The following is a 70,738-nucleotide window of genomic DNA, read 5'->3' as shown; positions in this document are numbered from 1 at the left end:
AAATGCAAATAGCTGTTACACCTCCTCAATACAGCTCCCTCAAACTACCACTGTAGCATGTGATAGGAGCTGTAAAAGCAGCAGTTTCCTGCTTCTTTAACTGATTGACTAATTAAGACCATAATCAGTAAACCATTTACTCATGGAGACAAGAACACCTGATTTTCTAACTCTTCACACTTATTTACTGAGCTTTTCTGTTTAGAGCAAATAAACGTTTTATGCTATTTTGAATTTTAATCAGTGTTTCAGGTAACACTGTTTAACAAACACATTCAAGAGTAGTTTTGTTCCCTTTTTACAGAGGGAAAGGAAAACAGAAATTCAAATAAATTGTTCAATGAAACAGAGTTCCTTGCTAGCGCTATAGAGCATACCACTCCGTCAAAAATCCAGGATTTAACCATTCTCCAAGATTAATTCTTCTTTCTTTTTCTAGATCCAAACAAAAACAGCCACATGGGTATATGTCCCATTATTTATTCATCTGGATTCTCATACTGATCTTGCAAAGTGGCATGCAAGTACATCATAAGTCAGATTCAACTGTTCCTTTAGACCACATGGAATTTTGTTTAATTAATATTAGAATTTCATAAACAGCAGCTTTCTGCACCAGTTCTTAGAGCAGAACAGTCTCATCCTTGGATAATTAGCAGTACTGCCATTGTCAAAAAAATCTAAGCTTCTTGGGAAAAAGGAAATTAAAAGAAAGTGAAAACTAAGTCTTCTTACTCCAACATACATATTTGCAACTCTCCAATATAGTACACATTGAAACTCACAAAAGACATTGGAAGTGATTTTCAAACGACCACAAATATTTTTCAGGAAGGCTGAACTGCTGACTCAAAATCATTCAAAAGACACCATATTTGAGAACTATTTTTCCCCTTTCTAGGCTTACTCCATCTCCTCATTAGTATTATTCTCTCACTAAGAAGCAGAGATAAGTTTCCCAATGTTTAATTATAACTGGAAAAAGGTTACAAAATACAAATTTTTTATTGTACTTGGGACTACAGAAATCCATTACTTCAGTTTTTTCATTTCCTTTGAATTTGAGAAAAAGTGACAAGCAAAACATTACAGTGAAAACTAACAGACGTATGAACTAGTTTCACCAATTAAACTCGAAAATTCAGAGACGATTTTGCCAACTTTCAGCGTCTAATCCTGGCAGTTGCCATTCCCCACAGAAGTGCTGCATTCCTAGAATGAACTAATGCCCTTCAGTAACACAGAAAGTCAGTCACTTAGGCAAGGCAGGACTTATAAGAGACCAAGTATTAGCATCTCCCAACATTGGAGTAAACAGAAGCATTTTGAATCCTCTGATCAATTCAGAGCTCATCATGTTTTGCAGGGTCCATACTGGGTTTGATGAAAACTCCTTCCATTGCTTTCCAATAGTTGTGATGATTAGCAGTAGGCATGCCATGAACTTCCCGTTGGCCTCTAATTGGATGGCCATACTGTTCCCCGGTTATTGAAAGGAACACATCAGTTCCTACGTGCTTGAAGCGCACTGCATCATCCCGCTCCCAGTGTGTCCCACTGCATTGCACAATCCATATATCCAGGTCATCTCCTTCACCATCATCACCAAAGGCACTTACTTCCTGTTAGAGACACAAACTTCCTGAAGTGAAAATGTAAGGAAATACCTCCAATGCACACACAAAAACATCAATCAAAGTCAGTAGAAAGTTTAAAGGCAAGGAGGGAGAAGAAACAAAAAGCGCTGTCACACTGCTTTGTATGCAGTTGTCAAATCCAGAAGCAGTAACTTACTCCCCTTGCAATTTGAACACAAAGTGCCAACCCCAACATGCATTACAAATTAAATAAAAGAGAGCCTGTGAGTATGGAGATCAGAACAATCCTTCAGAGAAAAAATTCAAAACAAGCAAAACTAATGCTGATGCAGCTTTCAGTCTCCCCACTAGATAAAATCTGTAACTGTAGACATTTTGTAGTATGTCCAACATCATAGTTACCATTGCAACAGTTTCTCAGCATAGTGTGTTTTTACCCCGAAGTCCCAACAATTTAACTTATAAGTAATCATATTCCTTTTTTACTTAATTATACTGAGCTTTCAACTGGGTTATCAACTATTTTTTTTTTTGCAGTCTTACTTCAAACAGATAGCTCAATTATGCTTAAAAGTTCCATTAAAGCAAATGAATTTCTTCTAAAACAAAAATCAGAGACTAGATTTCATTATGCACAAAAAAACCCCAAACCCTCCAAGTGTTTGAAGAAATCTGCTAGGCTCAGCTCCGACTGTTTAGGATTCAGTATAGCCTTTAATTATTAATAATCTGATGACCAGAAGTGATTGACAACTTGAAAATAGAACTGAAATAGTTTGTACCTAGCAACCTAAAGAATTAGGGCCATGTTACTTTTAATTTACATAGTCCAGAAAGTGTTAAAGACAACATACTAATTAAAAGATCAAACTACTTTGCTAATAATATGAAATAGAAGTTTGTGTTCAGAACCACCTCATATTTCAATAAGGTCATAAGTCAGAGTCTTTTCAACCTCTGGGAAGTCACCCAAACTCTTCTCTTGCACACATACTGTGCAAACACATAGCAAAAACAAAGAGAAAAGAACAACAGTTAATGAGTATTTTTTCATCAACAACAATCTCATATGAATTTTCTAAACTGACAAATGAGAATTGGTGGAAAGTTTTAAAGAGTCCTTCTGTTCTTTAAATATTTTTTTCTGAAATGCTACTTTTCAGTAATTTATCTTGTTTTAATCACAATATAACCTAGATATCCTAAACAAAACTGGACCCTGTTGTTTCAGCCATTTTACACATGGCAAAAGACAAATCGTTTTCACAAAGACTCAGGTCTTCTGACTCAGAATCAAATGACCTATCTACATAGCCTGAAGGAAGACTAAAATGATTACTAATTACAAACTTCCAACAAACTCAGATTATTTATTTTAAGAGAGATTTTCAATCTTGGACAAGTGTTTGTTTAAGAACAAGGCTAGGACCTAGTTACAGTCAGAATCACTGTTCTATGAAATTACAAAATGGTAAATAAGTATGATTGTGTGAGCAGATTTATTTTTCTGTGGAAGCAGGACAGACACATCAGGATAGGGAGCTAAAATAAGGAGAAGCACACCAAGACTAATGGATTGGCTCACTGAGGGACTTGGATATAGGAATGCCTAGTGTCACAATACATAATCCGTTGCCTGGCTCTAGAGCAAACTTCATGATGTTGAGGAAGGCACCCAGTCTCTACACCTTGAAAGTGTTAAACATCTCAGAACAGTCTTCCCACTAGCAATGGTGCAGTATAGAGAAACCAACATAGTTTAGTTAAAACTACTGCAAAATACTGATACTGGTACACATTAAATTTTCCTCTGTCAAGAACTTAAAAACATTATTCCAAGATGCACTTGGGATACGCACAGACATACTGTTTCTGGCAGCTGATACCCAAGCCTGATTCTTCAAAACCATGAAAAACAGGAGAGAGGTATTGTTAATATCATGCACAATTTATACAAAAGCTTAACATTTAGAACAACTCACTTGGTTATTGGAGAGTGGTGATGGGAAGTGATGAGTGTGTAAATTTTTTCCTGTGTTAACATGGGTAAGTCGTATAGCTTGCCCACATTTCACTGGTGTTCCTCGCTGGCAGCTGCCATCACTTTTCCCACGAATCCGCCAGTAACTGTTAGCATCATCTGAAGCTTCAACTCCTGTCACTGACTGTTGCCCACTTCCTGTTTCAATAGAATTAAATAGTAGGAGGATTAACCCACTTTTCCAAGGTCAAAAATTTCTGAAACACATTACAAAAGAGCATTTCAGTCTCAACAAATTTCCTGTTTCACACAGCATCTAATTCTATATCCTTATTTGTGCTTCAATCTAATAAACAAACTGAACTGATAAGGAGAAGAAAAAATGTTAATGCATGAATATCTACAGAAATCTGCCTTAATACTCTCACGCCATCATGCTTAGAGGTGCTTAGTTCTTATAGTCCACATACCAACTGCAATGGGAATGCAGGTACCAAATGACTTTAGATTGAAGAACTTAAACAGAGCATGTGTTAGGAGATGCAAACTGTCAAAGTTCATGGTGAACACATGAGAAGAAGTTCTGACCCATGAAATACTACTCACATCATCCCTTCCTTTTCAAAAATACTATCAATTGTTTTATGCACCCAAACAAGGCACTCAGCAGCCTCACCCCTCCCAGAACAGAGGCTGAGACAGGACTGCTGAGGCCATCTACATAGACCAGGGGTCACCTCAGGGATGACAGCAGAGCACCCCTATCACTCCACTGCGGAGTCCTGCTGCAACCCCTTCGCACACCCCGGCCTCAGCATCCTTCTCGCCGTGCCCTTCCTCCCAGCCTGCCAGTTATCCAGCGCACCCCACACCCCCACCCCTGGCCTGCTGCTCCCCCCCCACCAGGGGCACCGTCCCGAGAAACTTCGAACCTCCTCCTTCTCCTTCCCTGTGTCCCCCGCCATTTCCCTGTCCCACTCACTGCCTGACGCCCGCCGTTTCACAGCCTCCCCTCACCGCCCGCCCCCCGCCATTTCACAGCCCCCCCACTCACCCACCCCCCGCCATTTCACAGCCCCCCTCACCGCCCGCCCCCCGCCATTTCACAGCCCCCCCACTCACCCACCCCCCGCCATTTCACAGCCCCCCTCACCGCCCGCCCCCCGCCATTTCACAGCCCCCCTCACCATCCGTCCCCTCACCACTTCCCCGCCCCCTCACCGCCGGCCTCCCAACATTTCCTTGCTCCCGGCCCCCTCAGCGCGGCGCTCCCGCCCCGGCCCTGCTCACCGGAGCCGTACTTGACCTCGTGCGAGTGGAGCCGCACGCTGTGCCGGGTATTGAGCAGCTTCAGCACCGAGCCGCAGGTAACAGCGCCCGGCGCGGCCTCCTTGCCGCGGCACGGCCCGCGCAGCAGCGCCAGCAGCAGCAGCAGCGGGAAGAGGCGGCAGCCGCCCCGCATCGCTCCTCAGCCCGGCGGGCACCGCCACCCCTTCCGCCCCTCGCAGCGGAGCCCGCTTCCACACCCCCTCCGCAACGCCAGCCAATCGCCCGGTGCCAGCACCCCGACCGGCCAATCCCCACCCGCCCTCTGCTCAGGTTCCCTTCCGCATTGGGCTACGGCCTAGTGACCTCAGCACCGGGAGATCCCCGGCAGGAGGAGCTCATTGGGCCGAGGGAAAGAGATGGCCAATCAGAGCAAGCGGCGTGGCACCTCCCAGGGAAGGGGGCTGAGGAAGGCTGAGGCCCTCTTCCCCCCAGCGACGCCCGGGGCAGGCCCAGGTCTGCGCCGGGCCGGCGGGGGCGGGTCGGGGCCCTGCTGCCGCCCCGGCTGGGCCGCGGTTCCCCCTGGCGCCTTTGCACGCGAGTGGAGCATCCTTACCTCGGGGCTGCGGGGCTCTGGGCGCTAGCCTGGCCCTCAGCGCCCCTGGGAGCGGCACTGACAGGAATACTCCCCCCCCTCCCCCTGTGAGCTTTCTCTTGCTGAAAATGGGTTTGTTTCGGAGGAAAGCAGGCCAGGTCTGTTACAGCAGTTGTCTCATCTAACACCGAGTCTGGAGTCGTAAAAAAAAAGAGAAGCTGGGCCCTTCTGACTAGTTGTTATGGGTCCTGTAAGAAAACATACCGCAGAGAGGACTGATGAGTGAATTATCATCAGAGCTTGGGAAAAATGGATGTCTTTGCTAGCAGGAGAGCACTGGCCGATATGAACTAGCTCTCAGGTAACTAGCCCGGATATAGGTAATGGTTTAGATGCAGCCTCAGGGAGCTGGTATTGGCACCGATAAGTAAATCAGCCTGTGCTGTGGCTTTCAGGCTGCTGCTGGCTCAGAGTGAGCAGGTAGGATGTTAGTTGGAATAGGTCTGCTCTTCCCTGCAGTTCCCGCTCTTGAAGTGTAAACTTACCCTCATTTTTAGGTCTCTCTCTATCAAAAGCACAGCTGGTACCGTTCAAAATGCTAGTGTAACAAAATGCTGAAAAACAACACAAATTCATGGTAGTGAATTGGCTTTCATGAGAGTATACCACTGGTCCAATCCTCTCTGGATGGTATTAGAGCTTCTCATGACAGGGCATAAATACTATGCCAAGAAGAGCTAACAGCGATTGCTCTAACATTAAGCTGAAATGATAATGTCTGTGCTTTCAAAGCACAAGGTTCACCTGTGATTTAGTCTCATTCGTGAAGTTCTTGTAACAAAAAGATTATTAAGCTTAATATGTAGTGTACACTGGCCCTCTGTATAAAAGACAGCTGCATAAATTAACATACACACTTCTTTCATTCATTGTGTAGTTTTGCAGACTGAAAAATATTATATTCCCCCCCCCAAAAAGTCTTCTTTATCAACAGGAGACAACCAGAGACAAAGGATGACACAGTATCTCTTACATGGCCCGTTAGCTCTGCCTCTGAAACTGCTCATCTGATTGCCCCATACATCATGTCATGGACAGTCTGGTGTGAGTTTGATGTAATGTTCTCAGGAATACAACATAATTTAACAGAGCAAAAGCTTTTGACCTTCCTAGGAGCAAGGAAACAGGTAGGAAGGGCACCTGTCTTGGGACTTAAGTCATTGTAACAATGGTGTTCTATGTGCGCAACAGCAAAGAACTGCAACACTGCACTTTCTACTATAGGATAATTTAGAAAGCACATTAGTGCTGCTGGCTAGTGGAAACATCATAAGATGCTCAGCTGATTCTTATTTTTTCCACCAGTCCTGTATCTGTGAGGCTTTTTACTACCCACATGATACCATTCACTTGAATAACCATGCTAGCTTTGACCCATTTTATGTATCTATGCCTACATCTAAGAAGCATCTCTGACTTAAATGGCAGGCCTGCATTAAAACAAGCCTGAATCCTAAACTCAGTCACATACATGCACATGTGCACATGCACACACAGACTCAGTGTGTTTTTCTGATGACTATAAGCTAATTTGCTAGTGCCTGAAGTGTAAATGTCTGCTCATCTGCTCAAAGAAAAGCAAAAGATCACACACTGATAACTGAACACTACGTTCTATGTCATTCTAAGAAACCGCTCTTCTTGTAACTAAGACAATAGCTTGCATTTGCTGCTGTTTTTATAAACCATGCAGACCAAGATGTCTGTAGTTGCTATTTTAGCCGTGGAAAATCAATCATATGGGGCTTTAGCTGGCACCTGTCTATCTTTCTGAGAAGTCGCTTGCTCCCAGTGCATTTAGTGCCATTTACATGGTGCTCCCTACAATGCTTTTCAGTTGTACTTTAGAAACATAATTGAATTAGAACGGTTGCCAGCAGAGAATGGCATCAATGCCAAACACCCATGGCAATTAATAGCCACCTCATTGCTATGGGGCCCGCTATTTTTTTTAGTAGACTGCTGTAAGCTACAGGTAAACTTGCCTCCAAAATTATGTGATGGAACACATAGTTAATGGAAACAACAGCTTCTTGGATAGGACTTTCATTGTGATTCTTGTTTATGCACAGGAATGAAATAATCCAACAGCACTTTAAAAGGGGAGAGCGTAGGGTATAACTAGAATGCATTCTCCCTTCGATCACTTAATCCTGCAGTCCTTTCGCACACAAAGGATTTTCAAGGCCTGAAAGCACCTACAGTTTCTCCTGAGTTGCACTTGTGGGTATAACCTGGCCCTCCCTGAAAAACAGGTTTTAGTGGATTTGGCAGCAGGAATCTATCTGTGTGCATAAAGCATAGGAGCAGGAGATCCGGAATTGGAGACATGTGGCACAAGAAAATTTCAGGGAGAGTATGCTGGCCCAAAGCAACATGTTATAGAAAAGCATTTCCCTTATTTTTATGTTGGCCTTAAATTTTTCCCTTGGTTATGGGGAACACTGCAGTGACATCTCCTGGATTCTCTTTCTCAGGCTGTCACTAACCTTAGGCAAAACATACAGGACACAGTTCTGATCTTACTAGGGCTTGATCCAAAACCTTAAATCCACATCAGCTCTACTACTGACCATTCTCTGCATCTGGTCCTTTCTCTGATGTCAGTAAGGAGGAACTGTACTGAAATCAAGGGAATAATAGTGGAGAATCAAGCCTGTAAACACTCTGTGGTTCCTTCTACTTCTGTGTCTCCTCCTTTCATCACACACTGATGAACTGATGGTTGTAACTTCACTCCAGATCAAATATTTTTATCTATTCACATGACTTATAACAGAGCTCTCTTAACTGTGACCTCTAAGCATGGCCATAATACAAACAATAAACAGTAGTCATACGGTCACTCAAGGAGAAATTGAAACAACAAAAAGATGGCTTGCCAAGAATTTATGGAGTTAGAGTTTCTAATCACTTAGTCCATGTTGTTTAAGGATTAGACACCCAAAACCAGCTATTCATATTTTTGGAGATTCAGTAGATTTAAACAAAATACAAGAATAAGCAGAGTAAGTAAGTAAGTAGAAGACATTTGACAAAAACTGTATATATATGTATATATATATATACATGTTTAAACTGTAGAATTTCACATCTGGGGAAAAACAATTGATGCTTTTTGATTGCTATCCTGTTTCTAGTCTTTGAAAAAGGGAGGACTTTCTTGGAAGTTCTTCAGTGTCCTGGCAATCTGTGTTCAGCAACATCATCAAGTGTCTTTTGGCTATTCTCCTGATTGATGCTGGTGCTTCAAGAAGAGGGGATCTCCTCTTAGAGCTTCAGCAGAATTAGCATCTGTGTCCATTAAATTGGATGAAATTTTCCAAGTGCTCTCAGTGAGGCTGAGAGAAGATGGCAATTGCTGTAAGTGAACTGCAGGATTAATTTCCATGTGTAGATAATGTGTCTGAGGAGTTCCCCATGTTCCCACTGGTAACACTAGCTCTTTTGCAGAAGGAACATTACTACCTGGAGAGATTTGTGCAGAGTCTTACAAAGATAACTTTTGGCTGCCACTCTTTTGAGACAATAAGGAGTCCTCGGAGGTCCTACAGAGGTGTCTTCTTCCTTGTCTAGTAGCCAGGTAAAATTACATGTTTTATCATTCACAGTACTAGATTATTTTTAGAAATGTTTCTCTTAAAAGGTGAACAGTAGCCTGCTTTGGGGAGTCCTCTACCTTTTGTGATAGACTTTAAGGAAATTTTGGAGGCAGTAGTTCAGTTGTCTCTGGCAGAGGAGTGATATTCTGCCTAATGGGTTTCTTGGTTCATTGTACTTTGCTGATGATCATTTTTTATTTAGAACATCATCACTACATCAAAACATCAGAACATTTTTTTTTGTCCATCACTTCTGATGTAAGATTTTGAAATTTAGAACTCTTCAGGTTTCCAATCAATCAGTTTGTGATGAAAGCCTTTTGCCAGTGTCCTTCAATTTTTTTAAAGCCAAACATCATCTCAAGGTATACCTTTGTGAGAGGAACAAATGTAAATCCAGGTTTATCTGAAAGTGATTTTTTCAGTACACTTGTATAAAAAGCATTTTTAACAAGAGACTAAACAATCTCCTCTCAGCTTCTGAAAAACCTGCATCCTCCTAACAGTTCTTTTTTGCCCCTCCAGCCCTTCACCCTTTAGGAAGGAGGATCCTTGGAAGTAGAGGAAGCACAAAGTATTTCCAGTTGTCAAAACAGAACTGAAAAAAAAATTAAAAAGTTTATATGTTATTAATACTTGAAGTGTAAAATGTAGCTAGTATCAAACATAAATTAATTTTTAATTCTGCATTAGACAGTCTGGAGGAAATGCAGCAGAGAGAAAATAACCCTCTGAAAAAGTAAGAAGAGAAAATGGATTAAAATCCACTATCAATGACCAGTGACATTAATAACCATCAGTAAAGAAAGGCTAGCCTTTCCTCACCTATGAGTTGTGCATGAATACACATTCTAAGTAATACTAAAATCCTGCTTTCTGCTATACTCTAATGTAAAACAACAGATGAGTCAGTGAGTAAAGGATTAATCTAAAAGCATACTTAGGCCCTATGCTTGTAAGAAACACCACTCGTGTATCCCTAAGCTGATAGTCTTACCGAAGTCCTGAGACCTGCCTACCTGAAGTTTTTCAAGGAGGGTTTGAGTCTGGTATTCTAACAATACACCATGATTTAATGTAAAGTTAACAATAAGGTCATCATGGCAAACTTTGCCTTTTAGCTATATCAGCCACCTTGCTAACACCATGCACCTGGTCAGGTTTTGACCCATTTTGTACCAGTGTAAATTCAGATGACTTCAGAAAAGAGGAAAGGGAAGGTGATTGCTGTACTGTGTAGTCTCCATTGATCTGGCATGCAAGGAAGCCTTTGGTCTCCTACCAGATATACCCCAAAATTTCAACACTTTTTGATGTGAGAATCCATACCCATATTTCCAGTGGAGATGTGACCCCTGTACTGAGAATTGGAAAGTCATTAGAACTGCTTGCTTAGTTGCTTCTGAAGCAGAAGTTATCTACTGACCAAAGATTAAAAGTCACAGTTGATTAGTATGGGTGGAAGAGGTGGAAAGGGATGAGAAGATGACAGGGGCCACCCACCTACTCACTCTTGTCCTTTTTCTTCTCTTCCTATAAGGAAGGGAAGGGGTTTGTTTGCACTAATGCAGCTATAGCCTGGTGTTATAAATATATTCTGCAAAGTAAATGTCTTTAGAAACTGCACCATGCCCATGTTGTGTTTCCGCACCCTCATGATATCGATCCCTGCTGACAGCTATTGATAGGTCTTATCTCAACAGGCATCTATTGCATTCACTCTGGTGCCGCTGGCATACTCTGGGTAGTCATCAAATGTAATAACATCGATCCCTGACAATATGAAGCACCATTGATGCCTGTCGAATTCCACACTTACTGATAGGCTTCGATATTAATATTAATATGGAAGCCAATCGATAGGCACCGATACGTCCTGTTGCCAATACATGTGCGTACTTTTCGGTCTGGGGCCGATGTTGCTCTTGGTAGGCACCGATGACTCTTGACATTGACTGTTTCTGACCTCGATGGGTCTTGGCAAGTATTCATTTCCACACGTATCGCCAGGGCTCGACATCACTAGCTCTCCACCGCTCTTGGTACACATTGCTCCCACTCAATCTTGACAGGCCATAGATGCCTGTCGGGGTATTGATGGCAATCGGCAGGGATCAATATCGACAGTTATCAATACCTTTTGAGACCTAGTGCTTTCGATCCCTAGGAGTAGGTATGGAAAGCGACAGGCCTCGATGCCTCTCGAGATCGAGAGGTAGCAATGCAGACCGAGAGGCATGGCTAGCTATGGATGTCGTGCCCTAGCAATGCGCGTGGAAATCAATACTCATCGAGGCCCGTCGCTATCAAAAACGGTCAATGTCAATAGTCAGCGGTGCCTCCTGAGAGCAACATGGGCCCCAGAGCAAAAGCTATGTATGCCTGTCGAGACGGAGCGGTTTTGGGCCTATTGATAGGGATCGAACCCTATCGATAGATCTGGAATTTGACAGGCATTACTGCCACTCCGTATTGAGATGGATCCATGTCGATAACGTTCGATGCCTACCAAGAGCAAACTGGGCCCGAGAGTAAAAGCCATAGATGCCTGTCGAGAGCAAGAGGAGTGAGTGAGTGTGTGGGTGAGTGCATGCATGAGTACTCACACACGCTCTCACGCATGCACGCACTCACGCGCTCACTCATGCATATCTCAAAGAGCATGTGCGAAGGAAACTCTCCCTTTGAGTCACGAGGTTCAGACTGAACCCCCTTGCTTTAAAGTGAGCATGCACTCACCTGAGCAAGCATTCACGCAAGCGAGCCCTCACATGAGAACTCACTCAAATGAGCACGCACCGACGTGAGCGAGCACTCATGCGAGTGAGCACTCATGCGAGTGAGCATTCACATGAGCACGCACTGATGTGAGCGAGCACTCAGGAGAGTGAGCACCCAGCGGAGTGTGCACTCATGGGAGTGTGCACTCCGGGGAGCGTACTTGCCTGAGTGCGTGATTGAGGGCCTGAGTGCATGAGCGCTCGTTTGAGAGAGTGCTCACATGAGTGAGTGCATGCTCGTGTGCGTGAGTGTGTGCTTGCGTGAGAGAATGAGTGATTGCTCCTATAAGTGCTCGTGTAAATGTGTGAGTGTTTGCGTGAGTGTTCGCGTGCATCAGTGCCTGAGTGAGTGCATGACTGAGTGCTCACATGAGTGCGTAAGTGCTCGAGTGCTTGCATGAGTGAATGCTTGCGTGAGAGACTGCTCACGTGAGTGCTCATGTGAGTGAGTGCGTGAATGAGTTCTTGCATGAGTGGTTGAGTGAGTGCTCCAGTGCATGAGTGAGTGCTCAAGAGAGTGAATGTTCGCATGAGTGCTCGCATGATTGTGTGCATGAGTGAGTGCTCATGTGAGTGTGCGCGTGCTCACGTGAGTGCATGCCTGAGTGCTCCCATGAATGAATGCTTGTGTGCATGGGTGAGTGCTCGCGTGGGTGAATGCTTGAGAGAGCTGTCGCATGAGTGCATTAGTGAGTGCGTGAGTTCGTGAGTGGGTGACTGAGTGAGTGCTTGCATGATAGCGTACTCGCCTGAGTGTGTGAGTGAGTGCGTGACTGAGGGCCTGAGTGAGAGAGTGCTTGCATGAGTGCTCGCGTGAGTGAGTGCTCACATGAGTGCATGAGAGCTCGCGTGAGTGCGCTTACATGAGTGAATGTGTGAGTGCTCACATGAGTGAGTTTGTGAGTGAGTGCTGGCGTGAGTGCTCGCAACAGTGAGTGCCTGATCACGTGAGACCGTGAGTGCATGAGTGCTTGAGCGCGCTTGTGTGAGAGGGAGTGCTCACGTGAGTGATTGAGTACGTGAGTATGTGAGTGCTTGCTCGCATGAGTTCTCACTCGCATGAGTGAGTCCTCGTGTGAGTGAGTGCTGGCATGAGTGAATCAGTGCATGAACGACTGCATGAGTGCTCGCTCACATGAGTGCGGGCATGAGTGCGTAAGTGCATGAGTGCTCACCTGATGGAGTGCTCCCGTGAGTGCCACTTCTGTGAGCACCCACTCCCCAGAGTGCACACTTCCCAGAGTGCACACTCCCATGAGTGTACTCTGGGGAGTGTGCACTCCGGGGAGTGGGCGCTTACAGGAGTGGGCACTCCGGGGAATGTGCACTAATGGGAGTGTGCACTCTGGAGAGTTTGCACTCATGGGAGTGGGCACTTGCAGGGAGTGGGCACTCGCAGATGTGTGCAGTCCAGGGAGTGGGCACTCACGGGAGTGGGCACTCACGGGAGGGGGCACTCACGGGAGGGGGCACTTGCAGGGAGGGGGCACTTGCAGGGAGGGGGCACTCCATCAGGCAAGCACTCACGCACTCATGCCTGCACTCATGTGAGCGAGCACTCTTGCAGTCATTCATGCACTGATTCACTCATGCCAGCACTCACTCATGCACTCACTCACACTCATGCAATCACTCCCTCACACATTCATGCAATCACTCAGGCCCTCAAGCAAGCACTCACGTACTCACTCACATGAGGACTCACTCATGTGAGCGAGAACTCACGTGAGCAAGCACTCACGTACTCATGCATACACTCAATAATGCGAGCACTAACTCATGCGATCACACACTCACGTGAGCACTCTCACCCACTCATACACGCAAGCACTCATTGACTCATGCACTCAGTCACGCGAGCGCTCACACACTCATTCATGTGACTACTCATGCAAGCACTCACTCATGCACTCAGTCACCCACTCGCGCTCTCTCACACAAGCACTCACGCTAGCGAGCACTCACTCATGCGAGCACTCATGCATACACTCACAGACTCATGCACTCATTCACTCACATGAGCACTCACTCATGCACTCAGGCAGCCACTCACTCATGCAAGCACTCCCTCACGCACTCACTAACGCCAGCACTTGCTCACATGAGTGAGCACTCATGCGAGCACTCACACACTTACTCGAGCACTCACACACTCACGCAAGGAATCACTCACACGAGCACTCACACACTCATGCACTCACGAAATAACTTACGCACTCACGCCCTCATGCGAGCGTGCACACACGCGAGCGATCATGCAATCACGCATGTGAGCACACACTCACACACTCACGTGAGCACTCACTCACGCACTCTCTCAATTGAGCACTCTCAAACACTTCAAAAATGTGAGCACTCACTCATGTACTCACTCTCACATGTACTCACTCACTCCCGAAAGTGCTCACGCGAGCACTTACTCATGTGAAGAGTGAATCATGTGAGTGAGCACTCACGTGAGTGCACTCATGCACTCAGGCAACCACTCACTCATGCAAGCACTCACTCAGGCACTCACTCCCAAAAGTGCTCACATGAGCACTCAAGTGAAGAGTGAATCATGTGAGCGAGCACTCACGCACTCCCTCACGCACGCATGCGAGCACTCACTCACGCAAGCACTCTCGCACTCACGCAAGCACTCACTCACGCAAACACTCACCACTCTCTCAATTGAGCACTCTCTGAATTAAGCACTCTCACGTGAGCACTTCAAAAATGCGAGCACTCTCTCATGCACTCACTCTCTCATGCACTCACTCGCAAAAGCATTCACGCGAGCACTCACTCACGTGAAGAGTGAATCATGTGAGTGAGTACTCACGCGAGCAAGCACTCACACACTCAGGCAACCACTCACTCACATGAGCACTCACTCGCTCACGTACTCACACACGTGAGCACTTTAAAAATGTAAGCACTCACTCACACACTCACCCTCTTATGCACTCATTCACTCCCAAAAGCGCTCACGTGAGCACTCACTCACGTGAAGAGTGAATCATGTGAGCAAGCACTCACGCACTCAGGCAGCCATTCACCATTCACTCAGGCAACCATTCACTCACACGAGCACTCACACACTCACGCGAGCACTCACACATGTGAAGAGTGAATCATGTGCGCTCACGCACTCACACACTTAGGCATTCATGCACTCACTCATGCTCACTCATGTGCTTAGACAACCACTCACGCGAGCACTCACTCACGCGAGCACACACCCATATGAGCGATCACGCACTCACGCACACGAGCACGCACACAAGCACTCCCTCACTCAGGCCCTCAGTCACGGACTCACTCACGCACTCACTAATGCACTCAGGCGATGATTCACTTGAGCACTCACTCACATGAGCACTCACTCACACATTCACTAACGCACTCACTCACACAAACACTCATTCACGGGAGCACTCAGGCACGCACTCACATGAGCATGCAGTCATGCGAGCACACACTCACTCACATGAGCACTCACTCATGCACGCACACACTCTTGAGCACTCATGCAAGAACTCTCACTCACGTGAACACTCGCTCACACAACCACTCATGCACTCTCACGCAAGCACTCCCTCACTCATTCACACAAGCACTTACACGAGCAATCACTCACGCACTCACTCACGCAAACACACACTCACGTGAGCATTCACTCATGCAAAGCACTTGAGCACTCACTCACGTGAGCACTCACTCCCTCACCCGAGCACTCATGCACATGAGCACTCTCTGAATTGAGCACTCTCACGCGAGTACTCTCTCATTCATGCACTCACTCGTGTGAAGAGTGAATCATGTGAGCAAGCACTCACTCAAGCAATTATGCAGGCACTCATGTGAGCAATCCCTCAAGCAAGCACTCACTCATGCGAGCAAGCACTCACACACTCACGTGAGCACTCACTAATGTGAACACTAACTCACGCACACACTCACTCATGCGAGTACTCACTCACTGAGGCAAACATGCACTCACATGAGCACTCACGTGCTCACTCTCACACTCGCTCACGCCAGCACTCACTCACTGATGCCAGCACTCACTCACACACTTCACACGAGCACGTGCCCACGCGAGCAGGCACCCACTCATTCACACACTCACGCGAGCACCCACTCACACGAGCACGCACTCCTGCGAGCCGATGGGGGCCGATGCGCTCTTGGGAGGCACCGCTGACTCTCGCCACTGACCGTTTCCGACCTCGATGGCTCCGGGCGAGCATTCATTTCCCCGCGTATTGCCAGGGCGCGACGTCGCTAGCTCTCCGCCGCCCTCGGGATGCATCGCTCCCGCTTGATCCCGACGGGTGTCGAGGCCTGCCGATTGCCAGACCCACTTCGAGGCCCCGGGAGCACTACGGATCGGTAGCTCTCGGTAACTGTCGCTATCGATCCTTGCTGATAGCCGTCGATACCTCTCCATCTCCACGGGCATCTATGGCTTTTGCTCTCTGCCCGATTTGGCTCTTGGTAGGCATCAACCGTATCGACGTGGATCCCTCTGAAAACAGAGCAGCATCGATGCCTGACAAATTCCACAGCTATCGATCGGCTTCGATACGGATGTCAATGATAAGCGGAGGTGGCACAAGATACGTCGGAAGGTGGCGTAAGAAGCGGGGTGGTGGGGTGACAGGCGTACCAAGCACCCTGGCGCAGGCCAGCCGCCCCCCCGCGACGCGGCTGGGCAGGGCACCCCAGCCCTCCTGGAAGGGGACGGCTGGACTGGCACCCGGAGCGTGAACACAAATGCCTTTTTTCCTCCGAAAACCTGCCTCATTAGAGTGGCGAAAAGGTTTTCATTTTAAAATTCCTACAGAAGCCAATGAATTTCCCTTCCAAGATATTCTAAATTGTTGAGGCTGAGGAAGAAAAGACAATTTTAACTTCCTTTCATTTAAAATAATGGATTTTACTTCATCTCATTCAAACACCTTGTCTTTTAGGATTCACGTGAGTTTCAACTAAATTTTATGCAAGCAAACGACAAACCACGTCCTACTGTGCTTCCATTGTAATTCCAAATCAACTAACTCACTGCAGCCGAGGGAACAAGAAAAGCAAAATACATTTTAAGTGTCAACAAGTCAACAGACGGCTTATTGGAAGCATTCATAGCAAACGCCCTTGCGAGATACAGCAAACCTCTAAAGCTGCTACCGAATAACTGGAAGTCCTGACAGAGGAGTTCAAGCTCAAAACCAGCGAAGCACTCGAGGCTGGAGCGAGCTCTTGCCGGCTTCTGTGACTACGGTGGGATTGTTTTTTGTTTCAGTTAAGCTGGGAGAGGCAGCCTGTGCTTAGCACGCCCCAGCTCGTGCAGCTCCATCAGAAGCGCTGGACAATATTCTCATTCATGTCCTCACTGAAGAGGAGACCGGCCAGAAAAAGCCCACCTTGCCTTTCAGCTCCAGGTCGAATTTGTACATGGCTCTCTGCAGGGCCAGGCTGCAGGGGCTGTTTTGCCAGCCAGCCAGGGGGATGTGGCACAAGGCTGAGGTTTGCTTGCCGGGGAGTGTCTGCTGCCGGTCACAGGAAGGAGAGCTGCATAAACGGGAATGAAAGCAGGAAAGAAAAGCCTCCAGGAACTGCATTCAGGATTTAAGGAGGATGTTATTGTTAATAGCATTAAACACACATGCTAACATTATGACGGCTGAAAAACCAAGCTTTGTCTAAGGTTCTTACATAGTGCCTCTCACCTACTAGAAGGAGGCATAAAACCCCACAGTTTGCATTGACAAAGGCAGCAGGTGCTTTTTTTTGATTCCTGACATTACTTCAGAGTTGTGCTGACTTAGGATCAGCTATAGTAACATCCATCATCAGTAAGTGAAGCTTTAGCAGGCAGTGGGGTTCATCTCTCAAAAGGGGAAGCAAGTAGCAGCTGTACAAATATCCACTGTGAAATGCCAATGGCACTGGAAACCCTTGCAGAGCATCAAAAACTCTTTCCTAGCAGGGACATACAACTGTTAAATGGTGGAAGTGTTCATAAAAACTAGTAGAATGAAGATTTAGCAAGTTCTCTGAGGTTTTTTTAGCATAATTTCTTTGGAATTTAATTCCATATAATTTTTCTATTTAAAAAAAGTCAGTAAGAGTCACTAAGGGGGATGAAGGCTGTCTCCATCTCCCACTGTGATGCTCATTTCCTCTAGTCAGCATTCATTTACATGCCAGGGAGAATCAAGCTTTTGGAAGTGAGAGCAGATGTCTGCTCTAGATCCAGCTCAAGTCTCCACTCTGCCTGTCTCAGAGACCACAGGGAGAACTCAGCCTAGGAACCAACTCTTCCGTGAACATTGCTACCACCCATTTCAGTTTTATTTTCCTTCTCCAAAGTACCAAAATACTTTTACAAACGATCATCCAAATCTTAGCTGCCCCTGCAAATGCTCTCAGTCTAACAAAAACACTTTTCTGCTGCAGAGAGCTCTCAGACAGGAGGCAGAGGCGTTCCCTCCAGCATCATATGTGGCAAAAGAAAGTCCTATAGCAGTTTCCTACATGGGTTGCAATCAGTGGAACCCCAAAGATTAACTGGGATGTAACCTTCCTTGATTCACTGACTTCAAATTCCTTGTGAGGAAGCAGATTTAGAGAACCATGGGCTACACAGGTATTCATGGCCCTGTGTACAGGCATTTAATCCCTCAGCTCCGGGTGTGAGATGTCAAATTCCCTCTGCTGAACTGTGCTGGCTTTCTCTCCACGGACGGACGGGTCCCCCTTTGCTGAGGAGCACGGCTGCTCTCTGGGTGCGCCTGCACATCATCTCCTTCGCTTTGGCACTTGGTACATTGGCTGTCTTTTGGGAATTGAATGATGCAGAAAGAGGGAAATCCCGGAGGCTTTGTGTGGGTTGGTTTTTTTTTCTTTTTAATCCAAGAACTGTCCAGAATTGAGAACAGGGTTGTGGTTGCAATGAGAGCGCTAAGTTAGCTCAAATTACCTTGCCTTAGGCATGCATTAAACAGGAGGTGGGTCAGTCTAATCCCATAGAAACAACTCTTGAAGCCTTTTCCGGCCCATTCCCCCCCAGCTGCTCTTGCCTCCTGTCCCAAAAGCCTGTGCTTGGCCTGATAACTGTTTCCTTTCCTCCTCTATCATCTTCCCTCCATGCCGGCACAGGTTCAGACACAAAAGTCACCATCATCCATGCAAGAGGCCCCATCCCCATGTGATCCCTGCTTTCAGCCTCCTGGCCTTTCATCCTTGCTCCCCAGGACTGGCTAACAGCAGCCACCAAGACAACTATCCTGGATCCACTGACAGATTACCCCACATTACTTTGTCTCTTTCTGAATTACCACTTACTCTCTCTCCCTGCCCCAAACATCAGTTGGTTATTTCTTCTGCCACAGTGCAGTGGTTGAACTTTTGGGGATAACATTACTAACCAAGAAGGGATGTATTCTACTTTGATACTTCGTCTTCTCCTTCCACAGCCAAAAGTGCAGCCTGATGCCATCTCCCACTCAACTTTCCTGAGCTACTCAGTGCTTTCACTTTCGTTCTGGTAGATCAAGGATGGATTTTCTGCAGTAAAGGAAACCAGCAGTTCAGTGCCAGGACAGACAGGATTTTACATGCAGTCTGATGGAGGACTGGCCTGCATCCAGCGATGAACAACAGTATGTGCTATAAGTGGCCCTTCCCCCACCCAGCCTCAAGAGCCATTAGGGGCTTCCTGACCCGAGTTTACCAAACCGCAGCTTTAATTTCGCACTGAATTTACACTGCCAACAAGCCAAAGCGGGTAAAAACAAGCAAGCAGCACTCAGTGGCTACTATGGAGGTCATGGGCTGAGCGTTACGTATTCACGGCGTTGGTGGGATGATTAATTCGGCACTGAAGCAACCAGAGCATGACCGCATTGCTCAGGCCCTGCAGCTGCAGGCACAAACGTCAGCTCGCGAGGCTGGAGCCGAAAAGCCCCGTCCTCGCCCCGAGGGCCCCGCCGCAGCGCTGCCCAGGCCTCCGGGCGCCGCCGCGAGCCGGGCACCTCGCGGAAGAGCCGGGGCCGCCGGCGCTGCGAGCCGCTGCCGCCAGGGGCCGCCCACGGCCCGGCCCGGCGCTCCGCGCTGCGGCGGTGCCGGCTGCGCCGCGGCCGAGCTGCCCGCGGGGCCCCGCCGGCCGCCCCGAGGGCGGCGGGGGCGCGGGCGGAGCCACCGCCGGGGCCAGTGTCCCCCCGCCCGGCTCTCCGCCCGCCCGGGGCCGGGGCCGGCGCCGGCGGAGCGGAGCGGAGGTGCGGGCGCGCCGGCAGGGCCGGGCCGAGCCGAGCCGAGCCGCCCCGGGGGCCGGGCCGAGCCGAGCCGAGCTGCCCCGGGGGCACGGGCCGGTCCCGGCCGCCCCGGGCGAGCGGCGAGGCGGCGGCAGGCCGAGGCGGAGCGGGCGGCCGTAGCGCGGGCTGAGTCACGCCCGGCGAGCCCGGCTTTTCCTGTTTGCCTGTCATCTGTTGATCGCGCTGGTTTTTCCCCCTCCTTTCCTTTTCTGCCAGGGATGACCTCTAAGGATGCTTCAGGTGAAACTAATAGTGACCGGAGACGACTTTGGCTATTGTCCTCGGAGGAACCAAGGCATCGTGGACTGTTTCCTGGCTGGAGCCGTGTCCAACGTGTCCCTCCTAGTCAATGGAAGTGCGGCAGCGGATGCGGCCGGGCTGGCGAGGAGGTAAGCTGCTTTCGTTACAGCCCCCGTAGCAGCACTGTGTCACAGCCCAGGCTGCTGGAAGAAAACCGAATCCCCGGCACCTTTGCTAAGACTCTTCAAACACCACCGCTGACCTGCAAATCGTACCCATAATGGTTCTTCCTCTAGCATTAGCCGTTTGCTGCACGTTTTCTTCCTCAGGAAATAGCTACTTCCACAAGTTGCTCGGTATGGTTTGGGTTTGTTGGTCTTTCTCTTGCCAGACTGCTGAAAGATGTACCCTCAGAATAAAAGTCCACATTACATGCCGTGGCCAAGCTAAAACTATTAGAGCATAGAAGCATTAGTTTTAAAATATGGTTCAATTTGATGCATTTTAGCCAGGCTGAACACAGGATTGGCCAGGTTCATTGCAGAATCAGGAACAGATATAATTCTGCAAGTACAAAACACACAGTTTTGGGTGGTGGAAAACTTGACTTGGCAAGAAAAAGCACCCCAACATATCTATTAATTTTAGGCTTGATAAATCCCTTTAAAAAAAACACACGCATAAAAAGTGTGACAGAACCTTGTACCTGCCTCGTATCTTTGACCTTTACTCTCTCAGGGACTTTTCAGAGGTTGCTGCCACGGCTGGCTCTGTAACAAATCAAATGATATGTGTGGTTCTCGTGGACTAGCACAGCAAATCCTTTAATAGGAAGCATTACTTGTATTTAGCAGGTAAAACCTAGCTAATGCTTCAGCTCAGCGTGCACTTGGAAGCAGGAGTATATCCTGAAAGAGAGCAGCAGGGCTGGAAAACAATTTAGGAAAACAAAAGAGGAAGAGCAGAACTGGGACTAGAAGGCCCGAGACCTTAGGTCTTAAATCTAGCTGCTGCAAGGGACAGTTTTACGAGAGTCGCACTTTGTTCCCCTTGTGCCTCTCTCCCCATGCTGGCTGTGCTCGTAGCAGTACTTGTGAATTGTTTGCTGTCTGTAGCTTTTCTGATGAGAATGATTGGCACAGGGTGGAGGAGGAAAGCCAGGGTATGGTGTTTGGAGCAAACTGGTCTTTAAAAAAGGTTAGAGATAACATTGAGATGGGAACCACCTCTGGGTTGATAAAGGGAAAAGCAAGGCTAGGCACATCACTGCTGAAATGCCTAAAATCCTGTCAGTAGATGAAACAAAATATAAATCAGGGAGATAAAAACAGTTCTTCTCCCAGATACAGCAGCACCATGAAACCCTTTAAGCCCTGAAGCTCTGGTAGTGCTGTTTGCTATTCTAGCCCTGGTCTTTAGCAGGCTTTTAAATATAGAATCCACCTGGCCTCATTTCTTTAGCCAGAAAGTAGGCTATATAATCAGAGGTTTAAAAAGCATCTTTGAATGCAGGTCATGACACTTGTCCCAGCATCTGATCCAGGTGTGAAAAGCCAGGTTGGAGGACAGGTGACAGCAGAAGCTATGACCTGCTGCTGCAACTTCATTCTTTTGGGGGGTAGTTTTGGAATGGGTTTTTCGTTGCCATTTGGGAATGAAATGGATTTAAATCCATTTTTGAGACTATAAGCTGGGTGACTTTGGGAATATCTGTTAGCACTGAAGATCAACAGGCCAGGTTCTGCAATCATTCATTTGTGCAAATAACTCTCTGCAGCTATATTCGCTCCTACCCATGCAGGGGGGAAGCATTTTCCGATCTGGAGCATTCTCCAGTGCAAGCCCCGAATCAGGTGCTGCTGGAACCTATGCACTAAACTAGCATCTGACCATGTAAACAAACTTATCTCACCCCTGAGATATTTGTTCCTCCACTGCAAAGATTCAGGCAAACTTTCTGTGGAGATAGACATCTAGTGGGTCAGACTTAGTAAAAGCCTTATTGAATTCTCCACTAAAACAACCTCATCTTGCTGGGCTATGATGCAAGAAAAACAAAAATGGGAAAGTATCACTGCCTTGCCACTGCTGGTGTTGTCTCCCATCCCACTGTGAATATTAAAGCTTTGCAACATTTTGATTTTTGTGGGGATGAAAGTCTGCCCTGTTTTCCCTTGCCCTTCCTCCACAGTTACTCGTCTAAACAAGTACCAAATATATATGCTTAATTCCATGGTGAAGCTTTCAGCCTGCAACCAGACAGTGGTGTAATCTAGGAGACTGGCTCTATCATGAGTTGAGAGAAAAGGTTTGGAATAAGTGGCTTGTTCTTTCCTGTGGCACATTCTAGTGTTGTGAGTTTTTGGTCTTTTGTACATGTGGCACAAGGATTTTGTCAGTGTTTGAGTGTTTCTGTGGCTTGTGAAGGTTATCTGAGTCCTTCTTAATTAACTGGCTATGACATGGTTGCTTGCCATTGCAGGTCTTGAGCTCTCTCCCCTCACTTGATCTTCAGTTAATTGCATATAAGCAAAGCTAATTAGTAAGGAGAAGGCTTTTCTTGCAGGATGGTCTTTCTTAAGCTCATGCTGCCCTGAAATGTTAGGACTCAGCATCCTTCAGAAAGAAACACAGTTCCCCTGGAATTTCATTCTTCTCTTTGTTTTCACAGTAATTTTGTAGGCCTCTGGGTATACCATCTGTTGCCTTGTGTTTTGGTTGGAAGACTTGGCAGAAATGTGATGGCAGTCAGCAGACCTTTGTACCAGCTGAATCACAAACTAATTGCAATAGAGCAGAATCAAGCAGTAAATAACACACCTTCCCTAACATTCAGGCTCTGAATCTTGGGCTTTTCTCATTCGCTGTCAGAACTGAGCTAAAGGAAGGGTTCCACCCCCTGCAGGCAAAAATACCTAGTTTCAGTAGAGGCCTGGTTCATCACCACACTACAAACGTATTAATAGCAACTGCTAGCTCAGTGCACAACCGGAGCAGCAGAAGGGAGAACAGACTCCCATTGTGTTTTTTTTCAGTAACTCAAAACTTTCCTCTTTTAAGGGGCAGAGACCAAATGTGACTTCCTGGTTATCCACGTAATGTAATCTTGGTTGCATATGTATCAGGCACCACCTTGAAGTCAGCCAGTCTCTTCCTAGTTCCTCTTTCAGAGCCTTTCCTGAAGATTGGAAGGATTGTTTCGTTACCTAAAGTGAGTGGGTCCCTTCATTCTTCCTTAGAAATGGAAATACGGAGATAGCAGGAATACAGCAGTCTATGATTGATTACCACCGTATTTTCTTCCCTCCTTTATCGGCCTCCTCAGTTGTGACCGAGTATTGGGACCCTTCCAGATGCTTACATCCAAATACTTGATGAAGAGCGACGTATTTTAGAACACAGCCTCAGTCTTCCTGGGGTTTTTGCAGCTCAAATGCTGAACATCAGCTACACAAAAGCTGAAACCCCTGCAACATCTGGGTACATTTAAAGGAAGAATCTAACAAAACCGCATTTAGTTGCTGTCTATGTTTTCACTTCCTTTCCCATCAACACTTAATTGCAAAATGTGTGTGTAAATTGTGACTTAATTCTGACCCTCCCGGTCAACATCTGACTAGTCTAGAAGTCTCTCATGCTTTCTCATCACCGTTTTATCTGGCTGTTAATCACATGGCAGACAGTTACACTGGTGAACTGTTGGGATTGGGAGTAGGGGGTTTCCTACTCTGAGGCCTTAAATGAGAATCCCAGATCAAATTAACTTTACTGGCGACAGCACTTTTTGCTGATGCAAGTTCATGGACACAAGAGTTTCAGCTGATACAAAGATGTAATTAAAAAGAAAGCCACAGCCCTAAGCAATGTTATGGTACCAGTTCCTAACAGTGCAGAGGCTTTTGAGTGTTTCTGCCAGCAGGAATAAGTCTTTAGCACTAATGGAGCAAGACAAGATGCTATTTGATGAAAGACAGTTAGATGTTATGTTACAGTTTGTTAGAGGGTGAAAGTGGGGGAAAAAATTATGCAAATGCCCACAGAGAGAAACTAAGAGGTACTCTTCTTCCCATAGAGCACAGCCTTGCTTTGTCTGTTTGCAGACATTTGGATGTTTACTGGAGCAGGATGTCTGGATACATGAGGCTCTTAATTGCATCACACTTGTGCTGAAAGCTGACAAGCCAGTAATTTCCCTGATAAGGATACAAACAGGATGTTGAAGGTGAGATCTGTTTGCTCACCAAGGAAAAGGATAGGTGCCATGCTTATCCCAGAGTGTGCACAATGGACCGAGACCATGAAATCTGAGCTCAGGGAATTGCAAAATGCCAGCAGCCAGCACAGCTGCTCCCAGGAGCACAGGGACTGCAGGGTCCCTGCTGTGGCCAGGCAGGAGCCAGGGCACTAACTCATCCGCCAAGCACAGAGATGTGCAGCAAAGCTGGCGGGCATTTTAAAAGAGTGACTCAGTGCAGTGACATACTGTTCCCAGGGACCCTTTACTGCTGAGGATATGAATGAGCAGGAATTGCAGCTGTACAGAAGCCTGTTGCCTCAGCAGAGACTTTTGTTCAAAGCACTCACATGGCAAAACAAGCAACTACTTGAAAAGGAAGCAGTTTAGCTGATTGTATTCCCTCTCCCTGTTTGATAGCTGGGCTGGGCTTGTTGACCAGGAAATCTTTCAGACTCAATTCCTTATTGCCCCTCCCTTGCTAGCATTTGTCATAAATGTATCTCCTCCCCCACCACCACTAAGGGGATGCTGAGCAGAAAACCAGAGCCAAGCTGGCTTCAACAGCTACCTTTCTCTCAGTGGAAATAGCTCACAAATGGACTTGCTTTAGTGGCTGCAGAACCTGTTTGCCTGAATCTCATTTCAGCAAACTAACATACAGCCCAATCTAATGCCCCTTGTGCTGCTGGAGCATGTGCTTGCATTCCTAGACACGATCCTTCAGCTTTATCAAGAGTGAACTGGACCCATGTACTAAGTCCCCTTCACCTCTGTGTGTTCTCCAGGGCAGTGAGACAGGATTGCAAACATCTAGGCGTGGATCTCTGAACAAATCATGGGAAGGTGGTTGGCACTTAGAGCAAGCGAATCTACCAGCTTACTGGTAGAGCTTTGTGTTGGCATCCATCACTTTGTGTTAGCAGTATAGCTGTTACTGCAACGCTTTTATTGAAGAAGCTGTTGCTTGAAGCTCAGTGCCAATCCCTTTGCTTTGGATCCTGGGTGGATCAATTAGCAGTTACACCTGACTGGCACAGACCAGCAGTGCTCATCCTGTCCCTTCCATAAAGGAGGGCTTGGGCAGAGGACTGGGTATGAGGCTGAACTCAGGACAGCTGAGCTCTGCTCCCAGTGTGGCATCACATGCTATATAAGCTGTTTGAGCTGCTGGTCTCTTCTGCAATTTTTCAAGCAATAAAATAGGAGATACTTTACTGTTTTAGAAAGAGCTGGGCAACTATAAAATATGTGCGTGTAGAGGAAATGGTTTCTGTGCCCTGCTGAAAATGAGGTTCTTCCAGGATGTTCCCATAAACTGACTTTTCTCCCTGCCTTTCTACTGTACAGTGTACCTTGGCGTTGTTCTTTGGTTGCAGAAGCTACGTTTCAGTGGTGAGGGGCACTTGAGGGGAAGCGTTAGGTCCAGTGCCTATCATACTAAGTGGAAAAAAGTCTGTTGGTTCAGCTTTGAGGGGCTCTTTCCAAGCCTCTGGCCAGCATAGAGCATGCCTGGAGCCCTGTGTCCAGGCACAGCCCAGATACTGCCATAATGCTTGATGTTTTGCTCATGTTTTCATCCCATTATACTTGGGACCTGAAAATGCTTGTGCAGTGTCCAGACTGTTAGGAATGAACCCAGGGCAGCAGGGCATTTGGTGCTGATTAGGGGGAACAAGTGGGAAATGCACAAATGTGATACAAGAAAATGCTAGCTGGCTGCCGAACCCTTCTGTGCCAGCCACATGGCCTGCCTTCCCACATCCTCACGGCTTTCCCTGCATGCCTGCTCCTCTGCATCTCCCACAGATGAATTCCTCTGAACAACTTTCTCGTGCTGTTTTGCATTTTGGTTTCAATGCCCATACCCCAGAGCCGTTAAACTTTAGCAGTTCCGCTTTAGATGCGTGGAAAGTCTATCAAACAGCCAGGACTGACCAACTCCAAGAGAAAACTATTAAGATATTCAGCTGGTGTTAGCCAAAGCTCTGAAACATGCTCTCCTGTTACAGTTAGCCTCTCCCCTTACAGCGAGAACAAGGGCAGCTCTCTACACTTCCACATTCTGCACATTCCCCACTCTGGGCTGGTTTCGGAGCGGTTCCTCCGCCTGAGCTAATGTTACACAGCGCAGTGCTTGGCTCCCTGGCGCCCCACACCTGTCAGGGGGCTTGCCTTTTCCTGGAAATAGCTCCCTTCACAGCGTTTGAGGCACTGCGCAGTTGGAGGGTCGTTCATTCGATGCCCCTGGGAGACAACACTGAGAGGCTCAGCTGTTCTTTTTTTTCTTGCCCTCCCACAACATTCAAGGAGAGTGCTCAACAAAATATCTCCCATCTGCTGATTCACGGTGACACATGAATCTTCTCCTTGCAGACAGCAGTGGCTGTGGTGCAAACAGAGCTATCAGCTGATGCAGTCAGAGCTTCCCAGAGATACGATAAAGAATCTGGGGCAGATTTCTAAAAAGCCAAGCTCCCCCCTTGCTTTTGGGCTTGGGCAAGGTACACAGCAGGCCACAGGATGGGGGAGAAGTCCTCCTGCCACAGCACCCTTATGCACTGCAGATGCCTCCTGCCCTGCCATCAGCCTCTTGTGAGCTTCTCAGTATAATGCTTAAGGGCTCCCGCTCCCGATGACAGCATCTTCCCATTCCTGTATTTCAAAGCAGCACTTTGGCCACCCCAGGAGGATTTCCAGAAGCGGTAGTGAAACTTTGCACAGAGCTGAGCACTCACAGTTCCTGTCTCTGTTGTAGGGGAAGCCACAGCACACCCTGAAGAAGGAGACACCAGCACACTGCAAAGCCCTGTGGCTGACAGGAGCTCTGCAGATACAATAGCTCTTGATAATTTTTTTTTCTTTTTTATGTTGCAGTCACTAGCAAGTTGGAGTCTTGTGATTCCTTAGCAAGGCTCTGCACTTACACTGTCAGCCTCCTGCTGTAGTCCTACCTCCGTGCTAGAAAGATGCTATTTCGTACAGCTTAGCCTTGTCACTCAGTCAGCCATCATCTGCACAGGCAGACAAACTTGGGCACTGTGGGCAGTTTCAGCCCCAGCCTCTTGGGTCAGGTTATCCTTAAACTCAGCCAGCTTTTACACTTGGAGTGTGTGCTATTGCCGTAACAGCTGCCTGCCATAGGCACTGTCTGTAACTGGATTCTGTTTAAGGGCAGCTTTAAAAGAAGTTCTCCAGAAATGTCTCATAAATGTCGCATCTTTAATAGGGTAAACAAATCAAGGGAATTTCTAGCAAGAGCTAATGAAGTGCTTTAGAAAAGGGGTTGCAAGGTGCAGATTCCCTCCCATAGTCTCTAGTGACTGCAGGGGAGTTTCTCAGTCTGAGATCTCATAGCTGCTCCCTCCACACAGCTCACAGCATGAGAACAGAACTGGGGGGGTCTCACAGACTGGCCCTTGGCAGACAGCGCAGGATTGTTACCTGGAGATACTCTGCTCTGGGTTAGTCTTGTCCTGCTCTCCTTTCTAGGAGAGCAGCAAAAAAAGGCACTTCAGTGTGTAGAGCAACAAAACTTTTTAGCTCAATCTAGCTCTTTCACTGAAACCTTTGGCCACAGTGAGGGAGGTGGAGGTGCAAAATTTAACAGATATTTCATTCCTGCTACAGATACAACATCCCAATAGGCCTGCACGCCAACCTCTCTGAGGGCTCTCCTGTCTGTGAAGTGCTCAAGACTAACTCTTCTCTGCTTAACCAAGATGGATTCTTTCATGGGAAAATGGGATTCAGAACAGCTCTATCAAAAGGTCTCCTGAAAATGTCAGAGGTAGGAGAAAAAGCCACATACAACTTGCTTTTCTGATGTAACTCACCCTGCACTGATCCCAGCACATAACAGTTGAAGATCTTTCCCAGGTCCCAACCTGGAGTAAGCTTAGAGATGAATCTATAGACTGTATTGTCTGGTCAGCAGGAGCTGCCTAATTCTGCCACTAAGCTGCTCTGCAGCGCTGAACAACTCGTTCCTCCCTGTTATGCTTCAGTGACCATATACATTGATGTGCTGTAACTGCTTAGCTGGAGGGGTGGGCGGAGGGGCATGGGAACAGATACTCGCAAAGAGCTTGGAGATCAGCAAAAGGAAAATGCAAGAGAAGTGCTAAGTAGGGGCTAAGTAGGCTTTGCATCACGTTGTGAGACGCCTCCGTTTCCCGGGGAAGTGGGCCATTCTCACCTCATAGTCTACCAGGATGGTGGAGTTCTGGTGACCAAAACTGCTTATGGGTTTGGGCACCCATTTCCCCATTCATTTTATAGGGAAATAGGTATCCAAATACCATAGGTATTTTTGAAAATCCCAGCCTCTGTGCCATCTATGTAGCTAGTGCTATAAGATGACCTGCACATAGGAGAGGCCCTGGGGGACCCAACAGCATGGCATGCCCATTTATACACCACAGTACTTTGTGCCTCCCAGGGCCAGGTCCCAGATGCTCACAGTGGCCAGTGAGGTCTCCAGCAACTCCCTCACACTCTTCTGATCTCTGCACTGCTGAGAGGTCTTTTTCTACCCTTTTTCTGCTGCATAGGTGAAGCAGGAGCTAAAGGCGCAGGTGGAGCTGTTCCGGGAACTAACAGGCCACCTACCTCCTCACATGGATGGGCACCAACATGTTCATGTCCTACCAGGTAAGAAGGGATTTCTCTTCTTCCCAGCCCCAAAGGATGAGACACAGTTGGCTCAGGGGGAACTCCCCTCACCATAGCTTGATTTGGGCAATAAACCTCACCATTGCTCCATAATTCCAATTTAAAACCTGGGCCCTGAGGAGACAGTCCTGCTTGGGCCCAAATTGGCTGCCGCATGACCTGGGTCTTCCTGTAGCAATGCAAGGGGATTAACAGCACAAATTGCCCAGCTTGCACCTACTCCTCCAAGAACTGATAATTCATTTCAACTTTTCTCCTAATTCCATGCTTCTGCCACCATGGAAGGAGGCAGAGCAAGGCCCTTGGCAGCCTGGCCAGTTTAAAATACTCAGGCAGGAATCTGAAATGCTCAACTTTGTGATTTTACTGTTCATTAGCTTTCTGTAGTGCTAAAAAGCTGTAGACTTCTTTTAGCCTCATTTTATCAGCATCAGCTATGAAACACTTGTCCTTGAAGGCATCAAGCCAGGAGAAAGGGAAATCCTATCATCTTTTCATCAGGGATGGGAGCTCAGAGGTATGAGTGTGGGACAGATGTGCCACTAATTATGCATTTGGAAACCCTCCCTTGTCCTGTCTGGTTCTGGGGCCTTCCTCTGCCAGCAGCTGTGGCTTGGATGGTTGTGCAGAAGTCAGATCAGGGCATCATTTTGCCTCCTTCAGTCAATTAATCTGATCCCCCACATGCATTCAGGGCTTGTTTCTGGCACTTCCCCTATCTCGGTGGCTTTACTAAGCTACAGGAATTACACACTACACATGATAGCTCAGTTCCTGCTCCCTCTTCTCTTGGCATGGTGGGGAGTGTGTGGTTGGGAAGGGAACAAGAAAGCTTGTACCCAGGTAGGGCAGCTAGGTCATCTCATCCCCTACCCTCCTACCATCAAACACAGCCCATGCTGCAGTTTGTGCTCAGAAGCGTATGTGGAGTCTTTCTCATGGGGGAAGAGCGGGGAGACATTTTGCACTATGTTTTGCAGACATGTTAGCATTAATAAAGGCTGAAAAGAGCTAGGGAAAACAATGATGTTCAGAGCTGAGGGAAGAAGGGACCCATCCTACAAATCTACCTCTAGTGTTGTCTGCTAATGCTTTCTTAAAGTAATAAAGGTTATTAATTTTGGAGGTCACTTCAATGAGAGGAAGCAATCAGGTTGCATTTAGAAGAAAGAATGCTTTCTGGCTCTCCAAGATGATTAATCCTGAGGAGAAAGATTGTAGTACTAACCACGCAAGCAGAGGAAGGAATTACACGGGGCCTTCTGAGGCAGTGACAGCAGTGCTCAGCATTGCAAATGCGCCGATGTGCCTGCATGCACTTTGGAGGATGTGGTTCAATCCACTCCTCTGCCAGAGCCCTGGTGCTGGCATCAGCAGGCGGGGGGGGCAGGAAATGGAGTACAGCTGCTGAGAGGGCTGGAGAGCTTTTTGTTTCTGTTAGTCACTCAGGGTAACCATAATTAGTTGAGTGTGCCCTCTCTCAAATACAAGTCAGCAGGCCACAGGACTGTTCCTGGGGTTTAGAATTTGGTCTCTGGCTTCTGAGTCCAAATTCAGTCCCATCTCCCAGCAGGCCGGGGGAGGCACAAGTCCTGCCAGCAGAGGCTGAGAGCTGGAACACAAGCCTCCTTTCAGGCAGACTGACTCATCCAGCAGCGAGGAAAGCCTTTCTGCAGGTGGAACTGATGCAAAGGCACTTCTGAGTAAACTTGCACCCTTGAGAACAAGTTGTATCAGGACAACCTGGGCTGTGTCTGACCTGTAGGGCTGATGCTCTACATTGCCAAATTAACCACTCAGATTAAAGCTGGTAGCTCTTTCAAGTACTAGAGTAAGAACTGTATCCTATCAATTGCATTTCCTGACCAGTCTCCGACTGCAGGCCTTAGCTTGCTTTCCACAGTTGGCAATATCTTTGCCCCCATTTTCCAAGTGAGGTCATTGTGGTACAGAGATGGAAAACTTGGTGAGCAAAAATCCAGATCTCCCCACTCCAGCACTCAGCTCCCTCTGGATGAAACTGCTTTTGGTAATTTTCCCTCATAACAAATCTGGCTGTCCAGTGACTTGATGAAGAATTTGTTCCTGATAGTGCAAAGGCACCTAAGCTGCACTCTAGGACCAGAGTCACTAACTTAGAAGGGGTTGCTGGATCAGATGCTTAGCCCTGAGAGGGAAGCTAAGGCAGCTTGTTGAGAAGCTTAGCAGATGTTGGAAGAGTAATGTTACTCCTTCTACTAGAAGTCCCTCCCTGTAACACTGTGCTTTAGGTGGGGGAAGTGTTCTAGGGACTCCTGTCCAGATGACTTTCAGCAGAAAGAGAAGCTAAAGGGGATTGTATTTTTTTAAACATAGAAGGGAAAGACATCTTTGTGCTAACAGCTTGCTGGGGAGATGATGAGTTGGTTATCTGATTTGTGACTAAATTGTCTGTTTTTCACTTGTAGAGGTCAGGCATGTATTTGCACAAGTGTTAGAAGAATATGGGATTGAGTACACACGTGTCCCAGTAGAACCAGGTCTTCATAAGTGTGACTGGATTGCACCGTCTCTGATGGACTTCTATCGGGGAGTAGAAGAAGATTCTCTTAACACAGTGGATGTGTTTACAAGGCATGGAATAAGGTAAGACAGGCATTACTCATTCTTGTTAAGATAAGAATCCTTGATAAGAGCTTATCAGCTCTCAATAACATCTTTCCAGGATGCAAGAGCATTTCTCTCTCCACTTTGGGGCTGATGAGATTCAGCATGAGTACAAATCTGCAGGGAGGCACTAGGGCTTAGTATGTAGTTTTGTTTGAACAGAGATGACTCCCTTCTCACCTGAAAGAGATTGTTCCTTTCAGGGTATGTTTCTCAGCCTTTCTAATTAAGTAGCATTAGGCTGGCACCTGGGACAGTAGGAGGCTGAAGCTCTATATCAACACTGGAAATTTAAAAGATTTAGGGAAAGTTTTCCAAAAAATAACTTTTAACATCCCTGGATAGCAGAGAAAGTGTTGTAAGTAGCAGGAAAGAGACTCATTGGAAACAAATGCTTGTTATTAACAGCAGGCAAGAAGATGAGAGAGCTTGCAGTATAACAGCAGGGGATTGCTGGCCTAAGCAAACAGTCTTGCCTATATCTTGCACCTTACTGGGGTCAATACCAAAAAAACTCAGCCCTTCCCCCCACTATCATACTTCCTTTAAAAGCTTAAATTGAACAATGTTTTATGGAGGAAAGATGTTTTAGTTGAGACTCTTACAGTCATCTATCCTATCCTTTATAGCAGATTTCTTTCTCAGTCCACTGTATTCTCTTGTATCTTAGTAAATTTGTTTAGTATAACAATTGTTCTCAAGTACTGCTCCCTTCTAAACACACTAGTAAGAGTCTAGTATTTCACCATTGCTGTGTTAGGTAGAACATACATATTGAACCCATTTCTGAGCAAGAGAAGGACATAGCAATTCATAGAGCAGTTAAGCAAGAAAGAGATTGCAAACCTACCTTTTTGAGCAGTTTCATTACAGTGACAGTGCTGGGGATTCACACACTCCAGGGCTCCTGAGGCCTTCTTCCCCACCTTGTACTTTACCAAAAGAGCAGAGTCAGTGTGCCTCACAGAAGAGGTGTCTCCAGAAGATCTCCTCTCCTAGCAGGCCAGAGATCCTTAGGGGCAGCCACCAAGGCACTGCTTGCTGCTTTATAACCTCCCATAGCACCACCCCTCCTTGATGCTCTGCACCTGCATCCTGCATGGAAAACCTGCAGTTGGTCAGCAAATGCTTAATTGATTCCACTTCTTCTCCCGGTGGGGGAGGCTAAATGGGACAAATTGTTATAAAAGAAATACACACATCTCTAAGACTTCTAGGAGAATGGAAAGAGCTGAAGTCAAAGTCAGCTAAAGTCAAAGGGAACCCAACCCTTGCAACTCAACTTCTGCAGCTGTGCAAAGGGGTTTTGCACAGAGCCCCCTTAGTTCAGCTGATGTGACACTGGAGAGGGCAAGACTCTGCATAACAGTGATGCTTTATTGAATTTAATCACAGCCTCTCACTTGCTTTCTCTCTAGCTGTGTAGAATCTTCAGTAATAATAATGTTCTGCCCAGTGTTTTGTCTTTTAAGTAGTTTTGACTCTGATACATGCTTGGAGAGTGATTTGTTAGCTGGGTGGTTTCCACTTTATTTCAGTCACTTCTTTTGTTTCCACTTAGTCAAGGGTTGTTATTTGGAGATGGTTATTATTCAAGTTTTAATTGGCCTATCAATAGTAAATTATTTTGATAGGGTATAATTTCTCAGTTGAGTGATAGCCTTCCCTTCTGTGCCAATAAGGTGCACCTGTAAGTTCACAGATGCCAAACAACCCTGTTCTGTGACACAGTGTCACACGTAACTGGAGTAATAACAGAAATGTTTTGGGGCTTTGCTGGGACCATCTGCCAGACTGCAGAACTACAGCTTTAAATAGTATCACAGACTTGAAAATAAGGAAAGGAAAAGCACTGTTACTTGCTTGTAGTTATGTTTTTTCCTTTTGTTTATAGTTAGAAGTTTATAATAACTTGATAACATGAAGACTTTTTTTCTCTGTTATCTTAAATTTTAGGTTAACTTTAATTCCTCATCCAATAAATGTAGCACACCTGTCTAGCTACCTATCATTAATGCTAATTTCCATGTTCCCTCCTCTGCCTACAGGTGGCCTAACATTTACATAGGTTTGAGTACCATGGGTAAGAACATGTCTGTGAGTAACATCTGGAGTGCCATCGACACTGCCATTGGGGATTTCACTTCCAAGGTGCCCTCACCCGCACACCCGAATCCACAGAGCAGGACAGTAACAATTGAGCTGATGGTACATCCAGGGTACCCGAGCGTCCCACCCATTGGCGGCTGCGGGGAAGGACCAGATGACTTCTCACAGTCCTGGGAACGCCTGCACGAACTCCAGACTTTAATCAAGCCAGAGCTGCAGAGCCACTACAAAACCAGGAACATTCAGCTCTGTTCATTCAAAGATATTTAAATAAACAAGCATACATACATATATATATTTGTACTCTGAAGACATGCAGTTGGTAATATCCCAAGAACCTAAACCATTGTTACCACTGTTTGTACTACTTCCTGATACAGCTGATGGGAGCTGTGAACGGCTGGGAACAGCATAAGGACTTTCAGGGAAGGAGAGCCACCTGAACCCTGTAAGCATCTGTGAGCAGTATCACAGAACAGCTAGCCCTAACTGGCATTTTTTAAGCCACGGCAGCTGCTTTGAATGTGACAAATCTCTTCTGCATCACCCACTCCCACACCATTCCAGTGCAGCGTAGCAGCCGAGGCCTAACCATCCTACCAGATTTCAGTTCTGGCCAGCACAACGGCAAGCAGCACGAACGCGCACACTGATGTTAGACCAAGGAGCACTTACAGCAGTTTGTGATCTTTTCTTTGTGAGAAAACTACTCCCCTTAACTGCAAAAAGAAACACGTGGTAAGGAGCAAAGGCTGCTCCTTGTAGGGTGCCCGGGGAGGCCTGGCAACCTCCGTTGTTAGGGTTTCTTTTAAGTACTTGGACAGACAGTCCTGATTTGGTGCTTGGTTCCCCCCACACGCACATTCGTGCCTGCACATTTATGGCAAGGGGTGCGTTATTTCAGACCATTTCCCTGGTCAGAGCAATTAGAGCTGTTTTAGCCCAGCCTGCAGTCATACTCCATGTAAGTCCTCAGCCAGACAGAGGTAGTTACAGTTCTATTTATGTTGCCTCTTGGCATTCAGCCATCACAGGAAAGTAGCATCAATGACAGCCTTTTCAGAGAGGCTTTTTCTTTTCTTTTTTTTTGGATGACTTTGCAAGAAAGCAACTGTTGACCCATCTGCTATTTCAGTCACTGCTGCCTATAAGAGCTCACCAGCAACTGTTAACGCACTGCCCACTGCCTTTCATGAAAAATGCGTGGGAGGGCTGTGTACCTACCATGAGTAAGTTTTCAAGCATGGAGAAGGCCCTTGTATTTCCATTTTTATTCCTTCCATGAAAGCATTCAAAATTCAACAAACCCTGGTAATTTGCTGTATTAAGGTTATGCTGCAGTTTCCTCTGTAGTCCTGTTTCATTCACCTGTAACTTCCTGCCACGCTACGACGGTTCACTCGCTCGTCACTTCCTCAGAGAAAAAATCTTCTTTTAGATTATTCATACTCACTGTCCTCTCAAAAGGGATCTATTTAATATCATATTTTTTAATGTTAAAAACTTGAATATGACCATCATTCTTTTAAGTGAAGAATAAACTCAGGCCTTTTTTACTGAAATGCTTTAGGAGGCTTTGGCTTTTAAGTTTTAACTGCTAAGAGAACAAACTAAAGAACACATAGGAGTATCTGCTTCTACTGTGACAGCCTACAGAGTGCTGGAAGGACAGATTTTTCCATCATTATTCGGAACCATTCAACCTTTTCTCTAAAGCAACTGAGGAACTTTTTGTTCTGTATGTACATGAAAAACATAACATCAAGGTTGCTTTATATGATGTTTTTCATGTTCTTCCCTAAATTATTGTCACAAAATTAATTCACCAGGGGATATATATATTATTTTAAACAATATCTCTACCATGCTGTATAGATGAAATACAGAACAGTTGAGTCAGATTAAGATAGCAGTTACCATTTGGAAGGATGATTTCTGAAGCTTGTCCCATCAGCATTTGATGGTAAAGGTTTCTGCCATGGGATAAACGAGAAAAAAAACAAAACCCAAGAGATTTTAGAACTGCCGTTGTTTAACAGATAAAGTGACCGAAGTTCCCGAGCTGTTAGACGTGTGAGCGCCATCTAGTGACCGCTATTTATTCATGCCCAGTAACACGCCTGACGGCAATGGGAATTTGTAATCCTAGAGCTCAGATTTTTACATTATGTGACCACATTTTGCTGGATGATTTTTAACCATCTCTAACTCTTTTAAATTACTCCACATTCTAACTCTTGAATTTGCTTTGCTCACAATCATCAGGACCTTATATACCTGCTCACCTCTATTCGTATGCATTTTCCACTTCATTCACACTAACTGAACACTGAAATCAACATGATGGCAGTCTTACCTGAGTTGGTTTTGTATTGCAAACAAATAAATATTTTGTAAATTCTGTATTTTTAATGAAAAGCATTAAAAACATTTTTAGTTTCAAAAAAAATTAAATGGAGAAATGAATAAAAAACTACTGAAAGACTTCTAAATATGGAACCTTTAAACTGCGTATAATGTACACAGATAAGGAAATAAATTCTCAGTGGTTCTATGAAAGCTTTAAAGGAGACACTGAGTTCAAACTAAAAACATTCAAGACCATTACCTAAAAATCTCATTATATCAAGATACTTAAAAACAAATAAATAAATGAAAACCCAGTCTCTCTGAAAATAAAACCATGCCACAAAGCCTTTGAGAGCGTTTTTATTAGGGTAGCAGAATGGAATTGCAGAAAGCCTGTACCAGTACTCCTGGGTGTAGTTTCACCAGTATGTTGCTTTTATTTTGGATCTTAAACTGCACGTTAAGAATTCAGCATGGCTTAGGGAACCAGAGAGAAGGAGAGCTTGATTTCCTGAGTTAATGTAGGTCTTAGTACTTTGATTTTTTCTCCCCTCAGACTTCAACCATACAGTACAGTGTTTGATCTCTTTTTCAGAGGGCACCTATAAACAAAAGCCATCGCTTGGGTTACATATCTTGTAGTTTAGAAATAGAACTATGCAGAACACGCACAGAGAACTGAGAGTGATACTTTCCTTCTACGTGACCTTTACAGATGAAATTGGAATGGCTGGTAGAGCATTGCTATAGGCCTGTATGAATCCAAGCTGCAATTCCTCGAATTACACAGCCCTTCCAGTTCCCTTTCAACAGTGTCCAAGTCACACCGATTCAAATAAATGCAGTATTTAACCTGAGAGGTTTACAACCAGAAAGTATACTGTTTAGTAGTAACGAGGGCAGCAAACTAGTGCCACAGTTTCATTTTTAAATAAAAAAGAAAATTTAGAGAATGGCAAGTTTCTATGCCAACAGACATGATCAAAAGGAACAGAGACTCATTTAAGTATCTGATGCAGAAGTTACACACACTTCAGTTTGACAGATAATTTGGCATTATTTTATTATGAATCTGAGTGAGCGTGAATGAAACAAAATCAGTACCAACTTTCTGCAAATGAAGACACAAAGATGTGAAAATTTGGTAATAGACAGTGCTCTCTCAAGCCTGAAAACACTTACGAAATGCAAGTTTCTGTAAATAAGGTGAATGTGGTTTAACTTTATTTATCTGCTGAAGAATCTGTCTAAGAACACTTAAACATAAAATTTCTTAGCTCCCTAACTTATAAAAAAAATTTTACTTTTAACAGAGGTGAGGTACTGAGCTGTCATTGTTTACACTAAATCTGAAATCAAAGCTTGATGAGAGGGATGAATGGAAGAAATAGCAAATATACAAGACATGAAAACCAGAAGAGACCTACTGCTTGACACACTGGTTCTGAAGTGTCGCAAAGGCAGAGGCTGTATTAAAACTGATTTTTGGAATACAGATACCCATCTGGATGTGAGGGATTTTCTAATGCAACTTCCTGCACATCAAAATGATATGTACTCCCAGACTCCTATGCGTTTCTGGAGATAAACCTGCTTGCTCAATAACATACCCAAATTCTACAGGTGGGGAAGAGAAGGCAGTTTGATTGTATGGCAGTTTGACTGTAGAGCTATGATCACACTGGAGATTTAGGAAAAAAAAAAAAGACAGGCAGCCAGAATAGAGACACAATAAAAGATGCTCGATTCTGAACTGGAAGGGCTTCCTTTAGCATGCAGAGGTGTGCCCTGGAGCAAAAGGAAAACAGTTCTGCCTGATTAAATTAGAAGGATAGAATGATATGTGAAGTATTCATTAAATTATCCAACTCGTGTGTGTATTTTTAAAGCATATGAACAGTAGTAGTGAAGTATACTCTATTACAGTTTATTGCTTAATCCTATTCTCATATCATTTTCAGTAAGAACTGTACAGTAATTGGGTGGGGAAGTGGGAGGAGTGCCATCCCACAAAATACAGGTGTTTCATATGCATTCTGATGGAAAAATGTACTCTGAGGACTAGCAGTGATGTCAGATTTAGCATTTAAGTTCAAAATTAACATTTCCAAAAAGTACCGATTTTTTAACTCCAAAAACAGTTTATTACTTTGGCACCTCTTGGTCCCCAATTTCTGAAACTCTTCTAACCTGGTTGCAATGTTGTTCTGTGCAATTTTTCCTAGCTAATCTGCATAGGTACTAAGAATAGAAGTGAGAGAAGTTCACAATCACATTCCACTATTCATTTGCTACAGAATTTTTTTTTCCCCCAAGGTTTTCCAAAAGCAGGACATAAGCCATATTTTAATTCAATCACGCACACAAAATCTTGGGTTTCCCCGTTTAATAAACATTATTGTGGTAACATCAGCCAGATTTACATAAGACCTGGACATTATTTCTGATTGTTTTTGTGGGGTTCATCTGTTTTTGTTTATTATGTTACAAACTGAAGTTAAGGGGAACTTGCAATAAGTCCCACAAAGCACAGTGCAACATTTAAAGAGAAAAGTAAACAAAACTGCCAAACACTCAATCATTTTCTGCCAGAACTGGGAGAATTTCTCTAAGACATCAGTTTGGGGAGGGGGGAAAAAATTCAATGAAGAATTAAATGAACTCAAGATAGTGGGAACTGCAAGGGAAAAATAAGAAATGACAGCCATAACCTTTTCAATTTAAGGGCAGAATATAAGTCTAAGATATTTTTGATAAATTCTGACAAGAAAAAGAAAACAGCATACTTTAAAGTATATTGAAGCAGTGATTTTTAAACAAAGAAAGCAGAACTAGAACATCTTAAATTTTTAATCCTTTCTTTACAGGTTACCTAGCCCACTTTTGATTAAGAAAACTGTAGAAAGTTAGTAACAGCCACAAGTTAACACCGAAAGGTGGCACTTGTCAATTTTCCATAGAGTCCTGCTTTACGGGGTGTCTCAAATGCACTGCTCCGATCTTCTATCATACGTTGCTGACATCAATTGTGTCAGATTTTAGTCCACTGGTCGCTTTTCACCATATTTCTTTGTAAACTCTTCAGCGTTCTTACAGAATTTTTTACGGTCCTTAGAGTATTCTTCAGCTAGGTCAGCCCGAAGGGGGTGTTCGGGCTGTGGATCATTCACCAGTGCTATGAGGGACTGGATTACTGTCAAAAAAAAGCATAAATATTGTCAGAGACTAACATGGTTAATTTTTAAAGTCAAGATGTAAGCAAAATGCCCCAGTAATAAGGGAACTTAAACTGCACTTAAATACACCCCTATAAATCTAGGGTCTTTAAAGAGCAGGCCAATACATTGCATAAACAAGCTATAGCAACACACCAAGCTTTAGTTCAGTAACAACAGTGAATGCGAACCAGAAAACCACATTTGAAGACTAAATCAACTTCAATACAGACCGAAGTGTACTACAAATTATTTCCTGTGTAACTGGAATTCTATCAGTGAAATATTCTTTAGATGGCTAAGGAAGAAACTAAGTTTTACAGACAAGCTCATCTAAAACAGATTCGGTAAAGCTGGCACTGGAATTTTCCTCACTACAGGCTTTTTCCTAATGTCTGTCACAATGCTGCAGGTGTAATTGGGCCTGCTTTTGGAAACAATTTTTTAAGCTTTATTTATCTATAACTATCCTCCCATTATTCTAATAAATACATCCAAATATCTGCTAGTGGAGATATACTGGGTAACTAGTATACTGGTTTACACAAATGGGTAAGAAGTGCAAGATGCTTTTTGCCCCACTGTTTACAACTATTTCATCAGCATTCCCATATAACTTTCAATGGAAATGTCATTCTTACAGTAACTGAACTATACTTTGCACTATGCAATGAACCTCGCATGCTACAATGATATTTCATGCTGCATTTTCCTCATGTACATTCCCATGACCATCTAAAACTGGACTGGTTACAAAAATCATGAGTTCTCATATCCAGCCATTAAAAGGATCATGCATAACTGGACACCTCTACAGCATGTGGGTACATGGAACAGAGTATTTCACTACCTGACATTATTAATAATATTCCATTTGAGATATGTTTGTGGTATGCAGAACAACACAACAGTACCCCAAAACCTTTTAAAGCAAGTATGCCAAAAATCTGTTAACTTCATGCCTTCCACACGAGAGAGCCAGCTGCCTCCTCCTGAACTCACACGAAATGTGAGTTTCATCCACCACGGCCAGCAGCAAGGAGTTCCCCAGCCCGGCCATATATTGCGTGAAAAGCTGCCGTCTTTTGCTTGTTTTGAAACTGCTACCTACTAGCTCACCTGGGTTCTCCCTAGCTTTGTAACATAAGTTCTTACACCACTGCTCGCTCCGGTTGCTGCTAGAATACTGGCGGGGTATCTTGCAGAGCACACACCTTTTGGTGCTCGCACCCTTTTCCACCCTTACCTAATAGGAATGGGGTACATCGCTCAAAACAAATACTGTACTCAAAATCCAGAAAAGTAAGCTTGACTCTCTATAGCTAGGCAGGATGCTGAACTCACATTTTCTTACAAATCAGAGTTTAAACTGTATCAAACTACACAAGGAATTTAGCACTGATACTAGTTTACTTCACAATAACTCACCTGTCCTGTACTTCTGACAGTTATCATACTAATGATTACTTACAAAACCAGTATCAATACTACATGTGACAATCCCTTTTCACTCAGTAAAACATGCTAAAACACTATAGAAAAAGTATTGCTGTGTTATTAAGGTTATTTAACACACAACTCAAAAAATTAGCATTGTCCTAACACTAGTTGTCCCAATAGGCAAAGCATTTTAAAACTATACTGTTGTAACAGTCTGTTTTAGTATTAAGCATAAACTGATAAAAAGTACAGCTGTAAGATACACATTTAGTACATATAAGGTTAGCGAGTTAATGACATATGATAAACCTAATCTTTCCATTTCCTGACACTTGACTGACCAAAACCAATCACCTTAATATTGTACTAATAATGTTGCATTATTTCCTTGAAAAAGGCCTAAGAGGCAAATGAACTGAAGTTTATTCTTCAGTGCAGAAGAGTTTTGGGGAGAGGAACAGACACTTAAGCCAGGCTGTTAATATTTTGTTGTAGCTTTGTGCAAAGATGAAGTAACAACACCAGAAACTGAGATGACTTCTTGAAGAAAGAGGAAAAAAAAGACAGATGAAAGACTATAAAACAGCAAAGATGTAAGATCTGCAATATCTTGGTACCCAGGATTTGTTCCAAATTCTGATTTTAAGACAGCTTTTATGCCCTCTCTCAGAGAGGATTCTGCTACTTTTCAGTGAAAACTGACTATTTCCCACATGCAAACAATTGCCTCAACAGTTCCAGTTGATGCCAGCTTGCATTTCAAGCTAGGCACAGACAATATGTCATTCCTTTACTTAACTAGAGAAGGCAATACACAAATAAGACCAAGAAAATTGCTATGTTTTTAATGGAAACCTTCTACACATTGCTCTAATTTCTTTTCTCCCAAGGGTCTGTCTCCGGTATAATTTGAGATAAACTAACCACAAAACATAAGATCTTCATTCCCCTATTTTGAGTTTAGCAGGCTCATTTTGTTTCCCCCCTCCTCTTTGCATTCAACCACTTCCTCTTTGTCCAAGCAAATAAAGGAATTTCCTTATTTTATCTCTGGGGCAAGAAGATCATGCAAACTATAATAAGTTTTATTAGTATATAGAAGTATACAGAAAAGAAATCCTAAGTACAGTACTGTTTACTATCAGGAACACAATTCAACTGAAAAAAACCTTAAAGAGCGGCCTGGAAGAAGGATGTATTTTCTCTTGCAGAGCAAGATTCTTCAGTGTCACTACAGCTTTTACACTGGACTAAACTGCTACTAATTTGGATTCATAATATTAAAAATCCCTGTAATTATTGCAAGAATGCTCGCTGTTTTTATAAGTACAATAAACACTTAATATCAAACTAATTGCATCTTCTAGAAAACATGAAATTCTCAGCAGAAAAATTAATGGAAGAGTATCAAAAAAACCCTACTGAGATCATATCCTCAGTCCGCCCAAGAATCTGATGAAACATTTTTCTTTAAAATATTTAAGTTCTTATCCAAATATACTCCACACAGTAAGCTTCACAGCAGCCATCTTTTAAGAACTAAGAGTTAATTTGTGTTATGATTTTAGCTTTAGTTTATGGCTCCCCAGATATTTCAAACCAGATGTTGAATTCACAGATTATAAAATATAGAAAGCCTTGGGGTTTTAGACCCTCTCTTTCAAACAGTCAGAAATGTACTGAACACCTCTGGACTATAAAGTCACTGTTTTAAAAGAAACACAAAATACACCGCCACACAACAACCAGGAATGATTTGTTTTTCTTTAATATGCCAAGGACACTACCTTAAACTCTTCAGTCATTAAGAGTTTTGCGGTTTCCTGGAGTAGAAATGCCACTGCAGCAAATGCCAAGAGCGAGTGCCACTACCTTACGTTCCAATGGCAAAATGAGATTCTAAGAGCTGCACGTTGTGCTCAAAAAGTGTGATTCATGATGCAAACCTTACAACAAACTATATAGTAGGACAGCCGTAACCAGATGACAAGCTGAAACTGCTATTAGCATCAAACACACAATGCAAAGTTTCTCAATACCAAGTTCTTTCTCCGCATGGAGTCCTACCTTGGTCAGTTTTGGTTGCTGGCTTCCAGTTTTCAGCACTAATTACTGGCAGACAAACCTGCCCCTTTTCATCGATATTAGGGTGATAGATCTTTGTTTTAAATGTAATCTTAGGAGGTTTGAATGGATATTCTGCTGGAAAGTTGATTTCGATTCTGAAGGCTCCTTTGTCATACGGAGGATTGTCCTGCAAAGAGAAGACAGAACATCAAAGATCTGGCGTATTCTGATGGATAAAGTTTAAGGAAACACATGCTGCAGACTTCAATCTATCAAATGACCTTTTTAAGGTACTTTTTCCCAACACAGACCATCATGTCTATGTGTCAGGAAACATCACAACCAGTTTGCTAACAGAGAGGCAATAAAGTTTCTACAATGTCTGTATTCACTCTGGAAAAAAGCAGATTACCACTGCTCTGAAGGTTGGCTGACATTTCTACTGGTAAGAAAGTGTCCAATCCCATTTACTCCATGCTCAGTCCTATCTAATAAATATTTTTATTCCCAAGTGCATATTTCAAAAACATTCTAAACACTTTCCGAGATACAAACAGGAAACCTGACAAAGAAAATTGGTATCTCTAAACCTAGTTATTTTGTGTCTCTCACAACATGGTGGTACAAACAGCAAAACAATTTGATTTGTCAGATTACCCTACATGTTCTGAGAACCTTTTTGCTCTGGCTGACTGCATAAAAATTTGCTGAGCATTCATTTGTACTAAAGATAGATATTCACTGCATCTGCTGATGAGAACATTCTGAATTTGTATGCAGTTTTAGCACCAACTCTTATCAGATCATTTTTGAAGGAGTATGATGAGAGGACTGTGAAGTAGGCAAAGTAATTCTTCATGCTGAAACGGGGAAAAAAAAGCGATGCCCAGCATCTCATTTAGAAAACCTGTTAGACTATCAATATTGTTTCAAATGCTTGGCAGTAACTGCAAAAGAAAGCCAGAAGAAAAATAAACTATTGCTACTTCTAAAGTTTATGAAAATATCATTTTGCACTGAAAATAGTAACTATGGCACAAAGCCTTTCCAAAAACTTGAAGTAGGGAACAAAAATCAAAGGATGAGAGTTTCCAGTTTGTACAAACTATAAAAAGTTCTTCATTACCAATCAGACTACTTCCTTCAATCAAAGCCATTTTGTAAGTTGGAAGAGTTTACCAATATTGGAGGGAGGAGATTTCTATTGAAATGTTATTGAACAGATGAGTTTAAATTTTAGTTTCATCCATATGGAAAAGTGTGCTTGTGTGTTTCTAAATAATATTGCACAATTTTTGCAGCCAAATGAAGAGGTAACTAAAGTGGTTTAAAAATCACTTTTCATCCAAGCAATCCTAAAAATTTTGGAAGTTTAAGAAAAAACTTTTTGGTGGCAGTGACATATTAAGCAGTTACTGCCCTCTTCTCTCACTGCTTACTTGTTCTTAACTCCACCATGTGCTATAATTTGTGAAGATGTTCAGTGAATTGGTAAGGGAATGGATCTGGCTGAAAAATGTCTATTTTCTTCTTGACTCTTTCAGTCAGAAAGAGTTCTTCAGTATAGTTCACCAATAAATTGAATTAAAAATGCATGTAAAGGGGTTGCTCATCATTTCAACGGAAGAAATACAGAATATTCAAGCAATTTGTTTCCAGTCATTCCTGTTGTATTTACTCTGACACTGAAAAAGGGACAGAGTCAGAATTACAAGTACTGAAACACAAATGACAAACATTTGATTCGTGTTTACCTGGAGTATTTTTGCTCTGCAAAAGTCTGTCCATAACAAGCAATTTTAAAGCGAGATGAAATTTTCAGAACAACAACAGCACCTCTTACAAGGACAAGAAGCCTGGGGCAGATAGTCTTGTTTGGTGTTGAAATCAAACAAATGGTGCATCTTTTTAACATACAGAACACAAACTACCTTATTCCATAATTTATACCCAGAAAACAAGTTGTATGGCAATCACACATGAAATGACAAGCTATTTCCAATATGTTTTTCAACTGAGCAAATACTTATCCTTAAAAATGAATCATTGCTCTGAAGGACAAAATATATGTTACCTACAACAAGGATAGCAACTTTTAAAACAGTATCTTTCACAGTAATTCTGTATGACCACTACCCAAAATATTAACCATCCTATCTCTGAAACTTTAATTAAAAGGCTGGCCAAAATAATTCATAGTTATAGAGTTTAATAATCAATAACTGATTGGTCCTATTTAATATTTGTCATTAAATCCTAAACAAGAACACTTTCTAAAATGGATACAACATGTAACACTTTAAAAGCAAGAACTCAGCATAAAAAAAATATTGCAACCAGCTTGTATTTGCCATTTTTAAATCATCAACTCCAGCAGTGCAATAGCTAGAAAAAACAAGCTAGGAAAGGAAATATCATTTATAGTGTATCCTCAAAATAGTAACCCATATTACTCTTCAAAAAGGTATATCACTAAACTTTATTAAGTACTGCAATAAATACAGATTTCATGACAAAATTCCCTCTTAACTACATTGATAGTGAATTTAAGGCTAATTTACACCCTTGTAACATGGCATAGTATAAAGCAAAAGGCAGGTACAAAATGTAGATCACTGCAGTGCTGTTTATAACACTCGTGATGTCCTGAACCTTTGCAAAGCAAACACTAACCCCATACTCAGGTGAGCTGAAGCTTTGTTAAAAATAGTTGCCTATGTGTACACCACTAATTTTAACAAGAACCACCAAGTATTTTGGCGTTTTGCTTTATCAGACAGCAGGTTATTTTTACCTGCCTTATACCACTTCAAAGTAGTATCAAAGCAGTGAACTGTTATACATGCACCACAAATATCAAAGCGGCCTATAAAGAGCATTGTGCATGAGCTATGACAAATTTTAGTGCCAAATTCTTCTTCCTTTGTTTGCAAGAGTAGCCTCAAACCACTCAAAGTCATTACTTGAACAAATCTAAGTAAGCAGGGTAAACTCAATCTGTTGTTCTATAACATTTCAAGTTCAAAGGCCTAGCAAGTATCTCAGTGGAGCCTGTATGATCCAAGTTCAGAAATAGCCTTCAAATAACAAAGCAGAGGCACTGTCAAATCAATGTTTCAGTGTCTTAGACAGATTTACATTGGTCTCCCACTTTAGGAACTACCCAAAAAAAAAGCAGAACTGATGACTTACTAGCATGACTTCTATTGCCACAGACTTAGAAGTAGCTCACACAGTGAAGTGAGCATGGGACATGGTAGTGGAAAATAATGAGGTGAAAATCCAAGTGACTTCAGCCAAGGAACAAACAGACCAGATTCCTGCTTTCCCCATTGTAACGAATCCTTCTCTATTTGGGCAATACAGTGGTTATCTACTTCTATTAAACATTCTCTTAAAAAAATGTGATGTTTTTGTAAACTTAAAAGTGCCTTTTGACATTAATTCATGCCTTACTAAAGAGACCTGCTTTACAGAGTTCAGTTCTGAAAATCCAAACCTTTTCCTTGCATCCAACTTTTTCCAATGTTCAATTTTGTCCTCGAAATAAATCTAGTCAATTAGAAAGAAAAATCTATTAAGGAGTAAACGTAGTATTTCATAACTCGGGCTTTTTCCTATGAGGACACAGACGTGCTATAAATTACAAACTGCATTTGCTTCCCCCCTCCATCACCTCTCCCAGGTAACCTCGTGTCAGCACTGAGGCCACAGCCCTGGCCAGCTGCAGCCGTCTGTTGGACCAGGCCTGCAATTACGAACCACCCAGGCGAGTATTTGTTAGAGGAGTCTAGAATCCCTTTCAATTATCTACAGGTTTTTCTTCACACTAGTTATAAGAGACACCCAGTAAAATTATCAGACTTCAATAAAACACACAAGACTCAAATGCAATGAGGCAGGAAGATTACAATATTTGCTCAAGATTATACAAGGAAGTCTAAAGAGAGCCGAGAATTAAATCCAGGACTGCACTTCACTGCCCAGAGTACGAGATCCTGAGGACTTTAAGGTGCTGCAGTATACTCTATAGAAACTTATGTTGTATTTATAAACAACTGGCATTTGCAGAAACCTGTAACTCTCATAATAAAAACAATAGCTTGCCAGGATGCAAAGATTAGATAATGTTACCTACAATACTACTGAACTGTGGATTTATATGATACAAATGATCTCCATTTCATTTTAAAGCTCATTAGAATAAGTAGTAGTCTATACTCACAGGAACAATAAGCCCTTGCCAGGTCAATAAATTAGCTTCATCAACCTGGATATTACGGAAGTTTTTCATTCCACATTTGCGGATTTCTTCAAGCTCCTGAAAAGCAAACAAAGCCATAAGTGGAAGTTAATAATAATAGTGGGCAATATGCTCATATTTATTTATCAGAATGCTTGGAGAGGTCATCATGGGTTTCTTTAATGTTAAACAACTTGTGGTTTCAGAAATTGCAACCCACACAATTAAAAAGAAAAAAAATAAAAAAGGAATTTTACACTTGCAAGAAGTAAAACTATCTGAGGCAAGGTATTAAAAAACCCACGCTATTTATTGATATGCCACAACAGTACCAAAATGCCTTGTTAATAAGATTATAGATAAACATTTTTATTTCTACTTCTATTGTGTTAAAAAACATCTTACATCTGATATTCAAATCAATGTCTTTGGTAACAGACTTTGATAATTCTGTGAAGCACAGAAATAAAGCATATCGTAGGACTTCTCTACATGTGCAAATTAGTGGTTTAGAGGAATTATTTATATTAAATTGTTTATTTAAACACATTGATAAAGTCACTGAACAGACCTACTACATCGACTGAAAACTAACAAATTCCTGTATAATCAACTTAAATCAATGCAAAACCAGAAAAATATCAATCTAAGCCAAAATAGTCTTAGTAGATCAATAACTCAAGCAGACACATCTTTGTTTCCTACCTCAAAGTTACCAGTAATTATAAGCATACCTCTCTTTATAGCTGTATCACTCTTGAATAAAGAAACTACTTGTATGAACTAAACACATTTCTATTCCGAAACCACCAGTCAAACCATTTTTGATCACTTAGTGATCCAGAAATCACCAAAACAAATAAAGCCTATTTTTATACTTAAAACAATGTGTAAGCACAAGTGTTTTTTCAGAGTATATCACCCTAAAGCTATGAGGCCAAAAGGAAACACCCCAAAGCTCCACTTCTTTTCATAATAATAATAGTCCTTTGCTCTTTATTTAAGAATCTTATCTTTAAAATAAATTCAAAAGTCATCCACAGTGAAATGTAGAACTTCCTCAGTGCTTTCAGAACTGAAGCACACGCCTGCGTGTCTACTCACATCAGGAAAAATGTTGCTGACACAGCAACACTGGTGCACTCTACCAGCAAACTGTTCTTCATGTGGGTGCAACTGTATTTGCAAAACTAGACTTTATATTATTATGGTAAAATGACCAACTGCAAGCAAAGGCACTACATATTGAAAAAAAAATCAGTTTTTCTGATACAAGTGCTCTAGTGTTGGGGTTTTTTGCTAAAATTGTTCTATGTTCATCATAGATCAAACCTTTCCACACCTGACTGGCAGCATTTTAATACTTGCAGTAGTCTCTAGCATAAACTTAGCATCACGCTAAAATGCAAAACCAAAAGGCAACACAAGATTTCCAAATGCACATAAGGAAAAAGAAAAATCACATGGCAGCCACGCATCAGAAGATGAACTTTCACATCCCCACCCACTGCAGCGATGGAAGAAGGCATGTACCCAGAACATGACAGTTCAACCCTTGAAGTCTTTGATATTGAAACGATGCCCAATACAATCTTCAAGTCACCAAAAATGACTGTTTAGTCTAGACCTCAGGATTAATCCCCAAACTCCACTGCTGTTAGATTTATGCAGTATCACAGAAAGTCCTGTTTTCCTTTAAAACAGTAAGATGACTCTTAATGCAGGAAAACATACAAAAACATACAAAAAAGAATCACCTGAAGCACATCTATAGTGATGCAGAATAACCCAAACATTCAGAAGAAGATAACTTTTCTTATCACAGAAATAAGGCATCATTTACGATCACTGAAACTACAAATCCACACATGCTTTACACCCGGCTTTGGATGCTCAACATACAAAGCACCAGCTCAGGCAGAGTCTGACTAATACAAAACTGACTTTTTCCAGACAGGGTCGGGATAGTAACTCACTCAAACCAGCATTTTGAGGGGCCCATTTTCTACACATACAGAACTGTTAAGTCCTAGCAAACCACTACTCCACAGGGGATAAAAGGGAAAAATCCCATTCCACTAGATACAATGTATCAAACATCATGAAAAAAATAAGCTAGATTAACCAGTACCTATTTAAACATGAATAAACATGCATTAACAGTGCCTTCCTTCTAAACCAAGGCAAGGAAAATGGATTATTTTAGACATTTTCTAGTCATTATATTAAAAACATACTACGCATCTTGCAGAAATCCCCCCATAATGTCTCAATGGGGGTTCAGCTTCCATGCAGTAGCTTCTATTACAGGTTCAGATGACAGTATTGCACAGTTCCTGGTCCAGACAACAATTCAGCACACGCAGATAAGGGGTGGATTACAGGTCTGTAATTCACGTATATTATTAAACTAATAAAATAAATTAGTAAAGTATGGCTTCATGTTACTGGAAAATTGAACATTTACATTTCAGTAAGTAAATTCAGGTTAAAAAACTGTTTTGTTTACAGTGATGCTGGATTAAGAAATGCAACAATCCACTGCAGAGATCACTGCAAAATTCAGAACTTTGTATGAAACTAAAGAAAATTTCAAATAAATATATAAATTGCTCCCTTGTTTCCCTGAAGCTCACTACACAAAAAAGGGAATTAAAGAGTCTAGAAGACACTACATTAGACAGCTAGCAGAAAACTAGCTGAGGACTTTTTCCCATTTAAAAAGATAAGTGACGCCTATGTAAGAATTCACTTTCAAAAACAAAAAAGTGGTAATTACTGCAGCGTATCACCACCGCATTCTGTGCTTCCTTCCTTGGGTTCTGCAGCGCTAACTGACAACTGGAAAAGGAAATAGCTGGGCGCAGAAGAGGCGGTTCTTGCCCCTACACCCAGGTACGACTGCAGAGAGCACGGCGTCCCAGGCGCACGCTAGCAGACGACTCGCGTGATCGTTTGCTTAAGACAGGTTCCATTTTGAACTGGCAGTGACACGCTAGATGTTGCTGTTTGAGATTTCATATTCTACTGTAAATTAATCAATTCCATGTTAAACTTACTCATTCTCAAGTAGCTTTTTTTCAATATTGCTATCCCTACAAACTCAATATAACACCTACAAGTCATGTTTTTTAGGGTTTTTGCCTCTGGGACATCAGGAGCGATAAGAGATTCAGTACTCAGGATTCGAGGGTTTGGAGGTTTTCTGTTTTGTTTTTCTGTCAATCGGCAAAACCCATAATAGAGATCTAACTGCCCCAGAACTATAGAGGCAAGCGTAGCTAAAAAGCACTGTTTAAACGTACGTTAAAAGAGTGAATGAGATACCGAATACCTTCAAACAGCGCAGAGATTAAAAGTTATTCTGCATTTAGCATGGGCTCGAGCAAGTCTAAGGGACAAAAAATTGCTTTATGAGGTAAAGGGATGTAGTGCAGATATTTATTTTAAAATAAATCTTAAGAGCCTAGGCAGACAGTAAATAGATTAGTTCCTATTCTTGTCCTCCACCCCTTAATTTTGTTAAGTAACGTAATTAAAGAAGCACTGAAGAAGTCTAACTAATGGTTAGAACACTGAAGTAAGAATTTAAGTCAATATTTCATTCTCCGCTCTGTTATCAACCTCACACATGACCTTGCTGCATTGTTTTCCCCATTTATAAAATCAAAATTTCTCCTTATTTCATGGGGCTCTCTCGGGACATGGCATTTGTAGTTTGGACATGTTCAGATAAAGCGTTATACACAGCACATAAAATGAAGAAAACATTGCTTCAGATGTATTTTTTGATCTTTAAGTAGAACACTGAAGACAGTCGTAAAAGTACATACTATCTTTCTCTCATATAATCAATAAGTACTTAAAATTTTGATTTTCAATATTGTGTAATCATTTGTGCTGTTCATAGCAAAAAATTAAATGTTTGAAATTAAATAGTAAAGTAAATGGCATCATTTAAAAATATAATAAATATTTTAAAAGGAGTTTCAGCTATTACAATTGTAACTAAATCCATGGTTTCTCTGATTTTCTAATCATTTTTAGAATTCCCAGTTCCTGATCATTTATGACATCTCACACAAGACTACAAAAGCTGATTTTGGACACAATCCTGCAACTACTTAGCCCATACATCCTTCAAATTTTGATACTTATCTCTCTTAAAAAAGAGTGAAGATAAGTACTCGTAAGAGCTCAATCCAAGAATTACGGAAATAAGCATACGAGCTCATATTGACTACAGTAAATTCTGCATCAAACCCCAAATGCTATTAAATGCACAAAGAAAAAGTCTATAGAAATAACTCTAAACTGAGGTAATCTGCTGTTTACAATCTATGTTTACCTGTTTATAAATATGTTCCCTAGGAGAAATGTGACAAGTTAAACAAGCCCCAAGACACTGGCAAAAAGCTGGCCAATTCCAATTGTGAATCTCATACACTAGAGAGAAATGTTTAATAAATTTTTTTTGAAAAGAATGTAAACATTCTTAGATTGATTATAGCTCTTGTAAGAGCTATTACTAAGTTTCCACTGAGACATTACAATCCTGTATATTCACATGCCTTTTATTTGCTGACTAATTCTCCTTTTTGGCAAAGTATCTTCATTTGATCTTTACTCAGAATTGTTTTCTTAAAATTTTGATTAAAAACCTCTTCTCAATTCTGAGTTTCAAAAAGGGAAAATGAATCAGTATTCTCACTTCTATATAAGGACAATCACATACTACTCAAAACCAGCTGAAATTCATATTTCCCACATTACTGAGAACCAGTGTTCAGATCAATTTAGAACTGAGAATTATTTTTCAGATCTCAGAACTGTTCAGATCTCACTTATCCGGGATGGTTACGCTGTTTACAAGGCGGTAGCTTACTGTAAATTGCACGCCATCTACAAGAAGTACATGGGTGTGGCTTTGTGTGTGCATTTTATCATGGAGTTCAATAGTTGCATAAATGTTTAACTACGCAATTATGAAAGCAGAGTGAAAACACTAAGATTAAAATAATTATCTATATACTTCACTTCATATACGAGGTGTTGTTTACTCTTTAAATCTATTTTCTATTTGTAATACTAAGGACACTTTTTAACACTTAAAAGCCAAGAAACAAAAGCATGGATCTTACAGAAACCTTGTTTGGTCATATTGCAGATCAGCAGAGAAGGAAATAGTCCAAAACACGGGACGAGACAGTCTTCTTGAACAGCACTTACAAAAATGTGCATTCAAACTACATCTCAATATTTAGTAGCCTTTTACTAGTTTAATAAAATGAACGCACAAGTACCACGTATTACTACTCTCACATCAAATACTATGACTATCCAGCACTTAAATACCCTTCATCTTGCAACTACCCTCTGCTGCTCCACATATCATTTATGGCTTTTCAATGCAACTGATCTTACATGGAAACTGCTTGTTTTACACTGGTAGGTGGCAACTGTGAAATGAATTTCATTGAATCTCCTGGCGCTTCTTTTGGAGATCTACATTCCCAATCATACCTGTTTGGAGACTGTATGTTTTTGAGAAGAAACAGTCACAAAGCAGGAAAAAAAGCATCAGTTATGGCAAAATAGCTCCCTTAAAAGAGAAGGTTCCTCTACCTAAATATAATTAGACTTTGTATTTGCCTGCTTTTGCCTGAGAGATTGTCCCTAACAACATGTCCTTGACAAAGACTGCTTTATTCCCACCTCTCACATTTCATGAGGAGTTGAGATCTGACAACTGTGGCTCTTTTAAGAGGTGTAATGATGGCTCACAGATCAAAACTCTACCTCAAATATTGTGGGATATGATTTATTAACTATGTTTATTTCACATTTTCACTAATCTAGGTGTGTGCCTGGGAATGCTTGAAAAAACAGTAGAGAAAACTTCAGTTAGACTATTTAATGGTATAAAGCTTTGCAAAAATAGGCCATAAATAAGGTCTTTGGCCTAAGAAATATTATTTGCTCATGTATAGTCTAAGATAACAATACAGACTCTTAAGCTTGTTACAACTTGGCTTAATGTTTGAAATTGAACTGTGCAATAGCATAATTTTTAATACTTATTTCACAAGGAGATTTGCAAATCAAAGATATAGATAGCTTCCACAATCTGAAAAGTATATCCATTTCCATTTGTGAGGCGGAAACAATACTCATGTTCCCAGTTTTTACTGGAACCAAGCACTTCTAGGCAGGCAGCATGTTATTATGAACTTATTGCATCCAGTCTCTCAGTGCCAATGTAATTAATACAAATAACCAAGACGCATGACATGTGCCCAGAGAAGAATTCCAGTACTTCAAAATGTTTGCAAGACCTTAAAAAAACAATTCCCATTTTCCTTATGTGACCTATTAAAGGCTCAGAATTTGTTCTCAGCTACCAAACTCGATATTCAGCTCAAAGACAAGACAGTTAATGCTTATCCTAAATTATTTCAATAATCAAATGACAAAATGAAAAGCTGTACTTCCTTTAATCACTAATCATTCTATGACCCTGAGAAAGATACATCACAGACTCTTCTGTTTTTTAAAACTTCAGCAGTGAAACACTTCAAAATGTCATTTGTTGATCTGTGAATTTTACTTTGGAGTTTTAATAATGGTATTGGGTTGACACACATGTGAGTTAGGACCTACAAGACTGTAAAACATCTTGCTGCAGCAAGCCAGATTGCATCATCAGGGCTCCAGTTCTAGGTTGTTCCTACAGAGATGAATGGCAAAATTCAAAGCATGTTGGGTTGGCTCTACTCTACAAAAGGAACCCACGTAGCTACTTGTTTAATAACCTTTACAAGTCATGTTGTATGGCATCTCACAGCTGTCAAACTCGCTTAAAAAAACCCCCCAAAACACAAGCACAATCTACAAACATAAGACAATAAAAATGAAAGTAAAAATGTTAAGAGGGAAGTTATCAGTCTCTTTCCTTCCTATGCCACTCCCTCTGAAAAGCAATTGCCACACAATTTTTCTAGAAAAGAAACAGATCATGACGTCAAAAAACACAACATTTTAATGGTATTTCATTAAAAGACTGCAGCACTAATCGTAACATTTTAAAAGTCTAGTGGAATGATAACTGAGCTGGAGGTGGGGGACAGCAGAGCAAAAGGTACTGCAGATATCAAGGACAATTTTTCTTGCCTTCTAGATTTTTAATGTTATATTTTAAGTTGTTAATATAATGATTTATAAATACTTTTTTTTTTCCAAAACAGTAGTGATGTGCTTCTGAACAATTAATGAACTTTCCAAAACAGGCAGAAAAGCTGGTCTTACAAAAAGATAACTAAATGGTAGTTTACTACTTGAAACAGACAGCAACCTTATTTGAATATGAAGCAACAGATATATTGATTATGACACTAAAGCTATGATAAAAAATAACAACCACCAAGAATGAAATAAAAAATGAATGCTGGCTCATCAAGATCCTTAGGGACAATTAAATGCTTACCCCTACTGATTTTATATATATGAATGACTCTGCATACAATGTATTCTAGTATTAAAATTTTAATTTCTACGTAACACGTTTAAAACAGCAAAACTAGCCTTAAGAAAGGAATGCTGAACTATTATTTTCTTTAAAAATGATGGAGGTATAATGGTTAATTATCTATCTGTACAGCTGAAGAAACTTCACTTCAAAACCTGCTACCTATATATCCTAGAGAAATCCCATCCCTAGTAGGGGTCCACATGCTTGAAGCCAGTTTTAAATGTAATATTAAAAGAATAAACTTAACAGAATCACCTACACACCTGTCAAATCCTAGCGCATGGCTATGCTGCACCCCACAGGGACAGGATTTCTAACAAGGTTAAAAGACTGCCTGACAGTTACAGGGTCTTTCCACCTATGCTTCACAGCACTAGCCTGTAAAGTTCACTGATTTATGTTATAATCACTTTACATGCAAATACCGTGGGCTACTGCCATAGAATTTTACAGACGACTAAATTTTATGCCACTAAGTATGTGCGTCCTAGGCAAATTCCACTGCATACAGTTTGTGATGCTAAACGATAATAATATACATGTACATAAAATAAACTTGTATGCTTTGGGCACAACGGTTATCATTCTCTTTCTGAGCAGTATCTTACGCCTCAAACAAGACAACGAGAAACACAAGGGCTTCAACCCAAACAGTATTTTAAAATAAATTACATATGCTCTTCACCCAGACCAGACACCTGAAGCTGAGTTTACATTTAAAAAATACCATCGAGACCCGGGAACAAATAAAGTGCCGAGGACAAAAACATCACAACGCCCGGAGCGAAGCGAAGGAGCAAACTTCTGAACCCGGGTCCATGCTTCAGTCTGATAAACCTCTCCCTCCGCCGGGGAAGAGGCCGCGCTCAGAAACAACACTACGAAGGAGAAACCAGTGAATTCCGGGCCACGGGGGAAGAGCATCAGCGACAGGGGGGACCCCGGCGGAGGCAGGAGCGGGCTCCCCGGGGCGGGCCGGGGACCCGCCGGGGCTGCGGCGCGCCGACGGCCGCCGCCCCCTCCCGCCGCCGCGGCCGAGCCCCGGCCCGGGCCCGGGGCAGAGGCAAAGGCGTCCCGGCGGCGGCGCTTCCTTCCCCCCAGCCCTTCCTCTTTGCTTAGTCACCGCGGGAGCCCCCTGAGGGAGGGGGCCGCGGCGGCGGCGGCGCCCCGCGGCGCCCGCCCTGCGTGCCGCCGAGCCCCGCGGCGGGGCCGGGGGGGGGGGGGGCGGCGGCCCCGCGGCCCCGCTCGGCGGCGGCCAGGGCGGCCGGGCCCCTCACGGCCGCGGCCTAGGTGCCGGCTGCTCCCGTTCCGCCGGCTGCGGCGCGGGGGGCGCCCCGAGGGGCGGGCGGAGGCCGGGCCGCTGGGCCGCCGGCGGGGAGCCGATGCCCCCCGGGCCCGCCGCGGCCCCGCGGCGGCGGGGGGGAGCCGCCGCTGCCGCCGCCCGCCGGCCCGTCCGCGGCGCGGGGCTGGCTGTTACCTTCATCAGCCTCCTGCTGGCCGCCATCTTGGATCTGCTGCTGCCGCCCCACAATGCATGGCGGCGGCGGGCAGGGCGCTAGAGCGCGGCGCTTCCTGGAGCGGCGGGCGGGGGAGGCGGCGGCCGGCGCCGCCGGGCCGGGAGGGGGCTGCCGCGGCCCGGCCCGGCCCGGCCCGACCTTCCCTCCCCTCCTCTCCCTTCTCCTCCCCTGCGCTCCCCTCGGCCGCCCCGTGCGGCGCGGGGGCTCCCGGGGCAGAGGCGGCGGGGACTTCCCCGTCCCGTGGGGCCTGGGGTGGGGGGAGCCGGCCCCGGCCCGCCTCGGCACCGGGGCGCTCGGCGACGCTCTTTTGTCTCAGCTTGTAGTAGTTTTATTAGCGACCGATGCTTTAACTTGCTGGTGTGACTTGTGTTTTATTTACTGCGCGTCATCCCACGCTCAGCATTATCTTCCTTATGAGGGGAGAGGAAAGAAAAACCACACCCACCCCAACCACCTCTATTTTACGAGATAAACCTAGGTTGTTCTGGAGGCATTCGCTGCCCTCGTCTCCTGGTTTCTTGGCATGAACTTTGAGCAGAGCAGAGGGAGCTCCAGGCCCACGGACACGGTCCCCAACCCGCTCATCACCGGCGCGGCACCCGGCAGGCGCCCCGCTGACCTGAGCACCGCCACCGCCCTTCCAGCGCTGCGCCCTGCCGCGTCCTCCCGGGGGTCGGAAACCTGCGGAAGGGGAGATGAAGACACAGTCAGGGTTAATCGAGGCTGCAGTTTGCCATGTGCTTTTCAGCCCTTTACTGGAGCTCTGACTGTAACTGCTCTCCAGCTCGGGTCTTCCCCAGCTGGCCCCAGGAGCAGTTTGGTGCCTGAACGTAGGTATCTGGTGTCACTTCAGATGCCCAAGAGTATCCGAGACATCGGCATAGGGCTTGCAGAAATAGCATGGGATGCGAGTGACACCTGAAGACCTGCGAGATGCTATACAACACCTAAAGCAGCACCAGACGTCTGTGTTTAACTGCTCCCAAAACACCCACTGTTGACCCCCAGGAAGTGCCCCCCAAAGTCTGCTCTGCTGACGTCTGTGGCCTTATTTCCCCTCTTCCCCTCCCTTGTATCAGTTGATATATCCTCAGCTGATTTGATACTTGACAGATCGATCTATGCAAGAGCTGCTTTTATCACCTGGAAAGCTCTAAGCTTTAAAATGAGCTTTACAGGCTCATCTCAACCTGAAAAGGTAAATGCTGTGGCTATTACAAGAGGCTTTCAAAAACTTGTAAAAATGCAGCAAAAATTGGTAATCCTAAAGAACAAGGATTCTAATACACTCTCATATTATTCCTTGAGTAGCTATTTGATAATCAATATTTTGCATTAATACAGTGCCTTCTGCTCCAAAAACTCAATTAACAATTATTAATGAAGTAAGCTATGCAGTGTCCATAAGAATCGAGTACTCACCTACTTATGAACATTATAGAACAGTTTATAAAAGTCTTTGAAGACCATAATATAATTAATATTATGATAGTTTTATTCTATTACATATTTAAAGATTATTGCATCCATTTTACTCAAGGGAAATTAAGTCAGAGGAGGTTAAGTGAAAGAAGTGGACCATCCTGGCGAAGTAGTTGACAGATGTAAAGCAACTGTGTGTGCTGGCCAGCTGGAGAAGTTGCACATGGGCCAAGCAGGTACAAAGCATGAACAAGGAGAAGCTGCAGAGATGCCGTAAGGATTCATGATGTGCTGCTGAAGTGGGATGCTAGCACTAAAGATTTAACAACACTGACATCTAATTAAAGGGCTAGTTGAGATTATATGCTACTGAAATTTAGAAATACCTAAATATGATACCATGGTAACTTGGAAGAACAGCTCCTGTAAATTATCTTCCAGATGTCTACAAATATGAAAAAACAGGCTGCTTCAGATATTATCTTGATTTCTTCATTTGCCAAAACTCTATTCATATCTTCATCTCATGTTTATTTGACTGCATAGTTTTCCAAGACCACCATAAGCCTGTATTATCTGAACATTTTTTTTTCTTCTTCAAAATGCAGTTATTCAGGCCTATACTTGCACTGAGACACAGAACCTCCATATACAAAACACCACAGGGAAATCTGAATTTACTATCTATAATTTTAATCCGTGATTTTTATAGCTTGTAAAAGAGTGTCAAAAATATCTGGGATAATTACTAAGATAATCCGCATTTCCTTTGACAAGAAAAAACACCACCCACACTATAACTAACAATAGCCCAGCCAGTTCTTAAGAAATCATTGTTGAGTGTAGCTGTCTTCACAAATTGCCACTTAATGTTGAAATCCTTTATTATAACAAGGTGTTTGAGAAGTTTACAAAGAACTGGGTACATTTCACATACCTGCCACTAGTATCCTGGATCCTTTTAGCATCGAGTTTCAGGCTGGATACCGAGCACATACAAGGATGACAACGCTGATGAATGGTGCCTCGCCTATGAACGAGGCTGTACAGCTGCACTCAGACTGCTGGATCTCTCCTGGATGTCAGTTCTTGTCAGTCACGAAAAGCTGTTGCACAGTCTTTGAGACGTGGCAGGAGCTTCCGTTCAGACAGAATTTCAGCAGTTACACCTTGTGCTTTCCTGTTAGCTGCAAGACTGAGGCCTTTAGTTGTACTGTTTTGCAGATGGTTCTGCATTTGTGAATTTTTCCTTTTTTTTTTCTTGCCAGGTTGTATGAATTACTTTACTTGACAATTAAGAGCGGCCAAAATACAGGTTTTGGTGCTTTTCTTGTAACATCTCCAAGGGACTGGCGGAAGCCATGCTGAGGCCTGCTCACTCTCAAAGATTATTTTCTATCATATTTCCACTGTTTTAAGAAACATAAGCATTAACTGAAAAAAAAATGTATCACAGATAACAGGTCCATGAACAGATACAAAACAGAGAGTAAGCAGGGAATCATCATCATCTAACATCCCTAATTGAGGCCCAGTCATAATTGTGGAGGCTTGGGAGTATGAGGACCAGAGCAGGGCTTGCATGCTGTCCCTAAATAGGACTACTCCTACTGCCATGGGCAGAGACAAAGTACTGGGCTTGACGGACCTCTGTTCTGGTCCAACAGGGCATTTCTTACTTTCAGAACTCCTTAAATATGCTGATTTGTAAAACATGGACAGTATTCAGATTTCAAAGTGATTTTAAGTCATTCAAAACACACTACAGGAATCTATCTGCAATCCACAAGGGTGAAGTTCATCTTCAGGAACAAGTAAGATAAAAAAATTAATAAAGAGTAATTCATATCTTAAACCATTATATGCCTCTCCGTTGGAAATGTTAAAGACAGACATGCTTAAAGACATGCTCAACTGTTTTTCACTGAGAATCGTCCAGTCTCTATTTCCATACATTTGCCTACAAATTAAAGTTTTTATGTAGGTTTTCTTTTCTCTTCAGTTTCTTAGATCTCTAATTATAAACATTTTAAAGCAATGAATTATGGATCAAGACAGTTATTTGCCCTTTGTTCTATCATGTAAATATCTAGTATAAGTTATAAATTCATTTTCTTCCTCCTGTGTTTTGTATGTAATGTACATCATTAAACTGATTCTGACCTATGCGGACACCCTTTCTTTTGAATGCAACATTTCTTAACTGTTTATGGAAGATTTAAATACAGTAAGTTCCCTTTGCCTCCAGGAAGGAAATAAAGAAAAGCTCTGTTGATTTCATTTGCACTAACTGTTAACAGCCTCTGGATCAAGTTAACGTTGCACAAGCCCTATGGAGTCTCAAGCTGATTAAATACTATGGATGTACCAGTCCAGGAATCCCTAATTTCCTTCCTTCATAACTTGGTGAGTTGTTTCCCCTTCTACTCACGATCACATAACACCTAATTGACTAGGCAGCAATTTGCTTACATAGAAGTCGCACGCGTAACTGTTTTTAGCTGCCCCGCGAGGCAAGGGGCGAGCCTGCACCCGGGCCGCAGCGGTGCCACTGCTCCTGCGGCTGGCGGCAGGCCAGCTCGGGCATCGCCCGGCCGGTCCCTCCGCAGCTCCCGCAAAGCTGGGAAACGAACGTCTCCCGCAAATACACCTGTACTGAACAAGGCGACCCAGCAAGGGCTGAGAAGAATTGTTTTGGGGGTGGGAAAAAAAAAAAAAAAAAGATGAGAAACGGTTTAACAAAACGTAGCCAAACGACACCGCTTCAACAGCGGCTACTGAAGCGCGCTGCTGGAGACGGGCGCAGACAGCGGGAAGCGCCCACGGCGCTGAAGCGGTTCTACCGCCCACTGCGCGCGGCCAGCGCGCCACGGCTGGGCCGCCTGCGTTAGCGCCTCTGCGCCGGAGCCGGGCTCGGGGCCCGCAAAAGGCCGCCCGCAAGGCCGCCCGCCTCTCGCCGCGGCCAGGCACCGCCGTCCCCCGTCCCGCGCGGCGGCAAGGCAGGGCAGGGCCGGGGCAGGGCCGGGGCCGGGCGCGCGGCCGTTGGCAGCCGTTGGCGGCGGCCGCGGCCCCCGCAGCCATGACGCGGGAGGGCGCAGGCGGCGGCCCCGCGGCGGGCGGCCGCCCCTCGCCGCGCCGGGGCCCGGCGCAGCCGCCCGGCAGCCCGGCGCAGCCGGCGGAGCAGCGGCGCGAGCTGGAGGCGCTGCGGGCCGAGCTGGAGGGCGAGCGGCTCCGCTCGCACGAGCTGCGCCGCCGCTTCGCCGCCGAGGCGCGCGAGCTGAAGGAGGCGGCGGCGCGGGAGCGGCAGCGCCTGGCCGAGCGGCTGCGCTCCAAGTGGGAGCAGCAGCAGGCGCGGGAGCTGCAGCGGCTGCGGGAGCTGAGCCAGCGGCAGCGCGCGGCCGAGATCCGGCAGCTGCTGCGCTGGAAGGAGGCGGAGCTGCGCGAGGCGCAGGAGCTGCTGCGGCGGGAGCGCGACGCCGCCGTGCGCCAGGCGCGGGAGCTGCAGCGGCAGCTGGCCGAGGAGCTGGTGCGGCGCGGCGGCGGCGGCGAGGCCCGTGGCGGCGGCGGCGAGGCCCGCGGCCGCCTCCAGGACGTCCTGGGCAAGCTGCGCTGGGACACCGACGGCGACCAGGCCGCCCACATCCGCCACCTCCAGAACGAGCTGCAGCTGGAGAGGAGCCTCTTCGCCAAGTACATCCTGGAGCGCTTCGAGGGCGAGCCGCCCGCCTCCCCGTGCGGGGCCGGGGCTGCGGCCTGGCGTGGCCCCCAGGCCCTGCTGGGTGGCAGGACCCCCAGGCCCTGCTCCTGGGAGAGCCTCATCACGGCTTCCACCCCTGATGGTGGAGGGCCCCGGGCCCTCGCGGGGGCCGGCAGCCAGATCAAGCCTCGGTCGGTGCCGGGGGAGGAGGTCGGTCCAGCCCAGTCAGCACTAGAGGAGAGCCATGCTGAAAGCCCCCGTGCGGGGCAGTGGATGGCCCGCAAGGGTTTAAAAGATGCCCACCTCCAGGAGGAAAGGGACAGCATAGAGCTTCTGCCAGAGGCTATGGGTGAAGACTTGGTGCTGCATTGTCCGGACTCCCCACCCGAAGGAAAGCCAGGCAGCCGGGGGCCTGTGGGAGAGGGGAGTATTCAGAGAGTAGGGCAGCAGGAGGACTGGCTGCTTGACAGCAGGTATAGGGAACTGGTGGAGCAGAACACCCACCTTCAGAGTGCCCTGAAGGACCTGGAGAAGAGATGTAATGACCTTCAAAACAAGAACTGTCTTCTGAGGAAGAGAAGTTTTCCAGAAGTGCGGGAGCAGGTGAAACGGCTCAAGCAGAAGAACGCTGAGCTAGCTGTCATTACCAAGCAACTGGAAGAAAGATCCAGGCAACTACAAGAGACCAATCTCAAGGTGATCAATACTCCAATACCACTGCCCATCCAAAGCTCCAGTGTGGAACTGTGCATGAAATCATTTGCCCAGCAGAGGGCTAAAGAAATGAGAGAACACACCAGAACTCTTCTGGTGAAGGATAAGCAGATAGAAGTCTTGCAGAAGAAGTTTTGGGAACTTCAGGCCAAACTGGCTGCAGACAAAGAGGGCTCATACTGTCTCAGTTTCAGTGACTTCAGCCATTTGCTGAGCAAATCTCAGAAAGAAGCGTTATGCTCACAGAGACAGATTGCAGTGAGGAACCTAAAGAAGTCTCTGAATTCCTCCAAAAGTGTTCAAGATGTTTCTTCTCCAATGTGCCTAGTACCAAAGACAGTGGCAACAAGCATGGATTCAAGCTTAGATGGCTCATCTTTGTCAAAGGAGACACAAACAGAAATTATCACATTGGCAAAAGATACAGAGTCAGTGGAATTACTTTTAGAAACTGGGTCTGAGAAGTATGAAAACACCACTTTAAAGACAAACCAAGTCAACAAGCAGCAGAGAGAGCACTTGGGAGTAGAGCTTGGTAAAAAGCTTAGGCAGCACAAAAACCTGGAACAAGAAGTTTCAAAAAAGCAGAAGAGATGTGAGGAGTTAGAAGTGCAGCTTACAGAGATGATGAATGAAAATGCCAGACTTGCTAAAGAAAATTCTCAACTCAGTGGGAAGACAGAATGGACAGAACAGGTTCAATGTGAAAACGCTGATCTGAAGGTGAAACTAATGCAAGTGACAGAGGAGAGAAATTCTGCCATCCAAGCAACCAACCATCTTCAAACCAAACTGGAAGATCTAGAGTGCGAACTGAAAGACATGAGAGAAATAGCAGAAAGAAAGCAACAGCTGGAGAATGAATACGAGGAAACAAAGTTAGCATTACAGAAGAAAGAAGAGAAAGTCAAGCATTTACAGAGGGCTCAGGTAGAAGTAAAAGTTGCACATGAAGAAGTCATGCAACAATTTCAAGCCCAGGTGAGAGAGTTAAAGAATCAGTATCAGAATCAAACCGAACAATATAATCTGTTATCTCAGGAACTTGAACAATTGAAAATAAAAAAATCCAACCATATCATTTCAGAGCTGCCACGTGTTACGTGTTTTTCCACAACCTATGCAGAGGATGCCCATGATCTTTGTTGCAGTGAAAATAGTTCTGATACTTTTGAGAAGCCAACCAAAGCCCTGGCAACCCCAACAAGTACCTTGAAATCTGATTCCACACAGGACAGTCCTAGATCCTGCCTTATTTCAGAGGAGGATGCTGTAAGTGAGCCAGAAGAATCAGTAACAGACAAACATTCCTTAATTCTAGAATCTCCAGGACAACAGCCAGCAAAACTTAGAGTATTCTTAGCTCGATATAGCTACGATCCTTATGATGGTCCTAATAAGCACCCTGAAGTAGAGCTTCCTCTAACTGCTGGAGAATATATTTATATCTTTGGAGACATGGATGAGGATGGTTTCTTTGAGGGAGAACTGATGGATGGCAGGAGAGGGTTGGTCCCCTCTAATTTGATAGAAGAGGTTTCAGATGACGACCTGATGATGACTGTGCCTCCAGACCCAAGTGATTTCTTGCAGAATGCAGATCATGAAGTGAGTTTTTGCAGCAGAAGTGTTCGCAATGGAGGAAAAAACGATGGTCTTGAGGAAGGAATCTGTGTCAGTGGGTTGGCTGATAGGCCAGGAGACACAGAGATTCCTCTTAATCATGCAGCTGTACCTTATCCAAGAAATCTTACTCTAATTAAGCAATTTGCAAGAAGTATTATTATTGGCTGGGAGCCTCCACTTGTACTAGGTGTGTGGGAGGAGGTGCAGAACTATAACATTTCTGTAGATACTGAGTGTAGTTTCTGTAGCCCGAATGTGAGATTTAGCTCTGAGACTCAAGCAGTGATTGAAGACCTGGACTTAAAAAATAAGACCTACCGAATTTCAGTTCAAAGTGTAACAGAGAAAGGAAATTCAGACAAGATGCAATGTACTATCCTTGTAGGGAAAGACTTTCATATAGCTCCAGAATGTTTGAAACTTAGGAGCATCACTCCTACTTCAGCAGAGGTGACTTGGATGCCAAGCAGCAGCAACTATTTGCATGCTGTGTACCTTAATGAAAGAGACTGTGATATAGCAAAGCCAGGTGTCTACTGGTATACTTTCCAAAGCTTGCAACCCAACACTCAGTATGAAGCAAAAGTTGAAGCATGGCCTAAGGATATGAAATGGCATGTTCCCCAGAAGTCGGAGCAAAATTCAGCAACATTTAGATTTGTTACTCCATCTGCAGGAGTACCTCATGCTCCACTTGATGTTCAAGTGGAACCTGGACCATCAGTAAATGCTTTGCTTATCAGTTGGCTACCAGTGACAATCGATGCTGAAGGATCTTCCAATGGAGTACAAGTTACTGGTTATGCTGTGTACATCAATGGACAAAGAGTGAAAGAAATTGCATGTCCAACAGCTGGGAGTGCCCTGGTAGATCTGTCCCATGTAGAAGTATTCCAAGTATCTCAGAAGGTTTCTGTGAGAACTTTGTCTCCATACGGAGAATCTGTTGATTCGGTGCCAGCTCTGATTCCTCCAGCCTTGTTGAGTGTACCCAGCTGCTCCTGCCTGCCTAAGTCTACATCTGTAAGATTGACACCTGGAAAGCCACATGAGGAATTCCCAGGCTCTCAGACTTCAACCCATAGCACATCCTCTTTCTCCTCCTCCTCACAGGTATGTATAGCAAGTCAAGATGCCAGATTGACCATGCATTTCACTGATAACTGCTGCGACTCTGTAACTTCACCCCCATCAAATGTTTACCAGAATCAGTTTTCTCACAGCTCTGTCATGATGCATGAGCTTACCACATTGCCACTAAAGTCATGCACTGCAAAAAATGAAGATGATAACGAATGCTTACAAACTTATCAGCAGGCAGAAGTCAGTGCGGAGTCATCAAGACTTAGTTTTCCTGCTACATGGCGTGAAGAATCATTAGGTTTTAAGACATCAGAAGATTTTGTTGAGGATGTTCAGAGGAATGAAACAGAAAAACACTGTGTCCTTAAAAGCAATTTACTTGAAAATCTGCCAGTCACAAGCAACATCAACAAGTCTAGGATGGTCCATTATGTTGATTCTGATAACAGTTCTGTTGAATTTTCAATTGCTCGAGATGCTAAGGAAGATGATGGAGCTTGCTTGAGCTCTATACATCTATATTTTAGTCAGCTTGAACTGGAGAAAGTTAGTTCTAGAGACACTGGAACAAATCAGTTCTCTGTCCAGGAAATCCAATGCGATTCTACTGATAAGAAACAAATAAGAGAGTTATCTGAAGAAGTCTCCAGTGTGGGGCGATCTAAAGGGGAAAAAGAGGAAGGCCGGACATCAAGAATGGGAAACTGGAAGTTGAATTATCCTGATTATCACAGCCATAGTTATGGTCTTTCAGATATCTTGGAAGAAGAAGAAGGCTTAGATTTAGGTGTTCAGGGACTAAATAGCATAGAGACTGCGGATCATAATAATTCTAGCCTATAGGAATCTCCAGCTTTTCCTTCTCAGTAGGCTTGGAGCAGAAAAATTAGCATAACTTAGAGCATAAGCCAAGCATTGGCATCTTTGTTTTCCAGCCCAGTCTCAGAGGAAATACCCTTACAGAACTATCATTATCTATCTGTGGCACTTTTTGACTGTGATCCCATATCTATGTCCCCTGATTTTGATGCAGCTGAAGATGAGCTGCCATTTAAAGAAAGGCAGGTTATAAAGGCAACTGGTGACAAAGATACTCATGATTTTTGTGGAGGTGAATATGCAGGAAAAGCACAGTATATTTCCTATAATGTAGTGGTAAAATAACAAAATGAAACAACTGCTAAGACAATGTTCCATACTTAAGGAAAAGAAAAAAAAATAAACAACAGGATGAATTTAGCAGAGCAGAAAAGTAGTTCATCTCACACAGAACATGGCTGGAGTGAGAGCTGGAGCGAGAGCAAGGTTAAACGGCTATCTCCAAAACAATGGTAGCTGTCTTTGTCCTGCAGGGGAGAACTCACGAAGCATAGATGTGGAAAGTAAACTTGCATGCAACTCACAGCTTTTGGATCTGTGGATGACAATTTTACTATAGGGAGTTAGATGGACAGGGAGGCCTCATCCCTTCCAATTTCCTAAAAGCTTTCTCATGGGAGAAAAAGTAGAAAACAGAAATGTTTAAAAGATATAATTGTAAAAAAGAAGAACCCAGCTTAAGAGCAAAGCAAAAGCACAAATTTTTAGATAGAGATGAAAAATGTGAGCATTACTAGAAACCTAGTATGACAGGTATCCATGAAAATGCTTCAGAGAATCTGTATGCTTTTAAATATATGTGGCAAAAACCTTGCAAAGATAAAAATCAATTTCACTTAAAGTTTTAGACCATTAGGGTAATACTGTTTGGGTTTTCTAATGGGAGAAATTTGTTGGCACTTAAATGAAAGAGTGCCTTTTTCTTTCTTTCTTATTAACACATACATACTTATATTATGAGAATGTAGCTGCCTCTACCAAGTAGAAAATTTAACAACTGACATGAGCTTTTAATATTTTTCAGCAGGTCTTCTGCTAAAACATAATGATTCAGTTGCCCAGTTCAGCTCTCTTTGATTCCAAGTTTATTCAGAAAGAGGGAACAGTTCTGTGCAGCCTGTAAGCGGAGTACTGCAGTAGGAGAGCAGCTGCAGATGTTACTATAGAGCCCTTTCATAGTAGTATCCAGGTGAATTACAGCCTCGGCATATTTTCTATACAGACCCCGTTTACCTGAGATTTTAATATTATGGAAGACACTCTTTCCTTCAACCAACAGAAAGAGAAACCCACATAGTTGTTCCCACTGAATTTCATTTACCTAGAAGAAACTTAGGTAATGTGGGTTTTTTTTCCCCTTCTTTCTTTGATTTTGCTTTGATTATTAATACACAAATGTTTCTTCCCCATGTTAGATGTGTATACTATCTCTAGCCCTGTACATGCAAAACCAAAAAAAGAACGATATTCTGTTCCAGTTGAACCAGGTAGTTTTTTCATTGACTTCCGAAGAGTAGCGTTAATGTACCAATTCTTTTCTGTCTCAAAGTGTATTAAACACAGGCATTTGTACCGTAAATATGCACACCTTGATGCTTCACAGAGGAGTCAATACCAAAAACATTATCTAACTCATGTCTTAGAACAAGAATGTCACCCACTGCAAGGGCTACACGTGCTCAAGAAAACAGTATCCTCTGCACAGATTATAAAAGGAACGATACTGTTTGGTTAGCACTAAGCTCTCCAGTTTTGCAGTGATTCCATCCATATGTGGAAGTTCACCTACACTGAGTTACATCCGGAAACAGGGTCACCTTTTGCGCACTTTGTATTAAGTTTTCGTCTTCTGGAGCTGATTAAAATATCCCCTCCTGTATAGAGTTGTTTCCCTGAAATAAACTATTTTACTTGTTAGCTTTTTTAAATATTTTTAATACTTGAATACTGCCTTATTTCTAGTGTATGATTGGCTCTGACTATAAATGCTGTGAAGGGTGACTTGGAGTTTCAGTTATATGTAGAATATTTTTAAAGAAGTGAATATTCAAGTATTTATTTATAAAGAGTATTCTTTATGTTTAGGATAATTATTTGTTTAGACTAGTGGAAGGTTTACTCTCTTTTTATAGAATTGTTAATTTCTTTGCATATTTCACTTCGTCTTATGGTATAAATTTTGTTCAGTTTTTGGTTTTTGAAAACCTCAGTGTTGGAAATAGCTTGTTGTTAAGTAAACCATTATTACAATAAAGCAGTTCCTTTTATTTTTCAGTGTTTGCCTTTGTCCTTCACTGAATGTTGCTTTTAAACATGTAAAATCCTAATTAGAATTATTTTGCTGTTGCTTTCCATTTAGTTCTGTGACTGACTGATAAATTAATCTCTTTGAGTAAGGGATTTTGCACATTTAAGGTGATAGATCTAGCACAGTTTACCCACAGAGTTTCAGAGTACCCAATTTGCATCTTCCATAGATGCTTGGACAGCTGTGGGCAGATTACATTGTATAAATTAACACAATCCAAGGATCTGTTCTGACTTTATTCTTTTGTAAAGACCCATCAGTAATTTAATATATATATTTTTTAATCTTTTCAATTTGTAAGCTATAGCTAGTTTTCAAGGGAGGTACAGAGTACAGAAAATTTAAGCTTACTATTGGTATAAGACTGCTTTTCTTAGTTATTGCTAGATGTCTTAGAAGTAGTCCATAACACTTTGCTCAAAAGTCTTGCATTTTGATCCATCCTGTGGTGGTAAAAAACAGTATTTCTCTCTAACATTCGGTTATTCTAACCCATTTTTAGACATTCTAACATTCATTTTCTAGACTTCTAGAATGCAAAAATAGGAAAAACTTGCTATTTGTCTTACCGATGTAGAAAGCTAGCTGTTTAAAATGACTGGCTTACAGAAATATAGATAATACCATTAGATGGCAGCAGAGCCCAAGAAACGAGTACTCTATTGGCAGCATTACCTGAAGGATGTTTTTAGGTTAAAAATCATTTCTGTCTGAAATAATTTTAATACTACCTTCAATGTATGTTAAAGAGAACTCTAATCAAAACATTTGTGTTTCATCCATGTGTTACATTACCTTTTGCACTTCTAACCATTGCAATAGTTTTTAAATGGAAGTGATGCCTTTCTTTCTTCATCTAATTTATGCACATCTTACATATGTATCTTCAGTTTGAATAAGTTTGTTTAAAAAACAAATCTGAATTTTGAGCCAAGCTTGACTTTCTAGCTTTTGGTCCTCTGATACAAGTTTGTTTAGGAATACTTCATTACAGAAATGTAGTTGTACTTAAAACTGTTTTCATCAAACTACTGGAGTGTTACAAAAAGGATCTAAACCTGGACATGATGAGAGGGAAGAGATTATAGGCGTCAGGCACTTAAAAGCAAAAGTTATGAAGCTCTTACAGGGAGGTTATTTCCAATCCTTAAAATACTTTATAGCGGCAGGATGAAGAGATGAAAAAAATAATATCAGAAAGTATGTTTCACTGGCACTGTAAGAAGTTTAAATCTCACTGCCCTAATTGGAAAAAAAAAGAATGTGTAAAGACAGCTTTTATAACAATAAACTTTACTAAGGAAGGTAGATAGTATGAGCTCAAGCAGTGTAGAAAGGATTGAGGGGACACTGCAGAGTCGCTTTCTCCGATTCTGTTGCTCCAGGTGTGGGAAACAACAGACAAAGGAATAATCCAGCAGTCTAGAGCAAGCGAGGACCCTGAGGATCAGGCTTGGTGAAGTCAGGGGTGAAGAAGGGGGGAGGGCAGTGTCAGTGCCAGCTTGAGAGGTGGCTTCTGCACCCTTCGTGGGGAAGCCACGGCCGTGGTAGGAGCATGGGATGGTAAAGCATCTTTGGCAGCACCCGTTGGGAAGGAGCGTGTTGTACCATTGCTAAAAGCACGGATCAACCGTCACCCTTGTGGATCATCAGCCATAAACCAGGTTAGGTGCCCATTTGTAGAAACTAGTAGGAAAGTGAGCCAGACACTATTTTGTGGAGCATTAGCTATGAATTGGGCTGCCTGCCATTGTGTAGGGCACATCCAGGGTCATTAGACTGGAGATCACACAGACTGGTGCTGAGCCAGGTTAAGACAGGAAGTAATATAGTAGTACATGTAGCACTGGATTTTCCTGTAGCATCAAGTAAAGCATCATGATTACCACTAAGAAATGCAGTTGCCTGGGATATCGCCATCTGCACGTGATCTGCAGATTCACCAAAAGATTAGCAGATGAAGAACAGTGATGATATCATCTGGCAATGGACTTTGAGAGTGTTGAGAAGATAATTTGGGAATATGATTGTATAACATGTTATTGAAACTGGCAGGTCTGACACCCCAGGAGGTGCTCTTCTTAATTCAAATAATGGAAATTTCTCAAGATGTTCAAAGCCAGACTAGTCAGAAGGATCAAAAATACTATAAGAACAAGTGCACATTCAGAAGGAGACGGCATTAGATGACTGATGATTATTTTCATGTCTGATGTCTGTGTTTAAGTACATCCATAAACCCCCAAATTTATATTAAAGATACATTTTGTTCTTATCCAGGTTTTAATTTGAAGAACTATTGAGGAATAATAGGGAAATAATAATAGTGAAATTCAGCCCTTTGAGCACACAGGCCCACAGGTGTGTGACATGACTGGTACATGAGCAGTGCTGCCAGACACACTCACACAGAGCAGTTCACAGGGTGGTCCACAAAGTGACCCCATAAAACAGACAAGACACATCATGCATGGGTCACGCCAAAAGTATTTCCTTCAAGAAACACTCTTTTAGAGCAAAGCTGACATAGCCTGGAGGGGCACCGGTAGTTGCCCTTCCCAAGCA

The 70,738-nt window shown here is 43.6% G+C and overlaps 4 protein-coding genes across 8 annotated transcripts; 2 read left to right on the top strand and 2 right to left on the bottom strand.

The window, feature by feature from the left end:
• Positions 1–950: 950 nt before the first annotated feature.
• Positions 951–5,095, bottom strand: SDF2L1 (stromal cell derived factor 2 like 1). The gene is made up of 3 exons (XM_067306947.1): positions 4,870–5,095; positions 3,581–3,777; positions 951–1,622 (listed from the first exon to the last, which is right to left on the bottom strand). The coding sequence occupies exons 1-3, from the start codon at positions 5,039–5,041 to the stop codon at positions 1,344–1,346; spliced, it is 648 nt and encodes a 215-aa protein (XP_067163048.1). The 5' UTR covers positions 5,042–5,095; the 3' UTR covers positions 951–1,343.
• A 14,349-nt stretch (positions 5,096–19,444) lies between these two features.
• On the top strand, positions 19,445–38,811 carry YDJC (YdjC chitooligosaccharide deacetylase homolog). 3 transcript variants are annotated; one of them, XM_013945518.2, is made up of 6 exons: positions 19,445–19,531; positions 20,399–20,571; positions 28,287–28,446; positions 29,210–29,309; positions 31,778–31,955; positions 34,025–38,811. In XM_013945518.2, the coding sequence occupies exons 2-6, from the start codon at positions 20,414–20,416 to the stop codon at positions 34,353–34,355; spliced, it is 927 nt and encodes a 308-aa protein (XP_013800972.1). In that variant the 5' UTR covers positions 19,445–19,531; positions 20,399–20,413; the 3' UTR covers positions 34,356–38,811. The 3 variants fall into 3 exon arrangements, with proteins under 3 accessions (XP_013800972.1, XP_067163394.1, XP_013800973.1); XM_067307293.1 differs by lacking the exon at positions 19,445–19,531 and adding an exon at positions 20,129–20,146; XM_013945519.2 differs by lacking the exons at positions 19,445–19,531; positions 20,399–20,571 and adding an exon at positions 24,631–24,644 and having other exon boundaries at positions 28,267–28,446.
• Positions 37,467–56,503, bottom strand: UBE2L3 (ubiquitin conjugating enzyme E2 L3). 3 transcript variants are annotated; one of them, XM_067307294.1, is made up of 5 exons: positions 56,405–56,503; positions 47,382–47,477; positions 46,613–46,708; positions 43,157–43,343; positions 37,467–39,627 (listed from the first exon to the last, which is right to left on the bottom strand). In XM_067307294.1, exons 1-5 carry the CDS (start codon positions 56,429–56,431, stop codon positions 39,473–39,475), a joined length of 561 nt encoding a protein of 186 aa, XP_067163395.1. In that variant the 5' UTR covers positions 56,432–56,503; the 3' UTR covers positions 37,467–39,472. The 3 variants fall into 3 exon arrangements, with proteins under 3 accessions (XP_067163395.1, XP_067163397.1, XP_067163398.1); XM_067307296.1 differs by lacking the exon at positions 56,405–56,503 and adding an exon at positions 55,600–55,622; XM_067307297.1 differs by lacking the exon at positions 46,613–46,708.
• A 4,442-nt stretch (positions 56,504–60,945) lies between these two features.
• LOC106486851 (peripheral-type benzodiazepine receptor-associated protein 1-like) lies at positions 60,946–66,150 on the top strand. Its single transcript, XM_067307340.1, has 2 exons — positions 60,946–65,016; positions 65,950–66,150. The coding sequence occupies exons 1-2, from the start codon at positions 60,946–60,948 to the stop codon at positions 66,148–66,150; spliced, it is 4,272 nt and encodes a 1,423-aa protein (XP_067163441.1).
• The last annotated feature ends 4,588 nt before the right edge of the window (positions 66,151–70,738 follow it).

This window comes from Apteryx mantelli, chromosome 17 (genome assembly GCF_036417845.1).
Source record: "Apteryx mantelli isolate bAptMan1 chromosome 17, bAptMan1.hap1, whole genome shotgun sequence".
Taxonomy (NCBI): Eukaryota; Metazoa; Chordata; class Aves; order Apterygiformes; family Apterygidae; genus Apteryx; species Apteryx mantelli.
This window is presented reverse-complemented; position numbering and strand designations above follow the sequence as displayed.

Excerpts from the sequence above, each read along its gene's own strand:
- SDF2L1 (XM_067306947.1), bottom strand. The coding sequence starts at position 5,041 with ATGCGGGGCGGCTGCCGCCTCTTCCCGCTGCTGCTGCTGCTGGCGCTG. Across the intron at positions 3,778-4,869 it reads CGAGGTCAAGTACGGCTCCG|GAAGTGGGCAACAGTCAGTG; the intron begins GTGAGCAGGGCC and ends CTATTGAAACAG. Across the intron at positions 1,623-3,580 it reads CACCACTCTCCAATAACCAA|GAAGTAAGTGCCTTTGGTGA; the intron begins GTGAGTTGTTCT and ends TGTCTCTAACAG.
- YDJC (XM_013945518.2), top strand. The coding sequence starts at position 20,414 with ATGCTTCAGGTGAAACTAATAGTGACCGGAGACGACTTTGGCTATTGT. Across the intron at positions 20,572-28,286 it reads GCGGCCGGGCTGGCGAGGAG|ATACAACATCCCAATAGGCC; the intron begins GTAAGCTGCTTT and ends TTCCTGCTACAG. Across the intron at positions 28,447-29,209 it reads GTCTCCTGAAAATGTCAGAG|GTGAAGCAGGAGCTAAAGGC; the intron begins GTAGGAGAAAAA and ends TCTGCTGCATAG.
- UBE2L3 (XM_067307294.1), bottom strand. The coding sequence starts at position 56,431 with ATGGCGGCCAGCAGGAGGCTGATGAAG. Across the intron at positions 43,344-46,612 it reads CTGTAAAGCAGGTCTCTTTA|GACAATCCTCCGTATGACAA; the intron begins GTAAGGCATGAA and ends TTCTCTTTGCAG. Across the intron at positions 39,628-43,156 it reads AGCAACCAAAACTGACCAAG|TAATCCAGTCCCTCATAGCA; the intron begins GTAGGACTCCAT and ends TTTTTTTGACAG.
- LOC106486851 (XM_067307340.1), top strand. The coding sequence starts at position 60,946 with ATGACGCGGGAGGGCGCAGGCGGCGGCCCCGCGGCGGGCGGCCGCCCC. Across the intron at positions 65,017-65,949 it reads CTTTCTCCTCCTCCTCACAG|AACTATCATTATCTATCTGT; the intron begins GTATGTATAGCA and ends ATACCCTTACAG.